This window comes from Somniosus microcephalus, unplaced genomic scaffold (genome assembly GCF_052327205.1).
Source record: "Somniosus microcephalus isolate GS21.2 unplaced genomic scaffold, FLI_Smic_1.0 unresolved_chr5, whole genome shotgun sequence".
Lineage (NCBI taxonomy): Eukaryota > Metazoa > Chordata > Chondrichthyes > Squaliformes > Somniosidae > Somniosus > Somniosus microcephalus.
The window spans coordinates 39,111,167-39,180,013 of record NW_028225183.1 but is presented as its reverse complement, the minus strand read 5'-3'; the positions used below and the strand labels follow the sequence as shown (position 1 = coordinate 39,180,013).

The 68,847-nt window shown below is 46.3% G+C and overlaps 15 non-coding genes across 15 annotated transcripts; all 15 read right to left on the bottom strand.

The window, feature by feature from the left end:
• Positions 1 to 4,665: 4,665 nt before the first annotated feature.
• Positions 4,666 to 4,737, bottom strand: trnad-guc (transfer RNA aspartic acid (anticodon GUC)). Its single transcript has one exon. It is a non-coding gene; the product is annotated as a tRNA-Asp (tRNA).
• Positions 4,738 to 6,683: 1,946 nt separating this feature from the next.
• Positions 6,684 to 6,755, bottom strand: trnad-guc (transfer RNA aspartic acid (anticodon GUC)). The gene has a single exon. It is a non-coding gene; the product is annotated as a tRNA-Asp (tRNA).
• A 3,992-nt stretch (positions 6,756 to 10,747) lies between these two features.
• trnad-guc (transfer RNA aspartic acid (anticodon GUC)) lies at positions 10,748 to 10,819 on the bottom strand. The gene has a single exon. It is a non-coding gene; the product is annotated as a tRNA-Asp (tRNA).
• A 6,024-nt stretch (positions 10,820 to 16,843) lies between these two features.
• Positions 16,844 to 16,915, bottom strand: trnad-guc (transfer RNA aspartic acid (anticodon GUC)). Its single transcript has one exon. It is a non-coding gene; the product is annotated as a tRNA-Asp (tRNA).
• A 3,992-nt stretch (positions 16,916 to 20,907) lies between these two features.
• trnad-guc (transfer RNA aspartic acid (anticodon GUC)) lies at positions 20,908 to 20,979 on the bottom strand. Its single transcript has one exon. It is a non-coding gene; the product is annotated as a tRNA-Asp (tRNA).
• Positions 20,980 to 24,971: 3,992 nt separating this feature from the next.
• On the bottom strand, positions 24,972 to 25,043 carry trnad-guc (transfer RNA aspartic acid (anticodon GUC)). The gene has a single exon. It is a non-coding gene; the product is annotated as a tRNA-Asp (tRNA).
• A 6,004-nt stretch (positions 25,044 to 31,047) lies between these two features.
• On the bottom strand, positions 31,048 to 31,119 carry trnad-guc (transfer RNA aspartic acid (anticodon GUC)). Its single transcript has one exon. It is a non-coding gene; the product is annotated as a tRNA-Asp (tRNA).
• A 1,960-nt stretch (positions 31,120 to 33,079) lies between these two features.
• trnad-guc (transfer RNA aspartic acid (anticodon GUC)) lies at positions 33,080 to 33,151 on the bottom strand. The gene has a single exon. It is a non-coding gene; the product is annotated as a tRNA-Asp (tRNA).
• Positions 33,152 to 37,129: 3,978 nt separating this feature from the next.
• trnad-guc (transfer RNA aspartic acid (anticodon GUC)) lies at positions 37,130 to 37,201 on the bottom strand. The gene has a single exon. It is a non-coding gene; the product is annotated as a tRNA-Asp (tRNA).
• A 1,960-nt stretch (positions 37,202 to 39,161) lies between these two features.
• Positions 39,162 to 39,233, bottom strand: trnad-guc (transfer RNA aspartic acid (anticodon GUC)). Its single transcript has one exon. It is a non-coding gene; the product is annotated as a tRNA-Asp (tRNA).
• Positions 39,234 to 41,172: 1,939 nt separating this feature from the next.
• trnad-guc (transfer RNA aspartic acid (anticodon GUC)) lies at positions 41,173 to 41,244 on the bottom strand. The gene has a single exon. It is a non-coding gene; the product is annotated as a tRNA-Asp (tRNA).
• A 1,947-nt stretch (positions 41,245 to 43,191) lies between these two features.
• trnad-guc (transfer RNA aspartic acid (anticodon GUC)) lies at positions 43,192 to 43,263 on the bottom strand. Its single transcript has one exon. It is a non-coding gene; the product is annotated as a tRNA-Asp (tRNA).
• Positions 43,264 to 49,279: 6,016 nt separating this feature from the next.
• On the bottom strand, positions 49,280 to 49,351 carry trnad-guc (transfer RNA aspartic acid (anticodon GUC)). The gene has a single exon. It is a non-coding gene; the product is annotated as a tRNA-Asp (tRNA).
• Positions 49,352 to 51,311: 1,960 nt separating this feature from the next.
• On the bottom strand, positions 51,312 to 51,383 carry trnad-guc (transfer RNA aspartic acid (anticodon GUC)). Its single transcript has one exon. It is a non-coding gene; the product is annotated as a tRNA-Asp (tRNA).
• An 8,053-nt stretch (positions 51,384 to 59,436) lies between these two features.
• On the bottom strand, positions 59,437 to 59,508 carry trnad-guc (transfer RNA aspartic acid (anticodon GUC)). Its single transcript has one exon. It is a non-coding gene; the product is annotated as a tRNA-Asp (tRNA).
• Positions 59,509 to 68,847: the final 9,339 nt, after the last annotated feature.

The window sequence follows — 68,847 nt, the reverse complement described above, 5'->3', positions numbered from 1 at the left end:
TTTTCGTACAAGATGACATCTTTTAGACGAGAACACAAAGGACATGTTCACCAAACCACAGCATCAAGTGCGGGAAGGCGTCCATTTGCCATATATTTCCTTCTATGCTTTTCTCAGAGACAGAGGCATAAAGTCAGAGAGAAGCCATCGGGGAAGTGAAAACTGAACATCATAATATCCACGACATTGTCCAGGAAATGGTTATGCAGTGCTTGAGACAAAGCAGCAAACACACACAAAATACCCGTATGTGCTCTCTTTGTGTGGGTATGTCTCAGATATCCATCTCAGTGTCATGCATTCATGGAGGCTGGCAGCACGGTGGGAGGCCATTCGGCCAATCGTGCCTGTGCTGTCTCTTTGAAAGAGCAGTCGTGCTTTCTCCCGCTGTTATCTCATTTTCTCTCTCCCTCCTCAGTGCCCCACACAACAGGCAAACAGAAGGAGAACACTCTACTAACGAGGAACTGGTGCAGGGAGTTGTTATAAATTTCGTCATGTACATATTTTAAAATTATTTTCGTTCATTTTGTTCTATTCAACTTTTCCCAGGGTCTTTTTAAGGAGCTGCCCAAAGGTTTAAAATTGGGGATGTTAAAAATTCTCCCCGTCGGGGAATTGAACCCCGGTCTCCCGCGTGACAGGCGGGGATACTCACTACTATACTAACGAGGAACTGAAAGGTGCCGAATCTGTCAGAGCAAAAATCGACCTGTGAACAAAGGGACAGAGGCAGAAGGGACAGAAATAAGAATAAGATCAGAAGGAATCGGAGCAGGAGTGGGCCATTATCCCCTCGAGCCTGCCCCGCCATTCAATAAGATCATGGCTGATCAGATCTTCTACTCAACGCCACTTTCCTGCACGCTCCCCATAACCTTTGACTCCACTGTAGCTCAAATATATGTCTATCTCCACCTTGAATATATTCAGTGACTCCGCCTCCACAGCTCTCTGGGGTAGAGGATTCCAAAGATTCACGACATTCTGAGAGAAGAAATTCCTCCTCATCTCCGTTTTAAATGGGCGACCGGATATCCTGGAGCATTGCCCCCTAGTTGTAGATTCCCCCAGGAGGGGAAACATCCTCCCTGCATCTATCCTGTCAAGCACCCTCAGAATCCTATACAGAGAGAGACAGGGACAAAGAGGGAGACAAAGATAGACATAGAGAGCGAGACACTCAGTTTGACGTCTTGCAGAGTGGTCCGAGGGATAAGGAACTTCAGTTATGTTGAGAGTTTGTGATTGTTTTCCTCAGACGGTTAAGAGGAAATTTAATAAGAGGCTTTCAAAATTACAAGGGGATTTGATTGAGGTAATAAGGAGAAACGCTTGCCAGTGACAGGTATGACGGTAACCAGAGGAGACCAATTGAAGATCACAGAATCAGTATGGGGAGAATTGTATTACGCAGCAAGGGCTCAGGCCTACTGAATATCTTACTGCTTAGAAATGTTATCACGGCCCAACTCTCTCTCACTAAAGTCTTGCACACGTTGCTAACTTTCAAATGTTGCATTCTTCAAACTGGCGTTGAGTTGATTGATAGCCGTGCTGTGATAAGCTAAGTTTGTTAGGGGGGTGCAGCCTGCAAGAAAATACATGGAAGTTTGATAATAACCGTGACTGTTCTGACACTGTCAGCTGCAGTTAAATGTGGGCATGTACACGTTTAAATTGTCTCGTCCCAAATGTAATTTCCTGCTGACTTTGAAACAGCCGGCATTTTACAGAAGGCAAGGAAGTGCATTGTGTACCTGTTGAGGCAGCAGCAGTGTTGAAATTGCAAAGGTTGATCAGGAGCAGGCATTGCTTCGCGCGGGTGCATTGATTGGAGGCATTTCAAACAGCCTCAAAACGCACTGTTCCCTGACCGGGAATCGAACCCGGGCCGTGGTGGTGAAAGCGCTGATTCTTAACCACTAGACCACCAGGGAAGCTGCATAAAGCTGCCTGCCAGCAAGCAGAGCAACGCAGACTTTCCTCCTTGCTGCTTTGAAATTCAGATCACTTTCACGCCAGGCAAACTTTTCGTACAAGATGACATCTTTTAGACGAGAACACAAAGGACATGTTCACCAAACCACAGCATCAAGTGCGGGAAGGCGTCCATTTGCCATATATTTCCTTCTATGCTTTTCTCAGAGACAGAGGCATAAAGTCAGAGAGAAGCCATCGGGGAAGTGAAAACTGAACATCATAATATCCACGACATTGTCGAGGAAATGGTTATGCAGTGCTTGAGACAAAGCAGCAAACACACACAAAATACCCGTATGTGCTCTCTTTGTGTGGGTATGTCTCAGATATCCATCTCAGTGTCATGCATTCATGGAGGCTGGCAGCACGGTGGGAGGCCATTCGGCCAATCGTGCCTGTGCTGTCTCTTTGAAAGAGCAGTCGTGCTTTCTCCCGCTGTTATCTCATTTTCTCTCTCCCTCCTCAGTGCCCCACACAACAGGCAAACAGAAGGAGAACACTCTACTAACGAGGAACTGGTGCAGGGAGTTGTTATAAATTTCGTCATGTACATATTTTAAAATTATTTTCGTTCATTTTGTTCTATTCAACTTTTCCCAGGGTCTTTTTAAGGAGCTGCCCAAAGGTTTAAAATTGGGGATGTTAAAAATTCTCCCCGTCGGGGAATTGAACCCCGGTCTCCCGCGTGACAGGCGGGGATACTCACTACTATACTAACGAGGAACTGAAAGGTGCCGAATCTGTCAGAGCAAAAATCGACCTGTGAACAAAGGGACAGAGGCAGAAGGGACAGAAATAAGAATAAGATCAGAAGGAATCGGAGCAGGAGTGGGCCATTATCCCCTCGAGCCTGCCCCGCCATTCAATAAGATCATGGCTGATCAGATCTTCTACTCAACGCCACTTTCCTGCACGCTCCCCATAACCTTTGACTCCACTGTAGCTCAAATATATGTCTATCTCCACCTTGAATATATTCAGTGACTCCGCCTCCACAGCTCTCTGGGGTAGAGGATTCCAAAGATTCACGACATTCTGAGAGAAGAAATTCCTCCTCATCTCCGTTTTAAATGGGCGACCGGATATCCTGGAGCATTGCCCCCTAGTTGTAGATTCCCCCAGGAGGGGAAACATCCTCCCTGCATCTATCCTGTCAAGCACCCTCAGAATCCTATACAGAGAGAGACAGGGACAAAGAGGGAGACAAAGATAGACATACAGAGCGAGACACTCAGTTTGACGTCTTGCAGAGTGGTCCGAGGGATAAGGAACTTCAGTTATGTTGAGAGTTTGTGATTGTTTTCTTCAGACGGTTAAGGGGAAATTTAATAAGAGGCTTTCAAAATTACAAGGGGATTTGTTTGAGGTAATAAGGAGAAACGCTTGCCAGTGGCAGGTATGACGGTAACCAGAGGAGACCAATTGAAGATAACAGAATCAGTATGGGGAGAATTGTATTACGCAGCAAGGGCTCAGGCCTACTGAATATCTTACTGCTTAGAAATGTTATCACGGCCCAACTCTCTCTCACTAAAGTCTTGCACACGTTGCTAACTTTCAAATGTCGCATTCTTCACACTGGCGTTGAGTTGATTGATAGCCGTGCTGTGATAAGCTAAGTTTGTTAGGGGGGTGCAGCCTACAAGAAAATACATGGAAGCTTGATAATAACCGTGACTGTTCTGACACTGTCAGCTGCAGTTAAATGTGGACATGTACACGTTTAAATTGTCTCGTTCCAAATGTAATTTCCTGCTGACTTTGAAACAGCCGGCATTTTACAGAAGGCAAGGAAGTGCATTGTGTACCTGTTGAGGCAGCAGCAGTGTTGAAATTGCAAAGGTTGATCAGGAGCAGGCATTGCTTCGCGCGGGTGCATTGATTGGAGGCATTTCAAACAGCCTCAAAACGCACTGTTCCCTGACCGCGAATCGAACCCGGGCCGTGGTGGTGAAAGCGCTGATTCTTAACCACTAGACCACCAGGGAAGCTGCATAAAGCTGCCTGCCAGCAAGCAGAGCAACGCAGACTTTCCTCCTTGCTGCTTTGAAATTCAGATCACTTTCACGCCAGGCAAACTTTTCGTACAAGATGACATCTTTTAGACGAGAACACAAAGGACATGTTCACTAAGCCACAGCATCAAGTGCGGGAAGGCGTCCATTTGCCTTATATTTCCTTCTATGCTTTTCTCAGAGACAGAGGCATAAAGTCAGAGAGAAGCCGTCGGGGAAGTGAAAACTGAACATCATAATATCCACGACATTGTCGAGGAAATGGTTATGCAGTGCTTGAGACAAAGCAGCAAACACACACAAAATACCCGTATGTGCTCTCTTTGTGTGGGTATGTCTCAGATATCCATCTCAGTGTCATGCATTCATGGAGGCTGGCAGCACAGTGGGAGGCCATTCGGCCAATCGTGCCTGTGCTGTCTCTTTGAAAGAGCAGTCGTGCTTTCTCCCGCTGTTATCTCATTTTCTCTCTCCCTCCTCAGTGCCCCACACAACAGGCAAACAGAAGGAGAACACTCTACTAACGAGGAACTGGTGCAGGGAGTTGTTATACATTTCGTCATGTACATATTTTAAAATTATTTTCGTTCATTTTGTTTTAATCAACTTTTCCCAGGGTCTTTTTAAGGAGCTGCCCAAAGGTTTAAAATTGGGGATGTTAAAAATGCTCCCCGTCGGGGAATTGAACCCCGGTCTCCCGCGTGACAGGCGGGGATACTCACCACTATACTAACGAGGAACTGAAAGGTGCCGAACCTGTCAGAGCAAAAATCGACCTGTGGACAGAGGCTGAAGGGACAGAAATAAGAACAGAAGGAATAGGAGCAGGAGTGGGCCATTCGGCCCCTCGAGCCTGCCCCGCCATTCAATAAGATCATGGCTGATCAGCTCTTCTACTCAACGCCACTTTCCTGCCCGCTCCCCATAACCCTTGACTCCACTGTAGCTCAAATATATGTCTGTCTCCACCTTGAATATATTCAATGACTCCGCCTCCACAGCTCTCTGGGGTAGAGGATTCCAAAGATTCACGACATTCTGAGAGAAGAAATTCCTCCTCATCTCCGTTTTAAATGGGCGACCGGATATCCTGAAGCTTTGCCCCCTAGTTGCAGATTCCCCCAGGAGGGGAAACATCCTCCCTGCATCTATCCTGTCAAGCACCCTCAGAATCCTATACATAGAGAGACAGGGACAAAGAGGGAGACAAAGATAGACATACAGAGCGAGACACTCAGTTTGACGTCTTGCAGAGTGGTCCGAGGGATAAGGAACTTCAGCTATGTTGAGAGTTTGTGATTGTTTTCTTCAGACGGTTAAGGGGAAATTTAATAAGAGGCTTTCAAAATTACAAGGGGATTTGTTTGAGGTAATAAGGAGAAACGCTTGCCAGTGGCAGGTATGACGGTAACCAGAGGAGACCAATTGAAGATAACAGAATCAGTATGGGGAGAATTGTATTACGCAGCAAGGGCTCAGGCCTACTGAATATCTTACTGCTTAGAAATGTTATCACGGCCCAACTCTCTCTCACTAAAGTCTTGCACACGTTGCTAACTTTCAAATGTTGCATTCTTCACACTGGCGTTGAGTTGATTGATAGCCGTGCTGTGATAAGCTAAGTTTGTTAGGGGGGTGCAGCCTACAAGAAAATACATGGAAGCTTGATAATAACCGTGACTGTTCTGACACTGTCAGCTGCAGTTAAATGTGGACATGTACACGTTTAAATTGTCTCGTTCCAAATGTAATTTCCTGCTAACTTTGAAACAGCAGGCATTTTACAGAAGGCAAGGAAGTGCATTGTGTACCTGTTGAGGCAGCAGCAGTGTTGAAATTGCAAAGGTTGATCAGGAGCAGGCATTGCTTCGCGCGGGTGCATTGATTGGAGGCATTTCAAACAGCCTCAAAACGCACTGTTCCCTGACCGGGAATCGAACCCGGGCCGTGGTGGGGAAAGCGCTGATTCTTAACCACTAGACCACCAGGGAAGCTGCATAAAGCTGCCTGCCAGCAAGCAGAGCAACGCAGACTTTCCTCCTTGCTGCTTTGAAATTCAGATCACTTTCACGCCAGGCAAACTTTTCGTACAAGATGACATCTTTTAGACGAGAACACAAAGGACATGTTCACTAAACCACAGCATCAAGTGCGGGAAGGCGTCCATTTGCCATATATTTCCTTCTATGCTTTTCTCAGAGACAGAGGCATAAAGTCAGAGAGAAGCCGTCGGGGAAGTGAAAACTGAACATCATAATATCCACGACATTGTCGAGGAAATGGTTATGCAGTGCTTGAGACAAAGCAGCAAACACACACAAAATACCCGTATGTGCTCTCTTTGTGTGGGTATGTCTCAGATATCCATCTCAGTGTCATGCATTCATGGAGGCTGGCAGCACGGTGGGAGGCCATTCGGCCAATCGTGCCTGTGCTGTCTCTTTGAAAGAGCAGTCGTGCTTTCTCCCGCTGTTATCTCATTTTCTCTCTCCCTCCTCAGTGCCCCACACAACAGGCAAACAGAAGGAGAACACTCTACTAACGAGCAACTGGTGCAGGGAGTTGTTATAAATTTCGTCATGTACATATTTTAAAATTATTTTCGTTCATTTTGTTCTATTCAACTTTTCCCAGGGTCTTTTTAAGGAGCTGCCCAAAGGTTTAAAATTGGGGATGTTAAAAATCCTCCCCGTCGGGGAATTGAACCCCGGTCTCCCGCGTGACAGGCGGGGATACTCACCACTATACTAACGAGGAACTGAAAGGTGCCGAACCTGTCAGAGCAAAAATCGACCTGTGGACAGAGGGACAGAGGCTGAAGGGACAGAAATAAGAATAAGAACAGAAGGAATAGGAGCAGGAGTGGGCCATTCGGCCCCTCGATCCTGCCCCGCCATTCAATAAGATCATGGCTGATCAGTTCTTCTACTCAACGCCACTTTCCTGCCCGCTCCCCATAACCCTTGACTCCACTGTAGCTCAAATATATGTCTGTCTCCACCTTGAATATATTCTATGACTCCGCCTCCACAGCTCTCTGGGGTAGAGGATTCCAAAGATTCACGACATTCTGAGAGAAGAAATTCCTCCTCATCTCCGTTTTAAATGGGCGACCGGATAACCTGAAGCTTTGCCCCCTAGTTGCAGATTCCCCCAGGAGGGGAAACATCCTCCCTGCATCTATCCTGTCAAGCACCCTCAGAATCCTATACAGAGAGAGACAGGGACAAAGAGGGAGACAGAGATAGACATACAGAGCGAGACACTCAGTTTGACGTCTTGCAGAGTGGTCCGAGGGATAAGGAACTTCAGCTATGTTGAGAGTTTGTGATTGTTTTCTTCAGACGGTTAAGAGGAAATTTAATAAGAGGCTTTCAAAATTACAAGGGGATTTGTTTGAGGTAATAAGGAGAAACGCTTGCCAGTGGCAGGTATGACGGTAACCAGAGTAGACCAATTGAAGATAACAGAATCAGTATGGGGAGAATTGTATTACGCAGCAAGGGCTCAGGCCTACTGAATATCTTACTGCTTAGAAATGTTATCACGGCCCAACTCTCTCTCACTAAAGTCTTGCACACGTTGCTAACTTTCAAATGTTGCATTCTTCACACTGGCGTTGAGTTGATTGACAGCCGTGCTGTGATAAGCTAAGTTTGTTAGGGGGGTGCAGCCTACAAGAAAATACATGGAAGCTTGATAATAACCGTGACTGTTCTGACACTGTCAGCTGCAGTTAAATGAGGACATGTACACGTTTAAATTGTCTCGTTCCAAATGTAATTTCCTGCTGACTTTGAAACAGCCGGCATTTTACAGAAGGCAAGGAAGTGCATTGTGTACCTGTTGAGGCAGCAGCAGTGTTGAAATTGCAAAGGTTGATCAGGAGCAGGCATTGCTTCGCGCGGGTGCATTGATTGGAGGCATTTCAAACAGCCTCAAAACGCACTGTTCCCTGACCGCGAATCGAACCCGGGCCGTGGTGGTGAAAGCGCTGATTCTTAACCACTAGACCACCAGGGAAGCTGCATAAAGCTGCCTGCCAGCAAGCAGAGCAACGCAGACTTTCCTCCTTGCTGCTTTGAAATTCAGATCACTTTCACGCCAGGCAAACTTTTCGTACAAGATGACATCTTTTAGACGAGAACACAAAGGACATGTTCACCAAACCACAGCATCAAGTGCGGGAAGGCGTCCATTTGCCATATATTTCCTTCTATGCTTTTCTCAGAGACAGAGGCATAAAGTCAGAGAGAAGCCGTCGGGGAAGTGAAAACTGAACATCATAATATCCACGACATTGTCGAGGAAATGGTTATGCAGTGCTTGAGACAAAGCAGCAAACACACACAAAATACCCGTATGTGCTCTCTTTGTGTGGGTATGTCTCAGATATCCATCTCAGTGTCATGCATTCATGGAGGCTGGCAGCACGGTGGGAGGCCATTCGGCCAATCGTGCCTGTGCTGTCTCTTTGAAAGAGCAGTCGTGCTTTCTCCCGCTGTTATCTCATTTTCTCTCTCCCTCCTCAGTGCCCCACACAACAGGCAAACAGAAGGAGAACACTCTACTAACGAGGAACTGGTGCAGGGAGTTGTTATAAATTTCGTCATGTACATATTTTAAAATTATTTTCGTTCATTTTGTTCTATTCAACTTTTCCCAGGGTCTTTTTAAGGAGCTGCCCAAAGGTTTAAAATGGGGGATGTTAAAAATTCTCCCCGTCGGGGAATTGAACCCCGGTCTCCAGCGTGACAGGCGGGGATACTCACCACTATACTAACGAGGAACTGAAAGGTGCCGAACCTGTCAGAGCAAAAATCGACCTGTGGACAGAGGGACAGAGGCTGAAGGGACAGAAATAAGAATAAGAACAGAAGGAATAGGAGCAGGAGTGGGCCATTCGGCCCCTCGAGCCTGCCCCGCCATTCAATAAGATCATGGCTGATCAATTCTTCTACTCAACGCCACTTTCCTGCCCGCTCCCCATAACCCTTGACTCCACTGTAGCTCAAATATATGTCTGTCTCCACCTTGAATATATTCAATGACTCCGCCTCCACAGCTCTCTGGGGTAGAGGATTCCAAAGATTCACGACATTCTGAGAGAAGAAATTCCTCCTCATCTCCGTTTTAAATGGGCGACCGGATATCCTGAAGCTTTGCCCCCTAGTTGCAGATTCCCCCAGGAGGGGAAACATCCTCCCTGCATCTATCCTGTCAAGCACCCTCAGAATCCTATACATAGAGAGACAGGGACAAAGAGGGAGACAAAGATAGACATACAGAGCGAGACACTCAGTTTGACGTCTTGCAGAGTGGTCCGAGGGATAAGGAACTTCAGCTATGTTGAGAGTTTGTGATTGTTTTCTTCAGACGGTTAAGGGGAAATTTAATAAGAGGCTTTCAAAATTACAAGGGGATTTGTTTGAGGTAATAAGGAGAAACGCTTGCCAGTGGCAGGTATGACGGTAACCAGAGGAGACCAATTGAAGATAACAGAATCAGTATGGGGAGAATTGTATTACGCAGCAAGGGCTCAGGCCTACTGAATATCTTACTGCTTAGAAATGTTATCACGGCCCAACTCTCTCTCACTAAAGTCTTGCACACGTTGCTAACTTTCAAATGTTGCATTCTTCACACTGGCGTTGAGTTGATTGATAGCCGTGCTGTGATAAGCTAAGTTTGTTAGGGGGGTGCAGCCTACAAGAAAATACATGGAAGCTTGATAATAACCGTGACTGTTCTGACACTGTCAGCTGCAGTTAAATGTGGACATGTACACGTTTAAATTGTCTCGTTCCAAATGTAATTTCCTGCTGACTTTGAAACAGCCGGCATTTTACAGAAGGCAAGGAAGTGCATTGTGTACCTGTTGAGGCAGCAGCAGTGTTGAAATTGCAAAGGTTGATCAGGAGCAGGCATTGCTTCGCGCGGGTGCATTGATTGGAGGCATTTCAAACAGCCTCAAAACGCACTGTTCCCTGACCGGGAATCGAACCCGGGTCGTGGTGGGGAAAGCGCTGATTCTTAACCACTAGACCACCAGGGAAGCTGCATAAAGCTGCCTGCCAGCAAGCAGAGCAACGCAGACTTTCCTCCTTGCTGCTTTGAAATTCAGATCACTTTCACGCCAGGCAAACTTTTCGTACAAGATGACATCTTTTAGACGAGAACACAAAGGACATGTTCACTAAACCACAGCATCAAGTGCGGGAAGGCGTCCATTTGCCATATATTTCCTTCTATGCTTTTCTCAGAGACAGAGGCATAAAGTCAGAGAGAAGCCGTCGGGGAAGTGAAAACTGAACATCATAATATCCACGACATTGTCGAGGAAATGGTTATGCAGTGCTTGAGACAAAGCAGCAAACACACACAAAATACCCGTATGTGCTCTCTTTGTGTGGGTATGTCTCAGATATCCATCTCAGTGTCATGCATTCATGGAGGCTGGCAGCACGGTGGGAGGCCATTCGGCCAATCGTGCCTGTGCTGTCTCTTTGAAAGAGCAGTCGTGCTTTCTCCCGCTGTTATCTCATTTTCTCTCTCCCTCCTCAGTGCCCCACACAACAGGCAAACAGAAGGAGAACACTCTACTAACGAGGAACTGGTGCAGGGAGTTGTTATACATTTCGTCATGTACATATTTTAAAATTATTTTCGTTCATTTTGTTCTATTCAACTTTTCCCAGGGTCTTTTTGAGGAGCTGCCCAAAGGTTTAAAATTGGGGCTGTTAAAAATTCTCCCCGTCGGGGAATTGAACCCCGGTCTCCCGCGTGACAGGCGGGGATACTCACCACTATACTAACGAGGAACTGAAAGGTGCCGAACCTGTCAGAGCAAAAATCGACCTGTGGACAGAGGGACAGAGGCTGAAGGGACAGAAATAAGAATAAGAACAGAAGGAATAGGAGCAGGAGTGGGCCATTCGGCCCCTCGAGCCTGCCCCGCCATTCAATAAGATCATGGCTGATCAGTTCTTCTACTCAACGCCACTTTCCTGCCCGCTCCCCATAACCCTTGACTCCACTGTAGCTCAAATATATGTCTGTCTCCACCTTGAATATATTCAATGACTCCGCCTCCACAGCTCTCTGGGGTAGAGGATTCCAAAGATTCACGACATTCTGAGAGAAGAAATTCCTCCTCATCTCCGTTTTAAATGGGCGACCGGATAACCTGAAGCTTTGCCCCCTAGTTGCAGATTCCCCCAGGAGGGGAAACATCCTCCCTGCATCTATCCTGTCAAGCACCCTCAGAATCCTATACAGAGAGAGACAGGGACAAAGAGGGAGACAGAGATAGACATACAGAGCGAGACACTCAGTTTGACGTCTTGCAGAGTGGTCCGAGGGATAAGGAACTTCAGCTATGTTGAGAGTTTGTGATTGTTTTCTTCAGACGGTTAAGAGGAAATTTAATAAGAGGCTTTCAAAATTACAAGGGGATTTGTTTGAGGTAATAAGGAGAAACGCTTGCCAGTGGCAGGTATGACGGTAACCAGAGTAGACCAATTGAAGATAACAGAATCAGTATGGGGAGAATTGTATTACGCAGCAAGGGCTCAGGCCTACTGAATATCTTACTGCTTAGAAATGTTATCACGGCCCAACTCTCTCTCACTAAAGTCTTGCACACGTTGCTAACTTTCAAATGTTGCATTCTTCACACTGGCGTTGAGTTGATTGACAGCCGTGCTGTGATAAGCTAAGTTTGTTAGGGGGGTGCAGCCTACAAGAAAATACATGGAAGCTTGATAATAACCGTGACTGTTCTGACACTGTCAGCTGCAGTTAAATGAGGACATGTACACGTTTAAATTGTCTCGTTCCAAATGTAATTTCCTGCTGACTTTGAAACAGCCGGCATTTTACAGAAGGCAAGGAAGTGTATTGTGTACCTGTTGAGGCAGCAGCAGTGTTGAAATTGCAAAGGTTGATCAGGAGCAGGCATTGCTTCGCGCGGGTGCATTGATTGGAGGCATTTCAAACAGCCTCAAAACGCACTGTTCCCTGACCGGGAATCGAACCCGGGCCGTGGTGGTGAAAGCGCTGATTCTTAACCACTAGACCACCAGGGAAGCTGCATAAAGCTGCCTGCCAGCAAGCAGAGCAACGCAGACTTTCCTCCTTGCTGCTTTGAAATTCAGATCACTTTCACGCCAGGCAAACTTTTCGTACAAGATGACATCTTTTAGACGAGAACACAAAGGACATGTTCACCAAACCACAGCATCAAGTGCGGGAAGGCGTCCATTTGCCATATATTTCCTTCTATGCTTTTCTCAGAGACAGAGGCATAAAGTCAGAGAGAAGCCGTCGGGGAAGTGAAAACTGAACATCATAATATCCACGACATTGTCGAGGAAATGGTTATGCAGTGCTTGAGACAAAGCAGCAAACACACACAAAATACCCGTATGTGCTCTCTTTGTGTGGGTATGTCTCAGATGTCCATCTCAGTGTCATGCATTCATGGAGGCTGGCAGCACGGTGGGAGGCCATTCGGCCAATCGTGCCTGTGCTGTCTCTTTGAAAGAGCAGTCGTGCTTTCTCCCGCTGTTATCTCATTTTCTCTCTCCCTCCTCAGTGCCCCACACAACAGGCAAACAGAAGGAGAACACTCTACTAACGAGGAACTGGTGCAGGGAGTTGTTATACATTTCGTCATGTACATATTTTAAAATTATTTTCGTTCATTTTGTTCTATTCAACTTTTCCCAGGGTCTTTTTAAGGAGCTGCCCAAAGGTTTAAAATGGGGGATGTTAAAAATTCTCCCCGTCGGGGAATTGAACCCCGGTCTCCAGCGTGACAGGCGGGGATACTCACCACTATACTAACGAGGAACTGAAAGGTGCCGAACCTGTCAGAGCAAAAATCGACCTGTGGACAGAGGGACAGAGGCTGAAGGGACAGAAATAAGAATAAGAACAGAAGGAATAGGAGCAGGAGTGGGCCATTCGGCCCCTCGAGCCTGCCCCGCCATTCAATAAGATCATGGCTGATCAGTTCTTCTACTCAACGCCACTTTCCTGCCCGCTCCCCATAACCCTTGACTCCACTGTAGCTCAAATATATGTCTGTCTCCACCTTGAATATATTCAATGACTCCGCCTCCACAGCTCTCTGGGGTAGAGGATTCCAAAGATTCACGACATTCTGAGAGAAGAAATTCCTCCTCATCTCCGTTTTAAATGGGCGACCGGATAACCTGAAGCTTTGCCCCCTAGTTGCAGATTCCCCCAGGAGGGGAAACATCCTCCCTGCATCTATCCTGTCAAGCACCCTCAGAATCCTATACAGAGAGAGTCAGGGACAAAGAGGGAGACAGAGATAGACATACAGAGCGAGACACTCAGTTTGACGTCTTGCAGAGTGGTCCGAGGGATAAGGAACTTCAGCTATGTTGAGAGTTTGTGATTGTTTTCTTCAGACGGTTAAGAGGAAATTTAATAAGAGGCTTTCAAAATTACAAGGGGATTTGTTTGAGGTAATAAGGAGAAACGCTTGCCAGTGGCAGGTATGACGGTAACCAGAGTAGACCAATTGAAGATAACAGAATCAGTATGGGGAGAATTGTATTACGCAGCAAGGGCTCAGGCCTACTGAATATCTTACTGCTTAGAAATGTTATCACGGCCCAACTCTCTCTCACTAAAGTCTTGCACACGTTGCTAACTTTCAAATGTTGCATTCTTCACACTGGCGTTGAGTTGATTGACAGCCGTGCTGTGATAAGCTAAGTTTGTTAGGGGGGTGCAGCCTACAAGAAAATACATGGAAGCTTGATAATAACCGTGACTGTTCTGACACTGTCAGCTGCAGTTAAATGAGGACATGTACACGTTTAAATTGTCTCGTTCCAAATGTAATTTCCTGCTGACTTTGAAACAGCCGGCATTTTACAGAAGGCAAGGAAGTGTATTGTGTACCTGTTGAGGCAGCAGCAGTGTTGAAATTGCAAAGGTTGATCAGGAGCAGGCATTGCTTCGCGCGGGTGCATTGATTGGAGGCATTTCAAACAGCCTCAAAACGCACTGTTCCCTGACCGGGAATCGAACCCGGGCCGTGGTGGTGAAAGCGCTGATTCTTAACCACTAGACCACCAGGGAAGCTGCATAAAGCTGCCTGCCAGCAAGCAGAGCAACGCAGACTTTCCTCCTTGCTGCTTTGAAATTCAGATCACTTTCACGCCAGGCAAACTTTTCGTACAAGATGACATCTTTTAGACGAGAACACAAAGGACATGTTCACCAAACCACAGCATCAAGTGCGGGAAGGCGTCCATTTGCCATATATTTCCTTCTATGCTTTTCTCAGAGACAGAGGCATAAAGTCAGAGAGAAGCCGTCGGGGAAGTGAAAACTGAACATCATAATATCCACGACATTGTCGAGGAAATGGTTATGCAGTGCTTGAGACAAAGCAGCAAACACACACAAAATACCCGTATGTGCTCTCTTTGTGTGGGTATGTCTCAGATGTCCATCTCAGTGTCATGCATTCATGGAGGCTGGCAGCACGGTGGGAGGCCATTCGGCCAATCGTGCCTGTGCTGTCTCTTTGAAAGAGCAGTCGTGCTTTCTCCCGCTGTTATCTCATTTTCTCTCTCCCTCCTCAGTGCCCCACACAACAGGCAAACAGAAGGAGAACACTCTACTAACGAGGAACTGGTGCAGGGAGTTGTTATACATTTCGTCATGTACATATTTTAAAATTATTTTCGTTCATTTTGTTCTATTCAACTTTTCCCAGGGTCTTTTTAAGGAGCTGCCCAAAGGTTTAAAATGGGGGATGTTAAAAATTCTCCCCGTCGGGGAATTGAACCCCGGTCTCCAGCGTGACAGGCGGGGATACTCACCACTATACTAACGAGGAACTGAAAGGTGCCGAACCTGTCAGAGCAAAAATCGACCTGTGGACAGAGGGACAGAGGCTGAAGGGACAGAAATAAGAATAAGAACAGAAGGAATAGGAGCAGGAGTGGGCCATTCGGCCCCTCGAGCCTGCCCCGCCATTCAATAAGATCATGGCTGATCAGTTCTTCTACTCAACGCCACTTTCCTGCCCGCTCCCCATAACCCTTGACTCCACTGTAGCTCAAATATATGTCTGTCTCCACCTTGAATATATTCAATGACTCCGCCTCCACAGCTCTCTGGGGTAGAGGATTCCAAAGATTCACGTCATTCTGAGAGAAGAAATTCCTCCTCATCTCCGTTTTAAATGGGCGACCGGATATCCTGAAGCTTTGCCCCCTAGTTGCAGATTCCCCCAGGAGGGGAAACATCCTCCCTGCATCTATCCTGTCAAGCACCCTCAGAATCCTATACATAGAGAGACAGGGACAAAGAGGGAGACAAAGATAGACATACAGAGCGAGACACTCAGTTTGACGTCTTGCAGAGTGGTCCGAGGGATAAGGAACTTCAGCTATGTTGAGAGTTTGTGATTGTTTTCTTCAGACGGTTAAGGGGAAATTTAATAAGAGGCTTTCAAAATTACAAGGGGATTTGTTTGAGGTAATAAGGAGAAACGCTTGCCAGTGGCAGGTATGACGGTAACCAGAGGAGACCAATTGAAGATAACAGAATCAGTATGGGGAGAATTGTATTACGCAGCAAGGGCTCAGGCCTACTGAATATCTTACTGCTTAGAAATGTTATCACGGCCCAACTCTCTCTCACTAAAGTCTTGCACACGTTGCTAACTTTCAAATGTTGCATTCTTCACACTGGCGTTGAGTTGATTGATAGCCGTGCTGTGATAAGCTAAGTTTGTTAGGGGGGTGCAGCCTACAAGAAAATACATGGAAGCTTGATAATAACCGTGACTGTTCTGACACTGTCAGCTGCAGTTAAATGTGGACATGTACACGTTTACATTGTCTCGTTCCAAATGTAATTTCCTGCTGACTTTGAAACAGCCGGCATTTTACAGAAGGCAAGGAAGTGCATTGTGTACCTGTTGAGGCAGCAGCAGTGTTGAAATTGCAAAGGTTGATCAGGAGCAGGCATTGCTTCGCGCGGGTGCATTGATTGGAGGCATTTCAAACAGCCTCAAAACGCACTGTTCCCTGACCGGGAATCGAACCCGGGCCGTGGTGGGGAAAGCGCTGATTCTTAACCACTAGACCACCAGGGAAGCTGCATAAAGCTGCCTGCCAGCAAGCAGAGCAACGCAGACTTTCCTCCTTGCTGCTTTGAAATTCAGATCACTTTCACGCCAGGCAAACTTTTCGTACAAGATGACATCTTTTAGACGAGAACACAAAGGACATGTTCACTAAACCACAGCATCAAGTGCGGGAAGGCGTCCATTTGCCATATATTTCCTTCTATGCTTTTCTCAGAGACAGAGGCATAAAGTCAGAGAGAAGCCGTCGGGGAAGTGAAAACTGAACATCATAATATCCACGACATTGTCGAGGAAATGGTTATGCAGTGCTTGAGACAAAGCAGCAAACACACACAAAATACCCGTATGTGCTCTCTTTGTGTGGGTATGTCTCAGATATCCATCTCATTGTCATGCATTCATGGAGGCTGGCAGCACGGTGGGAGGCCATTCGGCCAATCGTGCCTGTGCTGTCTCTTTGAAAGAGCAGTCGTGCTTTCTCCCGCTGTTATCTCATTTTCTCTCTCCCTCCTCAGTGCCCCACACAACAGGCAAACAGAAGGAGAACACTCTACTAACGAGGAACTGGTGCAGGGAGTTGTTATACATTTCGTCATGTACATATTTTAAAATTATTTTCGTTCATTTTGTTCTATTCAACTTTTCCCAGGGTCTTTTTAAGGAGCTGCCCAAAGGTTTAAAATTGGGGATGTTAAAAATTCTCCCCGTCGGGGAATTGAACCCCGGTCTCCCGCGTGACAGGCGGGGATACTCACCACTATACTAACGAGGAACTGAAAGGTGCCGAACCTGTCAGAGCAAAAATCGACCTGTGGACAGAGGGACAGAGGCTGAAGGGACAGAAATAAGAATAAGAACAGAAGGAATAGGAGCAGGAGTGGGCCATTCGGCCCCTCGAGCCTGCCCCGCCATTCAATAAGATCATGGCTGATCAGTTCTTCTACTCAACGCCACTTTCCTGCCCGCTCCCCATAACCCTTGACTCCACTGTAGCTCAAATATATGTCTGTCTCCACCTTGAATATATTCAATGACTCCGCCTCCACAGCTCTCTGGGGTAGAGGATTCCAAAGATTCACGACATTCTGAGAGAAGAAATTCCTCCTCATCTCCGTTTTAAATGGGCGACCGGATAACCTGAAGCTTTGCCCCCTAGTTGCAGATTCCCCCAGGAGGGGAAACATCCTCCCTGCATCTATCCTGTCAAGCACCCTCAGAATCCTATACAGAGAGAGACAGGGACAAAGAGGGAGACAGAGATAGACATACAGAGCGAGACACTCAGTTTGACGTCTTGCAGAGTGGTCCGAGGGATAAGGAACTTCAGCTATGTTGAGAGTTTGTGATTGTTTTCTTCAGACGGTTAAGAGGAAATTTAATAAGAGGCTTTCAAAATTACAAGGGGATTTGTTTGAGGTAATAAGGAGAAACGCTTGCCAGTGGCAGGTATGACGGTAACCAGAGTAGACCAATTGAAGATAACAGAATCAGTATGGGGAGAATTGTATTACGCAGCAAGGGCTCAGGCCTACTGAATATCTTACTGCTTAGAAATGTTATCACGGCCCAACTCTCTCTCACTAAAGTCTTGCACACGTTGCTAACTTTCAAATGTTGCATTCTTCACACTGGCGTTGAGTTGATTGACAGCCGTGCTGTGATAAGCTAAGTTTGTTAGGGGGGTGCAGCCTACAAGAAAATACATGGAAGCTTGATAATAACCGTGACTGTTCTGACACTGTCAGCTGCAGTTAAATGAGGACATGTACACGTTTAAATTGTCTCGTTCCAAATGTAATTTCCTGCTGACTTTGAAACAGCCGGCATTTTACAGAAGGCAAGGAAGTGTATTGTGTACCTGTTGAGGCAGCAGCAGTGTTGAAATTGCAAAGGTTGATCAGGAGCAGGCATTGCTTCGCGCGGGTGCATTGATTGGAGGCATTTCAAACAGCCTCAAAACGCACTGTTCCCTGACCGGGAATCGAACCCGGGCCGTGGTGGTGAAAGCGCTGATTCTTAACCACTAGACCACCAGGGAAGCTGCATAAAGCTGCCTGCCAGCAAGCAGAGCAACGCAGACTTTCCTCCTTGCTGCTTTGAAATTCAGATCACTTTCACGCCAGGCAAACTTTTCGTACAAGATGACATCTTTTAGACGAGAACACAAAGGACATGTTCACCAAACCACAGCATCAAGTGCGGGAAGGCGTCCATTTGCCATATATTTCCTTCTATGCTTTTCTCAGAGACAGAGGCATAAAGTCAGAGAGAAGCCGTCGGGGAAGTGAAAACTGAACATCATAATATCCACGACATTGTCGAGGAAATGGTTATGCAGTGCTTGAGACAAAGCAGCAAACACACACAAAATACCCGTATGTGCTCTCTTTGTGTGGGTATGTCTCAGATGTCCATCTCAGTGTCATGCATTCATGGAGGCTGGCAGCACGGTGGGAGGCCATTCGGCCAATCGTGCCTGTGCTGTCTCTTTGAAAGAGCAGTCGTGCTTTCTCCCGCTGTTATCTCATTTTCTCTCTCCCTCCTCAGTGCCCCACACAACAGGCAAACAGAAGGAGAACACTCTACTAACGAGGAACTGGTGCAGGGAGTTGTTATACATTTCGTCATGTACATATTTTAAAATTATTTTCGTTCATTTTGTTCTATTCAACTTTTCCCAGGGTCTTTTTAAGGAGCTGCCCAAAGGTTTAAAATGGGGGATGTTAAAAATTCTCCCCGTCGGGGAATTGAACCCCGGTCTCCAGCGTGACAGGCGGGGATACTCACCACTATACTAACGAGGAACTGAAAGGTGCCGAACCTGTCAGAGCAAAAATCGACCTGTGGACAGAGGGACAGAGGCTGAAGGGACAGAAATAAGAATAAGAACAGAAGGAATAGGAGCAGGAGTGGGCCATTCGGCCCCTCGAGCCTGCCCCGCCATTCAATAAGATCATGGCTGATCAGTTCTTCTACTCAACGCCACTTTCCTGCCCGCTCCCCATAACCCTTGACTCCACTGTAGCTCAAATATATGTCTGTCTCCACCTTGAATATATTCAATGACTCCGCCTCCACAGCTCTCTGGGGTAGAGGATTCCAAAGATTCACGACATTCTGAGAGAAGAAATTCCTCCTCATCTCCGTTTTAAATGGGCGACCGGATATCCTGAAGCTTTGCCCCCTAGTTGCAGATTCCCCCAGGAGGGGAAACATCCTCCCTGCATCTATCCTGTCAAGCACCCTCAGAATCCTATACATAGAGAGACAGGGACAAAGAGGGAGACAAAGATAGACATACAGAGCGAGACACTCAGTTTGACGTCTTGCAGAGTGGTCCGAGGGATAAGGAACTTCAGCTATGTTGAGAGTTTGTGATTGTTTTCTTCAGACGGTTAAGGGGAAATTTAATAAGAGGCTTTCAAAATTACAAGGGGATTTGTTTGAGGTAATAAGGAGAAACGCTTGCCAGTGGCAGGTATGACGGTAACCAGAGGAGACCAATTGAAGATAACAGAATCAGTATGGGGAGAATTGTATTACGCAGCAAGGGCTCAGGCCTACTGAATATCTTACTGCTTAGAAATGTTATCACGGCCCAACTCTCTCTCACTAAAGTCTTGCACACGTTGCTAACTTTCAAATGTTGCATTCTTCACACTGGCGTTGAGTTGATTGATAGCCGTGCTGTGATAAGCTAAGTTTGTTAGGGGGGTGCAGCCTACAAGAAAATACATGGAAGCTTGATAATAACCGTGACTGTTCTGACACTGTCAGCTGCAGTTAAATGTGGACATGTACACGTTTACATTGTCTCGTTCCAAATGTAATTTCCTGCTGACTTTGAAACAGCCGGCATTTTACAGAAGGCAAGGAAGTGCATTGTGTACCTGTTGAGGCAGCAGCAGTGTTGAAATTGCAAAGGTTGATCAGGAGCAGGCATTGCTTCGCGCGGGTGCATTGATTGGAGGCATTTCAAACAGCCTCAAAACGCACTGTTCCCTGACCGGGAATCGAACCCGGGCCGTGGTGGGGAAAGCGCTGATTCTTAACCACTAGACCACCAGGGAAGCTGCATAAAGCTGCCTGCCAGCAAGCAGAGCAACGCAGACTTTCCTCCTTGCTGCTTTGAAATTCAGATCACTTTCACGCCAGGCAAACTTTTCGTACAAGATGACATCTTTTAGACGAGAACACAAAGGACATGTTCACTAAACCACAGCATCAAGTGCGGGAAGGCGTCCATTTGCCATATATTTCCTTCTATGCTTTTCTCAGAGACAGAGGCATAAAGTCAGAGAGAAGCCGTCGGGGAAGTGAAAACTGAACATCATAATATCCACGACATTGTCGAGGAAATGGTTATGCAGTGCTTGAGACAAAGCAGCAAACACACACAAAATACCCGTATGTGCTCTCTTTGTGTGGGTATGTCTCAGATATCCATCTCAGTGTCATGCATTCATGGAGGCTGGCAGCACGGTGGGAGGCCATTCGGCCAATCGTGCCTGTGCTGTCTCTTTGAAAGAGCAGTCGTGCTTTCTCCCGCTGTTATCTCATTTTCTCTCTCCCTCCTCAGTGCCCCACACAACAGGCAAACAGAAGGAGAACACTCTACTAACGAGGAACTGGTGCAGGGAGTTGTTATAAATTTCGTCATGTACATATTTTAAAATTATTTTCGTTCATTTTGTTCTATTCAACTTTTCCCAGGGTCTTTTTAAGGAGCTGCCCAAAGGTTTAAAATTGGGGCTGTTAAAAATTCTCCCCGTCGGGGAATTGAACCCCGGTCTCCCGCGTGACAGGCGGGGATACTCACCACTATACTAACGAGGAACTGAAAGGTGCCGAACCTGTCAGAGCAAAAATCGACCTGTGGACAGAGGGACAGAGGCTGAAGGGACAGAAATAAGAATAAGAACAGAAGGAATAGGAGCAGGAGTGGGCCATTCGGCCCCTCGAGCCTGCCCCGCCATTCAATAAGATCATGGCTGATCAGTTCTTCTACTCAACGCCACTTTCCTGCCCGCTCCCCATAACCCTTGACTCCACTGTAGCTCAAATATATGTCTGTCTCCACCTTGAATATATTCAATGACTCCGCCTCCACAGCTCTCTGGGGTAGAGGATTCCAAAGATTCACGACATTCTGAGAGAAGAAATTCCTCCTCATCTCCGTTTTAAATGGGCGACCGGATAACCTGAAGCTTTGCCCCCTAGTTGCAGATTCCCCCAGGAGGGGAAACATCCTCCCTGCATCTATCCTGTCAAGCACCCTCAGAATCCTATACAGAGAGAGACAGGGACAAAGAGGGAGACAGAGATAGACATACAGAGCGAGACACTCAGTTTGACGTCTTGCAGAGTGGTCCGAGGGATAAGGAACTTCAGCTATGTTGAGAGTTTGTGATTGTTTTCTTCAGACGGTTAAGAGGAAATTTAATAAGAGGCTTTCAAAATTACAAGGGGATTTGTTTGAGGTAATAAGGAGAAACGCTTGCCAGTGGCAGGTATGACGGTAACCAGAGTAGACCAATTGAAGATAACAGAATCAGTATGGGGAGAATTGTATTACGCAGCAAGGGCTCAGGCCTACTGAATATCTTACTGCTTAGAAATGTTATCACGGCCCAACTCTCTCTCACTAAAGTCTTGCACACGTTGCTAACTTTCAAATGTTGCATTCTTCACACTGGCGTTGAGTTGATTGACAGCCGTGCTGTGATAAGCTAAGTTTGTTAGGGGGGTGCAGCCTACAAGAAAATACATGGAAGCTTGATAATAACCGTGACTGTTCTGACACTGTCAGCTGCAGTTAAATGAGGACATGTACACGTTTAAATTGTCTCGTTCCAAATGTAATTTCCTGCTGACTTTGAAACAGCCGGCATTTTACAGAAGGCAAGGAAGTGTATTGTGTACCTGTTGAGGCAGCAGCAGTGTTGAAATTGCAAAGGTTGATCAGGAGCAGGCATTGCTTCGCGCGGGTGCATTGATTGGAGGCATTTCAAACAGCCTCAAAACGCACTGTTCCCTGACCGCGAATCGAACCCGGGTCGTGGTGGTGAAAGCGCTGATTCTTAACCACTAGACCACCAGGGAAGCTGCATAAAGCTGCCTGCCAGCAAGCCGAGCAACGCAGACTTTCCTCCTTGCTGCTTTGAAATTCAGATCACTTTCACGCCAGGCAAACTTTTCGTACAAGATGACATCTTTTAGACGAGAACACAAAGGACATGTTCACCAAACCACAGCATCAAGTGCGGGAAGGCGTCCATTTGCCATATATTTCCTTCTATGCTTTTCTCAGAGACAGAGGCATAAAGTCAGAGAGAAGCCGTCGGGGAAGTGAAAACTGAACATCATAATATCCACGACATTGTCGAGGAAATGGTTATGCAGTGCTTGAGACAAAGCAGCAAACACACACAAAATACCCGTATGTGCTCTCTTTGTGTGGGTATGTCTCAGATATCCATCTCAGTGTCATGCATTCATGGAGGCTGGCAGCACGGTGGGAGGCCATTCGGCCAATCGTGCCTGTGCTGTCTCTTTGAAAGAGCAGTCGTGCTTTCTCCCGCTGTTATCTCATTTTCTCTCTCCCTCCTCAGTGCCCCACACAACAGGCAAACAGAAGGAGAACACTCTACTAACGAGGAGCTGGTGCAGGGAGTTGTTATAAATTTCGTCATGTACATATTTTAAAATTATTATCGTTCATTTTGTTCTATTCAACTTTTCCCAGGGTCTTTTTAAGGAGCTGCCCAAAGGTTTAAAATGGGGGATGTTAAAAATTCTCCCCGTCGGGGAATTGAACCCCGGTCTCCAGCGTGACAGGCGGGGATACTCACCACTATACTAACGAGGAACTGAAAGGTGCCGAACCTGTCAGAGCAAAAATCGACCTGTGGACAGAGGGACAGAGGCTGAAGGGACAGAAATAAGAATAAGAACAGAAGGAATAGGAGCAGGAGTGGGCCATTCGGCCCCTCGAGCCTGCCCCGCCATTCAATAAGATCATGGCTGATCAGTTCTTCTACTCAACGCCACTTTCCTGCCCGCTCCCCATAACCCTTGACTCCACTGTAGCTCAAATATATGTCTGTCTCCACCTTGAATATATTCAATGACTCCGCCTCCACAGCTCTCTGGGGTAGAGGATTCCAAAGATTCACGACATTCTGAGAGAAGAAATTCCTCCTCATCTCCGTTTTAAATGGGCGACCGGATATCCTGAAGCTTTGCCCCCTAGTTGCAGATTCCCCCAGGAGGGGAAACATCCTCCCTGCATCTATCCTGTCAAGCACCCTCAGAATCCTATACATAGAGAGACAGGGACAAAGAGGGAGACAAAGATAGACATACAGAGCGAGACACTCAGTTTGACGTCTTGCAGAGTGGTCCGAGGGATAAGGAACTTCAGCTATGTTGAGAGTTTGTGATTGTTTTCTTCAGACGGTTAAGGGGAAATTTAATAAGAGGCTTTCAAAATTACAAGGGGATTTGTTTGAGGTAATAAGGAGAAACGCTTGCCAGTGGCAGGTATGACGGTAACCAGAGGAGACCAATTGAAGATAACAGAATCAGTATGGGGAGAATTGTATTACGCAGCAAGGGCTCAGGCCTACTGAATATCTTACTGCTTAGAAATGTTATCACGGCCCAACTCTCTCTCACTAAAGTCTTGCACACGTTGCTAACTTTCAAATGTTGCCTTCTTCACACTGGCGTTGAGTTGATTGATAGCCGTGCTGTGATAAGCTAAGTTTGTTAGGGGGGTGCAGCCTACAAGAAAATACATGGAAGCTTGATAATAACCGTGACTGTTCTGACACTGTCAGCTGCAGTTAAATGTGGACATGTACACGTTTAAATTGTCTCGTTCCAAATGTAATTTCCTGCTGACTTTGAAACAGCCGGCATTTTACAGAAGGCAAGGAAGTGCATTGTGTACCTGTTGAGGCAGCAGCAGTGTTGAAATTGCAAAGGTTGATCAGGAGCAGGCATTGCTTCGCGCGGGTGCATTGATTGGAGGCATTTCAAACAGCCTCAAAACGCACAGTTCCCTGACCGGGAATCGAACCCGGGCCGTGGTGGTGAAAGCGCTGATTCTTAACCACTAGACCACCAGGGAAGCTGCATAAAGCTGCCTGCCAGCAAGCAGAGCAACGCAGACTTTCCTCCTTGCTGCTTTGAAATTCAGATCACTTTCACGCCAGGCAAACTTTTCGTACAAGATGACATCTTTTAGACGAGAACACAAAGGACATGTTCACTAAGCCACAGCATCAAGTGCGGGAAGGCGTCCATTTGCCTTATATTTCCTTCTATGCTTTTCTCAGAGACAGAGGCATAAAGTCAGAGAGAAGCCGTCGGGGAAGTGAAAACTGAACATCATAATATCCACGACATTGTCGAGGAAATGGTTATGCAGTGCTTGAGACAAAGCAGCAAACACACACAAAATACCCGTATGTGCTCTCTTTGTGTGGGTATGTCTCAGATATCCATCTCAGTGTCATGCATTCATGGAGGCTGGCAGCACAGTGGGAGGCCATTCGGCCAATCGTGCCTGTGCTGTCTCTTTGAAAGAGCAGTCGTGCTTTCTCCCGCTGTTATCTCATTTTCTCTCTCCCTCCTCAGTGCCCCACACAACAGGCAAACAGAAGGAGAACACTCTACTAACGAGGAACTGGTGCAGGGAGTTGTTATACATTTCGTCATGTACATATTTTAAAATTATTTTCGTTCATTTTGTTCTAATCAACTTTTCCCAGGGTCTTTTTAAGGAGCTGCCCAAAGGTTTAAAATTGGGGATGTTAAAAATGCTCCCCGTCGGGGAATTGAACCCCGGTCTCCCGCGTGACAGGCGGGGATACTCACCACTATACTAACGAGGAACTGAAAGGTGCCGAACCTGTCAGAGCAAAAATCGACCTGTGGACAGAGGCTGAAGGGACAGAAATAAGAACAGAAGGAATAGGAGCAGGAGTGGGCCATTCGGCCCCTCGAGCCTGCCCCGCCATTCAAGAAGATCATGGCTGATCAGTTCTTCTACTCAACGCCACTTTCCTGCCCGCTCCCCATAACCCTTGACTCCACTGTAGCTCAAATATATGTCTGTCTCCACCTTGAATATATTCAATGACTCCGCCTCCACAGCTCTCTGGGGTAGAGGATTCCAAAGATTCACGACATTCTGAGAGAAGAAATTCCTCCACATCTCCGTTTTAAATGGTCGACCGGATATCCTGAAGCTTTGCCCCCTAGTTGTAGATTCCCCCAGGAGGGGAAACATCCTCCCTGCATCTTTCATGTCAAGCACCCTCAGAATCCTATACAGAGAGAGACAGGGACAAAGAGGGAGACAAAGATAGACATACAGAGCGAGACACTCAGTTTGACGTCTTGCAGAGTGGTCCGAGGGATAAGGAACTTCAGCTATGTTGAGAGTTTGTGATTGTTTTCTTCAGACGGTTAAGGGGAAATTTAATAAGAGGCTTTCAAAATTACAAGGGGATTTGTTTGAGGTAATAAGGAGAAACTCTTGCCAGTGGCAGGTATGACGGTAACCAGAGGAGACCAATTGAAGATAACAGAATCAGTATGGGGAGAATTGTATTACGCAGCAAGGGCTCAGGCCTACTGAATATCTTACTGCTTAGAAATGTTATCACGGCCCAACTCTCTCTCACTAAAGTCTTGCACACGTTGCTAACTTTCAAATGTTGCATTCTTCACACTGGCGTTGAGTTGATTGATAGCCGTGCTGTGATAAGCTAAGTTTGTTAGGGGGGTGCAGCCTACAAGAAAATACATGGAAGCTTGATAATAACCGTGACTGTTCTGACACTGTCAGCTGCAGTTAAATGTGGACATGTACACGTTTAAATTGTCTCGTTCCAAATGTAATTTCCTGCTGACTTTGAAACAGCCGGCATTTTACAGAAGGCAAGGAAGTGCATTGTGTACCTGTTGAGGCAGCAGCAGTGTTGAAATTGCAAAGGTTGATCAGGAGCAGGCATTGCTTCGCGCGGGTGCATTGATTGGAGGCATTTCAAACAGCCTCAAAACGCACTGTTCCCTGACCGGGAATCGAACCCGGGCCGTGGTGGTGAAAGCGCTGATTCTTAACCACTAGACCACCAGGGAAGCTGCATAAAGCTGCCTGCCAGCAAGCAGAGCAACGCAGACTTTCCTCCTTGCTGCTTTGAAATTCAGATCACTTTCACGCCAGGCAAACTTTTCGTACAAGATGACATCTTTTAGACGAGAACACAAAGGACATGTTCACTAAACCACAGCATCAAGTGCGGGAAGGCGTCCATTTGCCATATATTTCCTTCTATGCTTTTCTCAGAGACAGAGGCATAAAGTCAGAGAGAAGCCGTCGGGGAAGTGAAAACTGAACATCATAATATCCACGACATTGTCGAGGAAATGGTTATGCAGTGCTTGAGACAAAGCAGCAAACACACACAAAATACCCGTATGTGCTCTCTTTGTGTGGGTATGTCTCAGATATCCATCTCAGTGTCATGCATTCATGGAGGCTGGCAGCACGGTGGGAGGCCATTCGGCCAATCGTGCCTGTGCTGTCTCTTTGAAAGAGCAGTCGTGCTTTCTCCCGCTGTTATCTCATTTTCTCTCTCCCTCCTCAGTGCCCCACACAACAGGCAAACAGAAGGAGAACACTCTACTAACGAGGAACTGGTGCAGGGAGTTGTTATACATTTCGTCATGTACATATTTTAAAATTATTTTCGTTCATTTTGTTCAATTCAACTTTTCCCAGGGTCTTTTTAAGGAGCTGCCCAAAGGTTTAAAATTGGGGATGTTAAAAATTCTCCCCGTCGGGGAATTGAACCCCGGTCTCTCGCGTGACAGGCGGGGATACTCACCACTATACTAACGAGGAACTGAAAGGTGCCGAACCTGTCAGAGCAAAAATCGACCTGTGGACAGAGGGACAGAGGCTGAAGGGACAGAAATAAGAATAAGAACAGAAGGAATAGGAGCAGGAGTGGGCCATTCGGCCCCTCGAGCCTGCCCCGCCATTCAATAAGATCATGGCTGATCAGTTCTTCTACTCAACGCCACTTTCCTGCCCGCTCCCCATAACCCTTGACTCCACTGTAGCTCAAATATATGTCTGTCTCCACCTTGAATATATTCAATGACTCCGCCTCCACAGCTCTCTGGGGTAGAGGATTCCAAAGATTCACGACATTCTGAGAGAAGAAATTCCTCCTCATCTCCGTTTTAAATGGGCGACCGGATAACCTGAAGCTTTGCCCCCTAGTTGCAGATTCCCCCAGGAGGGGAAACATCCTCCCTGCATCTATCCTGTCAAGCACCCTCAGAATCCTATACAGAGAGAGACAGGGACAAAGAGGGAGACAGAGATAGACATACAGAGCGAGACACTCAGTTTGACGTCTTGCAGAGTGGTCCGAGGGATAAGGAACTTCAGCTATGTTGAGAGTTTGTGATTGTTTTCTTCAGACGGTTAAGAGGAAATTTAATAAGAGGCTTTCAAAATTACAAGGGGATTTGTTTGAGGTAATAAGGAGAAACGCTTGCCAGTGGCAGGTATGACGGTAACCAGAGTAGACCAATTGAAGATAACAGAATCAGTATGGGGAGAATTGTATTACGCAGCAAGGGCTCAGGCCTACTGAATATCTTACTGCTTAGAAATGTTATCACGGCCCAACTCTCTCTCACTAAAGTCTTGCACACGTTGCTAACTTTCAAATGTTGCATTCTTCACACTGGCGTTGAGTTGATTGACAGCCGTGCTGTGATAAGCTAAGTTTGTTAGGGGGGTGCAGCCTACAAGAAAATACATGGAAGCTTGATAATAACCGTGACTGTTCTGACACTGTCAGCTGCAGTTAAATGAGGACATGTACACGTTTAAATTGTCTCGTTCCAAATGTAATTTCCTGCTGACTTTGAAACAGCCGGCATTTTACAGAAGGCAAGGAAGTGCATTGTGTACCTGTTGAGGCAGCAGCAGTGTTGAAATTGCAAAGGTTGATCAGGAGCAGGCATTGCTTCGCGCGGGTGCATTGATTGGAGGCATTTCAAACAGCCTCAAAACGCACTGTTCCCTGACCGCGAATCGAACCCGGGCCGTGGTGGTGAAAGCGCTGATTCTTAACCACTAGACCACCAGGGAAGCTGCATAAAGCTGCCTGCCAGCAAGCAGAGCAACGCAGACTTTCCTCCTTGCTGCTTTGAAATTCAGATCACTTTCACGCCAGGCAAACTTTTCGTACAAGATGACATCTTTTAGACGAGAACACAAAGGACATGTTCACCAAACCACAGCATCAAGTGCGGGAAGGCGTCCATTTGCCATATATTTCCTTCTATGCTTTTCTCAGAGACAGAGGCATAAAGTCAGAGAGAAGCCATCGGGGAAGTGAAAACTGAACATCATAATATCCACGACATTGTCGAGGAAATGGTTATGCAGTGCTTGAGACAAAGCAGCAAACACACACAAAATACCCGTATGTGCTCTCTTTGTGTGGGTATGTCTCAGATATCCATCTCAGTGTCATGCATTCATGGAGGCTGGCAGCACGGTGGGAGGCCATTCGGCCAATCGTGCCTGTGCTGTCTCTTTGAAAGAGCAGTCGTGCTTTCTCCCGCTGTTATCTCATTTTCTCTCTCCCTCCTCAGTGCCCCACACAACAGGCAAACAGAAGGAGAACACTCTACTAACGAGCAACTGGTGCAGGGAGTTGTTATAAATTTCGTCATGTACATATTTTAAAATTATTTTCGTTCATTTTGTTCTATTCAACTTTTCCCAGGGTCTTTTTAAGGAGCTGCCCAAAGGTTTAAAATTGGGGATGTTAAAAATTCTCCCCGTCGGGGAATTGAACTCCGGTCTCCCGCGTGACAGGCGGGGATACTCACCACTATACTAACGAGGAACTGAAAGGTGCCGAACCTGTCAGAGCAAAAATCGACCTGTGGACAGAGGGACAGAGGCTGAAGGGACAGAAATAAGAATAAGAACAGAAGGAATAGGAGCAGGAGTGGGCCATTCGGCCCCTCGAGCCTGCCCCGCCATTCAATAAGATCATGGCTGATCAGTTCTTCTACTCAACGCCACTTTCCTGCCCGCTCCCCATAACCCTTGACTCCACTGTAGCTCAAATATATGTCTGTCTCCACCTTGAATATATTCAATGACTCCGCCTCCACAGCTCTCTGGGGTAGAGGATTCCAAAGATTCACGACATTCTGAGAGAAGAAATTCCTCCTCATCTCCGTTTTAAATGGGCGACCGGATAACCTGAAGCTTTGCCCCCTAGTTGCAGATTCCCCCAGGAGGGGAAACATCCTCCCTGCATCTATCCTGTCAAGCACCCTCAGAATCCTATACAGAGAGAGACAGGGACAAAGAGGGAGACAGAGATAGACATACAGAGCGAGACACTCAGTTTGACGTCTTGCAGAGTGGTCCGAGGGATAAGGAACTTCAGCTATGTTGAGAGTTTGTGATTGTTTTCTTCAGACGGTTAAGAGGAAATTTAATAAGAGGCTTTCAAAATTACAAGGGGATTTGTTTGAGGTAATAAGGAGAAACGCTTGCCAGTGGCAGGTATGACGGTAACCAGAGTAGACCAATTGAAGATAACAGAATCAGTATGGGGAGAATTGTATTACGCAGCAAGGGCTCAGGCCTACTGAATATCTTACTGCTTAGAAATGTTATCACGGCCCAACTCTCTCTCACTAAAGTCTTGCACACGTTGCTAACTTTCAAATGTTGCATTCTTCACACTGGCGTTGAGTTGATTGACAGCCGTGCTGTGATAAGCTAAGTTTGTTAGGGGGGTGCAGCCTACAAGAAAATACATGGAAGCTTGATAATAACCGTGACTGTTCTGACACTGTCAGCTGCAGTTAAATGAGGACATGTACACGTTTAAATTGTCTCGTTCCAAATGTAATTTCCTGCTGACTTTGAAACAGCCGGCATTTTACAGAAGGCAAGGAAGTGCATTGTGTACCTGTTGAGGCAGCAGCAGTGTTGAAATTGCAAAGGTTGATCAGGAGCAGGCATTGCTTCGCGCGGGTGCATTGATTGGAGGCATTTCAAACAGCCTCAAAACGCACTGTTCCCTGACCGCGAATCGAACCCGGGCCGTGGTGGTGAAAGCGCTGATTCTTAACCACTAGACCACCAGGGAAGCTGCATAAAGCTGCCTGCCAGCAAGCAGAGCAACGCAGACTTTCCTCCTTGCTGCTTTGAAATTCAGATCACTTTCACGCCAGGCAAACTTTTCGTACAAGATGACATCTTTTAGACGAGAACACAAAGGACATGTTCACCAAACCACAGCATCAAGTGCGGGAAGGCGTCCATTTGCCATATATTTCCTTCTATGCTTTTCTCAGAGACAGAGGCATAAAGTCAGAGAGAAGCCATCGGGGAAGTGAAAACTGAACATCATAATATCCACGACATTGTCGAGGAAATGGTTATGCAGTGCTTGAGACAAAGCAGCAAACACACACAAAATACCCGTATGTGCTCTCTTTGTGTGGGTATGTCTCAGATATCCATCTCAGTGTCATGCATTCATGGAGGCTGGCAGCACGGTGGGAGGCCATTCGGCCAATCGTGCCTGTGCTGTCTCTTTGAAAGAGCAGTCGTGCTTTCTCCCGCTGTTATCTCATTTTCTCTCTCCCTCCTCAGTGCCCCACACAACAGGCAAGGAGAACACTCTACTAACGAGGAACTGGTGCAGGGAGTTGTTATACATTTCGTCATGTACATATTTTAAAATTATTTTCGTTCATTTTGTTCTATTCAACTTTTCCCAGGGTCTTTTTAAGGAGCTGCCCAAAGGTTTAAAATGGGGGATGTTAAAAATTCTCCCCGTCGGGGAATTGAACCCCGGTCTCCCGCGTGACAGGCGGGGATACTCACCACTATACTAACGAGGAACTGAAAGGTGCCGAACCTGTCAGAGCAAAAATCGACCTGTGGACAGAGGGACAGAGGCTGAAGGGACAGAAATAAGAATAAGAACAGAAGGAATAGGAGCAGGAGTGGGCCATTCGGCCCCTCGAGCCTGCCCCGCCATTCAATAAGATCATGGCTGATCAGTTCTTCTACTCAACGCCACTTTCCTGCCCGCTCCCCATAACCCTTGACTCCACTGTAGCTCAAATATATGTCTGTCTCCACCTTGAATATATTCAATGACTCCGCCTCCACAGCTCTCTGGGGTAGAGGATTCCAAAGATTCACGACATTCTGAGAGAAGAAATTCCTCCTCATCTCCGTTTTAAATGGGCGACCGGATATCCTGAAGCTTTGCCCCCTAGTTGCAGATTCCCCCAGGAGGGGAAACATCCTCCCTGCATCTATCCTGTCAAGCACCCTCAGAATCCTATACATAGAGAGACAGGGACAAAGAGGGAGACAAAGATAGACATACAGAGCGAGACACTCAGTTTGACGTCTTGCAGAGTGGTCCGAGGGATAAGGAACTTCAGCTATGTTGAGAGTTTGTGATTGTTTTCTTCAGACGGTTAAGGGGAAATTTAATAAGAGGCTTTCAAAATTACAAGGGGATTTGTTTGAGGTAATAAGGAGAAACGCTTGCCAGTGGCAGGTATGACGGTAACCAGAGGAGACCAATTGAAGATAACAGAATCAGTATGGGGAGAATTGTATTACGCAGCAAGGGCTCAGGCCTACTGAATATCTTACTGCTTAGAAATGTTATCACGGCCCAACTCTCTCTCACTAAAGTCTTGCACACGTTGCTAACTTTCAAATGTTGCATTCTTCACACTGGCGTTGAGTTGATTGATAGCCGTGCTGTGATAAGCTAAGTTTGTTAGGGGGGTGCAGCCTACAAGAAAATACATGGAAGCTTGATAATAACCGTGACTGTTCTGACACTGTCAGCTGCAGTTAAATGTGGACATGTACACGTTTAAATTGTCTCGTTCCAAATGTAATTTCCTGCTAACTTTGAAACAGCAGGCATTTTACAGAAGGCAAGGAAGTGCATTGTGTACCTGTTGAGGCAGCAGCAGTGTTGAAATTGCAAAGGTTGATCAGGAGCAGGCATTGCTTCGCGCGGGTGCATTGATTGGAGGCATTTCAAACAGCCTCAAAACGCACTGTTCCCTGACCGGGAATCGAACCCGGGCCGTGGTGGGGAAAGCGCTGATTCTTAACCACTAGACCACCAGGGAAGCTGCATAAAGCTGCCTGCCAGCAAGCAGAGCAACGCAGACTTTCCTCCTTGCTGCTTTGAAATTCAGATCACTTTCACGCCAGGCAAACTTTTCGTACAAGATGACATCTTTTAGACGAGAACACAAAGGACATGTTCACTAAACCACAGCATCAAGTGCGGGAAGGCGTCCATTTGCCATATATTTCCTTCTATGCTTTTCTCAGAGACAGAGGCATAAAGTCAGAGAGAAGCCGTCGGGGAAGTGAAAACTGAACATCATAATATCCACGACATTGTCGAGGAAATGGTTATGCAGTGCTTGAGACAAAGCAGCAAACACACACAAAATACCCGTATGTGCTCTCTTTGTGTGGGTATGTCTCAGATATCCATCTCAGTGTCATGCATTCATGGAGGCTGGCAGCACGGTGGGAGGCCATTCGGCCAATCGTGCCTGTGCTGTCTCTTTGAAAGAGCAGTCGTGCTTTCTCCCGCTGTTATCTCATTTTCTCTCTCCCTCCTCAGTGCCCCACACAACAGGCAAACAGAAGGAGAACACTCTACTAACGAGCAACTGGTGCAGGGAGTTGTTATAAATTTCGTCATGTACATATTTTAAAATTATTTTCGTTCATTTTGTTCTATTCAACTTTTCCCAGGGTCTTTTTAAGGAGCTGCCCAAAGGTTTAAAATTGGGGATGTTAAAAATCCTCCCCGTCGGGGAATTGAACCCCGGTCTCCCGCGTGACAGGCGGGGATACTCACCACTATACTAACGAGGAACTGAAAGGTGTCGAACCTGTCAGAGCAAAAATCGACCTGTGGACAGAGGGACAGAGGCTGAAGGGACAGAAATAAGAATAAGAACAGAAGGAATAGGAGCAGGAGTGGGCCATTCGGCCCCTCGAGCCTGCCCCGCCATTCAATAAGATCATGGCTGATCAGTTCTTCTACTCAACGCCACTTTCCTGCCCGCTCCCCATAACCCTTGACTCCACTGTAGCTCAAATATATGTCTGTCTCCACCTTGAATATATTCAATGACTCCGCCTCCACAGCTCTCTGGGGTAGAGGATTCCAAAGATTCACGACATTCTGAGAGAAGAAATTCCTCCTCATCTCCGTTTTAAATGGGCGACCGGATAACCTGAAGCTTTGCCCCCTAGTTGCAGATTCCCCCAGGAGGGGAAACATCCTCCCTGCATCTATCCTGTCAAGCACCCTCAGAATCCTATACAGAGAGAGACAGGGACAAAGAGGGAGACAGAGATAGACATACAGAGCGAGACACTCAGTTTGACGTCTTGCAGAGTGGTCCGAGGGATAAGGAACTTCAGCTATGTTGAGAGTTTGTGATTGTTTTCTTCAGACGGTTAAGAGGAAATTTAATAAGAGGCTTTCAAAATTACAAGGGGATTTGTTTGAGGTAATAAGGAGAAACGCTTGCCAGTGGCAGGTATGACGGTAACCAGAGTAGACCAATTGAAGATAACAGAATCAGTATGGGGAGAATTGTATTACGCAGCAAGGGCTCAGGCCTACTGAATATCTTACTGCTTAGAAATGTTATCACGGCCCAACTCTCTCTCACTAAAGTCTTGCACACGTTGCTAACTTTCAAATGTTGCATTCTTCACACTGGCGTTGAGTTGATTGACAGCCGTGCTGTGATAAGCTAAGTTTGTTAGGGGGGTGCAGCCTACAAGAAAATACATGGAAGCTTGATAATAACCGTGACTGTTCTGACACTGTCAGCTGCAGTTAAATGAGGACATGTACACGTTTAAATTGTCTCGTTCCAAATGTAATTTCCTGCTGACTTTGAAACAGCCGGCATTTTACAGAAGGCAAGGAAGTGCATTGTGTACCTGTTGAGGCAGCAGCAGTGTTGAAATTGCAAAGGTTGATCAGGAGCAGGCATTGCTTCGCGCGGGTGCATTGATTGGAGGCATTTCAAACAGCCTCAAAACGCACTGTTCCCTGACCGCGAATCGAACCCGGGCCGTGGTGGTGAAAGCGCTGATTCTTAACCACTAGACCACCAGGGAAGCTGCATAAAGCTGCCTGCCAGCAAGCAGAGCAACGCAGACTTTCCTCCTTGCTGCTTTGAAATTCAGATCACTTTCACGCCAGGCAAACTTTTCGTACAAGATGACATCTTTTAGACGAGAACACAAAGGACATGTTCACCAAACCACAGCATCAAGTGCGGGAAGGCGTCCATTTGCCATATATTTCCTTCTATGCTTTTCTCAGAGACAGAGGCATAAAGTCAGAGAGAAGCCGTCGGGGAAGTGAAAACTGACATCATAATATCCACGACATTGTCCAGGAAATGGTTATGCAGTGCTTGAGACAAAGCAGCAAACACACACAAAATACCCGTATGTGCTCTCTTTGTGTGGGTATGTCTCAGATATCCATCTCAGTGTCATGCATTCATGGAGGCTGGCAGCACGGTGGGAGGCCATTCGGCCAATCGTGCCTGTGCTGTCTCTTTGAAAGAGCAGTCGTGCTTTCTCCCGCTGTTATCTCATTTTCTCTCTCCCTCCTCAGTGCCCCACACAACAGGCAAACAGAAGGAGAACACTCTACTAACGAGGAACTGGTGCAGGGAGTTGTTATACATTTCGTCATGTACATATTTTAAAATTATTTTCGTTCATTTTGTTCTATTCAACTTTTCCCAGGGTCTTTTTAAGGAGCTGCCCAAAGGTTTAAAATGGGGGATGTTAAAAATTCTCCCCGTCGGGGAATTGAACCCCGGTGTCCAGCGTGACAGGCGGGGATACTCACCACTATACTAACGAGGAACTGAAAGGTGCCGAACCTGTCAGAGCAAAAATCGACCTGTGGACAGAGGGACAGAGGCTGAAGGGACAGAAATAAGAATAAGAACAGAAGGAATAGGAGCAGGAGTGGGCCATTCGGCCCCTCGAGCCTGCCCCGCCATTCAATAAGATCATGGCTGATCAGTTCTTCTACTCAACGCCACTTTCCTGCCCGCTCCCCATAACCCTTGACTCCACTGTAGCTCAAATATATGTCTGTCTCCACCTTGAATATATTCAATGACTCCGCCTCCACAGCTCTCTGGGGTAGAGGATTCCAAAGATTCACGACATTCTGAGAGAAGAAATTCCTCCTCATCTCCGTTTTAAATGGGCGACCGGATATCCTGAAGCTTTGCCCCCTAGTTGCAGATTCCCCCAGGAGGGGAAACATCCTCCCTGCATCTATCCTGTCAAGCACCCTCAGAATCCTATACATAGAGAGACAGGGACAAAGAGGGAGACAAAGATAGACATACAGAGCGAGACACTCAGTTTGACGTCTTGCAGAGTGGTCCGAGGGATAAGGAACTTCAGCTATGTTGAGAGTTTGTGATTGTTTTCTTCAGACGGTTAAGGGGAAATTTAATAAGAGGCTTTCAAAATTACAAGGGGATTTGTTTGAGGTAATAAGGAGAAACGCTTGCCAGTGGCAGGTATGACGGTAACCAGAGGAGACCAATTGAAGATAACAGAATCAGTATGGGGAGAATTGTATTACGCAGCAAGGGCTCAGGCCTACTGAATATCTTACTGCTTAGAAATGTTATCACGGCCCAACTCTCTCTCACTAAAGTCTTGCACACGTTGCTAACTTTCAAATGTTGCATTCTTCACACTGGCGTTGAGTTGATTGATAGCCGTGCTGTGATAAGCTAAGTTTGTTAGGGGGGTGCAGCCTACAAGAAAATACATGGAAGCTTGATAATAACCGTGACTGTTCTGACACTGTCAGCTGCAGTTAAATGTGGACATGTACACGTTTAAATTGTCTCGTTCCAAATGTAATTTCCTGCTGACTTTGAAACAGCCGGCATTTTACAGAAGGCAAGGAAGTGCATTGTGTACCTGTTGAGGCAGCAGCAGTGTTGAAATTGCAAAGGTTGATCAGGAGCAGGCATTGCTTCGCGCGGGTGCATTGATTGGAGGCATTTCAAACAGCCTCAAAACGCACTGTTCCCTGACCGGGAATCGAACCCGGGCCGTGGTGGGGAAAGCGCTGATTCTTAACCACTAGACCACCAGGGAAGCTGTATAAAGCTGCCTGCCAGCAAGCAGAGCAACGCAGACTTTCCTCCTTGCTGCTTTGAAATTCAGATCACTTTCACGCCAGGCAAACTTTTCGTACAAGATGACATCTTTTAGACGAGAACACAAAGGACATGTTCACTAAACCACAGCATCAAGTGCGGGAAGGCGTCCATTTGCCATATATTTCCTTCTATGCTTTTCTCAGAGACAGAGGCATAAAGTCAGAGAGAAGCCGTCGGGGAAGTGAAAACTGAACATCATAATATCCACGACATTGTCGAGGAAATGGTTATGCAGTGCTTGAGACAAAGCAGCAAACACACACAAAATACCCGTATGTGCGTATGTCTCAGATATCCATCTCAGTGTCATGCATTCATGGAGGCTGGCAGCACGGTGGGAGGCCATTCGGCCAATCGTGCCTGTGCTGTCTCTTTGAAAGAGCAGTCGTGCTTTCTCCCGCTGTTATCTCATTTTCTCTCTCCCTCCTCAGTGCCCCACACAACAGGCAAACAGAAGGAGAACACTCTACTAACGAGGAGCTGGTGCAGGGAGTTGTTATAAATTTCGTCATGTACATATTTTAAAATTATTTTCGTTCATTTTGTTCTATTCAACTTTTCCCAGGGTCTTTTTAAGGAGCTGCCCAAAGGTTTAAAATTGGGGATGTTAAAAATCCTCCCCGTCGGGGAATTGAACCCCGGTCTCCCGCGTGACAGGCGGGGATACTCACCACTATACTAACGAGGAACTGAAAGGTGCCGAACCTGTCAGAGCAAAAATCGACCTGTGGACAGAGGGACAGAGGCTGAAGGGACAGAAATAAGAATAAGAACAGAAGGAATAGGAGCAGGAGTGGGCCATTCGGCCCCTCGAGCCTGCCCCGCCATTCAATAAGATCATGGCTGATCAGTTCTTCTACTCAACGCCACTTTCCTGCCCGCTCCCCATAACCCTTGACTCCACTGTAGCTCAAATATATGTCTGTCTCCACCTTGAATATATTCAATGACTCCGCCTCCACAGCTCTCTGGGGTAGAGGATTCCAAAGATTCACGACATTCTGAGAGAAGAAATTCCTCCTCATCTCCGTTTTAAATGGGCGACCGGATAACCTGAAGCTTTGCCCCCTAGTTGCAGATTCCCCCAGGAGGGGAAACATCCTCCCTGCATCTATCCTGTCAAGCACCCTCAGAATCCTATACAGAGAGAGACAGGGACAAAGAGGGAGACAGAGATAGACATACAGAGCGAGACACTCAGTTTGACGTCTTGCAGAGTGGTCCGAGGGATAAGGAACTTCAGCTATGTTGAGAGTTTGTGATTGTTTTCTTCAGACGGTTAAGAGGAAATTTAATAAGAGGCTTTCAAAATTACAAGGGGATTTGTTTGAGGTAATAAGGAGAAACGCTTGCCAGTGGCAGGTATGACGGTAACCAGAGTAGACCAATTGAAGATAACAGAATCAGTATGGGGAGAATTGTATTACGCAGCAAGGGCTCAGGCCTACTGAATATCTTACTGCTTAGAAATGTTATCACGGCCCAACTCTCTCTCACTAAAGTCTTGCACACGTTGCTAACTTTCAAATGTTGCATTCTTCACACTGGCGTTGAGTTGATTGACAGCCGTGCTGTGATAAGCTAAGTTTGTTAGGGGGGTGCAGCCTACAAGAAAATACATGGAAGCTTGATAATAACCGTGACTGTTCTGACACTGTCAGCTGCAGTTAAATGAGGACATGTACACGTTTAAATTGTCTCGTTCCAAATGTAATTTCCTGCTGACTTTGAAACAGCCGGCATTTTACAGAAGGCAAGGAAGTGCATTGTGTACCTGTTGAGGCAGCAGCAGTGTTGAAATTGCAAAGGTTGATCAGGAGCAGGCATTGCTTCGCGCGGGTGCATTGATTGGAGGCATTTCAAACAGCCTCAAAACGCACTGTTCCCTGACCGGGAATCGAACCCGGGCCGTGGTGGGGAAAGCGCTGATTCTTAACCACTAGACCACCAGGGAAGCTGCATAAAGCTGCCTGCCAGCAAGCAGAGCAACGCAGACTTTCCTCCTTGCTGCTTTGAAATTCAGATCACTTTCACGCCAGGCAAACTTTTCGTACAAGATGACATCTTTTAGACGAGAACACAAAGGACATGTTCACTAAACCACAGCATCAAGTGCGGGAAGGCGTCCATTTGCCATATATTTCCTTCTATGCTTTTCTCAGAGACAGAGGCATAAAGTCAGAGAGAAGCCGTCGGGGAAGTGAAAACTGAACATCATAATATCCACGACATTGTCGAGGAAATGGTTATGCAGTGCTTGAGACAAAGCAGCAAACACACACAAAATACCCGTATGTGCTCTCTTTGTGTGGGTATGTCTCAGATATCCATCTCAGTGTCATGCATTCATGGAGGCTGGCAGCACGGTGGGAGGCCATTCGGCCAATCGTGCCTGTGCTGTCTCTTTGAAAGAGCAGTCGTGTTTTCTCCCGCTGTTATCTCATTTTCTCTCTCCCTCCTCAGTGCCCCACACAACAGGCAAACAGAAGGAGAACACTCTACTAACGAGGAACTGGTGCAGGGAGTTGTTATACATTTCGTCATGTACATATTTTAAAATTATTTTCGTTCATTTTGTTCTATTCAACTTTTCCCAGGGTCTTTTTAAGGAGCTGCCCAAAGGTTTAAAATTGGGGATGTTAAAAATTCTCCCCGTCGGGGAATTGAACCCCGGTCTCCCGCGTGACAGGCGGGGATACTCACCACTATACTAACGAGGAACTGAAAGGTGCCGAACCTGTCAGAGCAAAAATCGACCTGTGGACAGAGGGACAGAGGCTGAAGGGACAGAAATAAGAATAAGAACAGAAGGAATAGGAGCAGGAGTGGGCCATTCGGCCCCTCGAGCCTGCCCCGCCATTCAATAAGATCATGGCTGATCAGTTCTTCTACTCAACGCCACTTTCCTGCCCGCTCCCCATAACCCTTGACTCCACTGTAGCTCAAATATATGTCTGTCTCCACCTTGAATATATTCAATGACTCCGCCTCCACAGCTCTCTGGGGTAGAGGATTCCAAAGATTCACGACATTCTGAGAGAAGAAATTCCTCCTCATCTCCGTTTTAAATGGGCGACCGGATATCCTGAAGCTTTGCCCCCTAGTTGCAGATTCCCCCAGGAGGGGAAACATCCTCCCTGCATCTATCCTGTCAAGCACCCTCAGAATCCTATACATAGAGAGACAGGGACAAAGAGGGAGACAAAGATAGACATACAGAGCGAGACACTCAGTTTGACGTCTTGCAGAGTGGTCCGAGGGATAAGGAACTTCAGCTATGTTGAGAGTTTGTGATTGTTTTCTTCAGACGGTTAAGGGGAAATTTAATAAGAGGCTTTCAAAATTACAAGGGGATTTGTTTGAGGTAATAAGGAGAAACGCTTGCCAGTGGCAGGTATGACGGTAACCAGAGGAGACCAATTGAAGATAACAGAATCAGTATGGGGAGAATTGTATTACGCAGCAAGGGCTCAGGCCTACTGAATATCTTACTGCTTAGAAATGTTATCACGGCCCAACTCTCTCTCACTAAAGTCTTGCACACGTTGCTAACTTTCAAATGTTGCATTCTTCACACTGGCGTTGAGTTGATTGATAGCCGTGCTGTGATAAGCTAAGTTTGTTAGGGGGGTGCAGCCTACAAGAAAATACATGGAAGCTTGATAATAACCGTGACTGTTCTGACACTGTCAGCTGCAGTTAAATGTGGACATGTACACGTTTAAATTGTCTCGTTCCAAATGTAATTTCCTGCTAACTTTGAAACAGCAGGCATTTTACAGAAGGCAAGGAAGTGCATTGTGTACCTGTTGAGGCAGCAGCAGTGTTGAAATTGCAAAGGTTGATCAGGAGCAGGCATTGCTTCGCGCGGGTGCATTGATTGGAGGCATTTCAAACAGCCTCAAAACGCACTGTTCCCTGACCGGGAATCGAACCCGGGCCGTGGTGGGGAAAGCGCTGATTCTTAACCACTAGACCACCAGGGAAGCTGCATAAAGCTGCCTGCCAGCAAGCAGAGCAACGCAGACTTTCCTCCTTGCTGCTTTGAAATTCAGATCACTTTCACGCCAGGCAAACTTTTCGTACAAGATGACATCTTTTAGACGAGAACACAAAGGACATGTTCACTAAACCACAGCATCAAGTGCGGGAAGGCGTCCATTTGCCATATATTTCCTTCTATGCTTTTCTCAGAGACAGAGGCATAAAGTCAGAGAGAAGCCGTCGGGGAAGTGAAAACTGAACATCATAATATCCACGACATTGTCGAGGAAATGGTTATGCAGTGCTTGAGACAAAGCAGCAAACACACACAAAATACCCGTATGTCTCAGATATCCATCTCAGTGTCATGCATTCATGGAGGCTGGCAGCACGGTGGGAGGCCATTCGGCCAATCGTGCCTGTGCTGTCTCTTTGAAAGAGCAGTCGTGCTTTCTCCCGCTGTTATCTCATTTTCTCTCTCCCTCCTCAGTGCCCCACACAACAGGCAAACAGAAGGAGAACACTCTACTAACGAGCAACTGGTGCAGGGAGTTGTTATAAATTTCGTCATGTACATATTTTAAAATTATTTTCGTTCATTTTGTTCTATTCAACTTTTCCCAGGGTCTTTTTAAGGAGCTGCCCAAAGGTTTAAAATTGGGGATGTTAAAAATCCTCCCCGTCGGGGAATTGAACCCCGGTCTCCCGCGTGACAGGCGGGGATACTCACCACTATACTAACGAGGAACTGAAAGGTGCCGAACCTGTCAGAGCAAAAATCGAACTGTGGACAGAGGGACAGAGGCTGAAGGGACAGAAATAAGAATAAGAACAGAAGGAATAGGAGCAGGAGTGGGCCATTCGGCCCCTCGAGCCTGCCCCGCCATTCAATAAGATCATGGCTGATCAGTTCTTCTACTCAACGCCACTTTCCTGCCCGCTCCCCATAACCCTTGACTCCACTGTAGCTCAAATATATGTCTGTCTCCACCTTGAATATATTCAATGACTCCGCCTCCACAGCTCTCTGGGGTAGAGGATTCCAAAGATTCACGACATTCTGAGAGAAGAAATTCCTCCTCATCTCCGTTTTAAATGGGCGACCGGATAACCTGAAGCTTTGCCCCCTAGTTGCAGATTCCCCCAGGAGGGGAAACATCCTCCCTGCATCTATCCTGTCAAGCACCCTCAGAATCCTATACAGAGAGAGACAGGGACAAAGAGGGAGACAGAGATAGACATACAGAGCGAGACACTCAGTTTGACGTCTTGCAGAGTGGTCCGAGGGATAAGGAACTTCAGCTATGTTGAGAGTTTGTGATTGTTTTCTTCAGACGGTTAAGAGGAAATTTAATAAGAGGCTTTCAAAATTACAAGGGGATTTGTTTGAGGTAATAAGGAGAAACGCTTGCCAGTGGCAGGTATGACGGTAACCAGAGTAGACCAATTGAAGATAACAGAATCAGTATGGGGAGAATTGTATTACGCAGCAAGGGCTCAGGCCTACTGAATATCTTACTGCTTAGAAATGTTATCACGGCCCAACTCTCTCTCACTAAAGTCTTGCACACGTTGCTAACTTTCAAATGTTGCATTCTTCACACTGGCGTTGAGTTGATTGACAGCCGTGCTGTGATAAGCTAAGTTTGTTAGGGGGGTGCAGCCTACAAGAAAATACATGGAAGCTTGATAATAACCGTGACTGTTCTGACACTGTCAGCTGCAGTTAAATGAGGACATGTACACGTTTAAATTGTCTCGTTCCAAATGTAATTTCCTGCTGACTTTGAAACAGCCGGCATTTTACAGAAGGCAAGGAAGTGCATTGTGTACCTGTTGAGGCAGCAGCAGTGTTGAAATTGCAAAGGTTGATCAGGAGCAGGCATTGCTTCGCGCGGGTGCATTGATTGGAGGCATTTCAAACAGCCTCAAAACGCACTGTTCCCTGACCGGGAATCGAACCCGGGCCGTGGTGGGGAAAGCGCTGATTCTTAACCACTAGACCACCAGGGAAGCTGCATAAAGCTGCCTGCCAGCAAGCAGAGCAACGCAGACTTTCCTCCTTGCTGCTTTGAAATTCAGATCACTTTCACGCCAGGCAAACTTTTCGTACAAGATGACATCTTTTAGACGAGAACACAAAGGACATGTTCACTAAACCACAGCATCAAGTGCGGGAAGGCGTCCATTTGCCATATATTTCCTTCTATGCTTTTCTCAGAGACAGAGGCATAAAGTCAGAGAGAAGCCGTCGGGGAAGTGAAAACTGAACATCATAATATCCACGACATTGTCGAGGAAATGGTTATGCAGTGCTTGAGACAAAGCAGCAAACACACACAAAATACCCGTATGTGCGTATGTCTCAGATATCCATCTCAGTGTCATGCATTCATGGAGGCTGGCAGCACGGTGGGAGGCCATTCGGCCAATCGTGCCTGTGCTGTCTCTTTGAAAGAGCAGTCGTGCTTTCTCCCGCTGTTATCTCATTTTCTCTCTCCCTCCTCAGTGCCCCACACAACAGGCAAACAGAAGGAGAACACTCTACTAACGAGCAACTGGTGCAGGGAGTTGTTATAAATTTCGTCATGTACATATTTTAAAATTATTTTCGTTCATTTTGTTCTATTCAACTTTTCCCAGGGTCTTTTTAAGGAGCTGCCCAAAGGTTTAAAATTGGGGATGTTAAAAATCCTCCCCGTCGGGGAATTGAACCCCGGTCTCCCGCGTGACAGGCGGGGATACTCACCACTATACTAACGAGGAACTGAAAGGTGCCGAACCTGTCAGAGCAAAAATCGACCTGTGGACAGAGGGACAGAGGCTGAAGGGACAGAAATAAGAATAAGAACAGAAGGAATAGGAGCAGGAGTGGGCCATTCGGCCCCTCGAGCCTGCCCCGCCATTCAATAAGATCATGGCTGATCAGTTCTTCTACTCAACGCCACTTTCCTGCCCGCTCCCCATAACCCTTGACTCCACTGTAGCTCAAATATATGTCTGTCTCCACCTTGAATATATTCAATGACTCCGCCTCCACAGCTCTCTGGGGTAGAGGATTCCAAAGATTCACGACATTCTGAGAGAAGAAATTCCTCCTCATCTCCGTTTTAAATGGGCGACCGGATAACCTGAAGCTTTGCCCCCTAGTTGCAGATTCCCCCAGGAGGGGAAACATCCTCCCTGCATCTATCCTGTCAAGCACCCTCAGAATCCTATACAGAGAGAGACAGGGACAAAGAGGGAGACAGAGATAGACATACAGAGCGAGACACTCAGTTTGACGTCTTGCAGAGTGGTCCGAGGGATAAGGAACTTCAGCTATGTTGAGAGTTTGTGATTGTTTTCTTCAGACGGTTAAGAGGAAATTTAATAAGAGGCTTTCAAAATTACAAGGGGATTTGTTTGAGGTAATAAGGAGAAACGCTTGCCAGTGGCAGGTATGACGGTAACCAGAGTAGACCAATTGAAGATAACAGAATCAGTATGGGGAGAATTGTATTACGCAGCAAGGGCTCAGGCCTACTGAATATCTTACTGCTTAGAAATGTTATCACGGCCCAACTCTCTCTCACTAAAGTCTTGCACACGTTGCTAACTTTCAAATGTTGCATTCTTCACACTGGCGTTGAGTTGATTGACAGCCGTGCTGTGATAAGCTAAGTTTGTTAGGGGGGTGCAGCCTACAAGAAAATACATGGAAGCTTGATAATAACCGTGACTGTTCTGACACTGTCAGCTGCAGTTAAATGAGGACATGTACACGTTTAAATTGTCTCGTTCCAAATGTAATTTCCTGCTGACTTTGAAACAGCCGGCATTTTACAGAAGGCAAGGAAGTGCATTGTGTACCTGTTGAGGCAGCAGCAGTGTTGAAATTGCAAAGGTTGATCAGGAGCAGGCATTGCTTCGCGCGGGTGCATTGATTGGAGGCATTTCAAACAGCCTCAAAACGCACTGTTCCCTGACCGGGAATCGAACCCGGGCCGTGGTGGGGAAAGCGCTGATTCTTAACCACTAGACCACCAGGGAAGCTGCATAAAGCTGCCTGCCAGCAAGCAGAGCAACGCAGACTTTCCTCCTTGCTGCTTTGAAATTCAGATCACTTTCACGCCAGGCAAACTTTTCGTACAAGATGACATCTTTTAGACGAGAACACAAAGGACATGTTCACTAAACCACAGCATCAAGTGCGGGAAGGCGTCCATTTGCCATATATTTCCTTCTATGCTTTTCTCAGAGACAGAGGCATAAAGTCAGAGAGAAGCCGTCGGGGAAGTGAAAACTGAACATCATAATATCCACGACATTGTCGAGGAAATGGTTATGCAGTGCTTGAGACAAAGCAGCAAACACACACAAAATACCCGTATGTGCTCTCTTTGTGTGGGTATGTCTCAGATATCCATCTCATTGTCATGCATTCATGGAGGCTGGCAGCACGGTGGGAGGCCATTCGGCCAATCGTGCCTGTGCTGTCTCTTTGAAAGAGCAGTCGTGCTTTCTCCCGCTGTTATCTCATTTTCTCTCTCCCTCCTCAGTGCCCCACACAACAGGCAAACAGAAGGAGAACACTCTACTAACGAGGAACTGGTGCAGGGAGTTGTTATACATTTCGTCATGTACATATTTTAAAATTATTTTCGTTCATTTTGTTCTATTCAACTTTTCCCAGGGTCTTTTTAAGGAGCTGCCCAAAGGTTTAAAATTGGGGCTGTTAAAAATTCTCCCCGTCGGGGAATTGAACCCCGGTCTCCCGCGTGACAGGCGAGGATACTCACCACTATACTAACGAGGAACTGAAAGGTGCCGAACCTGTCAGAGCAAAAATCGACCTGTGGACAGAGGGACAGAGGCAGAAGGGACAGAAATAAGAATAAGATCAGAAGGAATAGGAGCAGGAGTGGGCCATTCGGCCCCTCGAGCCTGCCCCGCCATTCAATAAGATCATGGCTGATCAGTTCTTCTACTCAACGCCACTTTCCTGCCCGCTCCCCATAACCCTTGACTCCACTGTAGCTCAAATATATGTCTGTCTCCACCTTGAATATATTCAATGACTCCGCCTCCACAGCTCTCTGGGGTAGAGGATTCCAAAGATTCACGACATTCTGAGAGAAGAAATTCCTCCTCATCTCCGTTTTAAATGGGCGACCGGATATCCTGAAGCTTTGCCCCCTAGTTGCAGATTCCCCCAGGAGGGGAAACATCCTCCCTGCATCTATCCTGTCAAGCACCCTCAGAATCCTATACATAGAGAGACAGGGACAAAGAGGGAGACAAAGATAGACATACAGAGCGAGACACTCAGTTTGACGTCTTGCAGAGTGGTCCGAGGGATAAGGAACTTCAGCTATGTTGAGAGTTTGTGATTGTTTTCTTCAGACGGTTAAGGGGAAATTTAATAAGAGGCTTTCAAAATTACAAGGGGATTTGTTTGAGGTAATAAGGAGAAACGCTTGCCAGTGGCAGGTATGACGGTAACCAGAGGAGACCAATTGAAGATAACAGAATCAGTATGGGGAGAATTGTATTACGCAGCAAGGGCTCAGGCCTACTGAATATCTTACTGCTTAGAAATGTTATCACGGCCCAACTCTCTCTCACTAAAGTCTTGCACACGTTGCTAACTTTCAAATGTTGCATTCTTCACACTGGCGTTGAGTTGATTGATAGCCGTGCTGTGATAAGCTAAGTTTGTTAGGGGGGTGCAGCCTACAAGAAAATACATGGAAGCTTGATAATAACCGTGACTGTTCTGACACTGTCAGCTGCAGTTAAATGTGGACATGTACACGTTTAAATTATCTCGTTCCAAATGTAATTTCCTGCTAACTTTGAAACAGCAGGCATTTTACAGAAGGCAAGGAAGTGCATTGTGTACCTGTTGAGGCAGCAGCAGTGTTGAAATTGCAAAGGTTGATCAGGAGCAGGCATTGCTTCGCGCGGGTGCATTGATTGGAGGCATTTCAAACAGCCTCAAAACGCACTGTTCCCTGACCGGGAATCGAACCCGGGCCGTGGTGGGGAAAGCGCTGATTCTTAACCACTAGACCACCAGGGAAGCTGCATAAAGCTACCTGCCAGCAAGCAGAGCAACGCAGACTTTCCTCCTTGCTGCTTTGAAATTCAGATCACTTTCACGCCAGGCAAACTTTTCGTACAAGATGACATCTTTTAGACGAGAACACAAAGGACATGTTCACTAAACCACAGCATCAAGTGCGGGAAGGCGTCCATTTGCCATATATTTCCTTCTATGCTTTTCTCAGAGACAGAGGCATAAAGTCAGAGAGAAGCCGTCGGGGAAGTGAAAACTGAACATCATAATATCCACGACATTGTCGAGGAAATGGTTATGCAGTGCTTGAGACAAAGCAGCAAACACACACAAAATACCCGTATGTGCTCTCTTTGTGTGGGTATGTCTCAGATATCCATCTCAGTGTCATGCATTCATGGAGGCTGGCAGCACGGTGGGAGGCCATTCGGCCAATCGTGCCTGTGCTGTCTCTTTGAAAGAGCAGTCGTGCTTTCTCCCGCTGTTATCTCATTTTCTCTCTCCCTCCTCAGTGCCCCACACAACAGGCAAACAGAAGGAGAACACTCTACTAACGAGCAACTGGTGCAGGGAGTTGTTATAAATTTCGTCATGTACATATTTTAAAATTATTTTCGTTCATTTTGTTCTATTCAACTTTTCCCAGGGTCTTTTTAAGGAGCTGCCCAAAGGTTTAAAATTGGGGATGTTAAAAATTCTCCCCGTCGGGGAATTGAACCCCGGTCACCCGCGTGACAGGCGGGGATACTCACCACTATACTAACGAGGAACTGAAAGGTGCCGAACCTGTCAGAGCAAAAATCGACCTGTGGACAGAGGCTGAAGGGACAGAAATAAGAATAAGAACAGAAGGAATAGGAGCAGGAGTGGGCCATTCGGCCCCTCGAGCCTGCCCCGCCATTCAATAAGATCATGGCTGATCAGTTCTTCTACTCAACGCCACTTTCCTGCCCGCTCCCCATAACCCTTGACTCCACTGTAGCTCAAATATATGTCTGTCTCCACCTTGAATATATTCAATGACTCCGCCTCCACAGCTCTCTGGGGTAGAGGATTCCAAAGATTCACGACATTCTGAGAGAAGAAATTCCTCCTCATCTCCGTTTTAAATGGGCGACCGGATATCCTGAAGCTTTGCCCCCTAGTTGCAGATTCCCCCAGGAGGGGAAACATCCTCCCTGCATCTATCCTGTCAAGCACCCTCAGAATCCTATACATAGAGAGACAGGGACAAAGAGGGAGACAAAGATAGACATACAGAGCGAGACACTCAGTTTGACGTCTTGCAGAGTGGTCCGAGGGATAAGGAACTTCAGCTATGTTGAGAGTTTGTGATTGTTTTCTTCAGACGGTTAAGGGGAAATTTAATAAGAGGCTTTCAAAATTACAAGGGGATTTGTTTGAGGTAATAAGGAGAAACGCTTGCCAGTGGCAGGTATGACGGTAACCAGAGGAGACCAATTGAAGATAACAGAATCAGTATGGGGAGAATTGTATTACGCAGCAAGGGCTCAGGCCTACTGAATATCTTACTGCTTAGAAATGTTATCACGGCCCAACTCTCTCTCACTAAAGTCTTGCACACGTTGCTAACTTTCAAATGTTGCATTCTTCACACTGGCGTTGAGTTGATTGATAGCCGTGCTGTGATAAGCTAAGTTTGTTAGGGGGGTGCAGCCTACAAGAAAATACATGGAAGCTTGATAATAACCGTGACTGTTCTGACACTGTCAGCTGCAGTTAAATGTGGACATGTACACGTTTAAATTATCTCGTTCCAAATGTAATTTCCTGCTAACTTTGAAACAGCAGGCATTTTACAGAAGGCAAGGAAGTGCATTGTGTACCTGTTGAGGCAGCAGCAGTGTTGAAATTGCAAAGGTTGATCAGGAGCAGGCATTGCTTCGCGCGGGTGCATTGATTGGAGGCATTTCAAACAGCCTCAAAACGCACTGTTCCCTGACCGGGAATCGAACCCGGGTCGTGGTGGGGAAAGCGCTGATTCTTAACCACTAGACCACCAGGGAAGCTGCATAAAGCTACCTGCCAGCAAGCAGAGCAACGCAGACTTTCCTCCTTGCTGCTTTGAAATTCAGATCACTTTCACGCCAGGCAAACTTTTCGTACAAGATGACATCTTTTAGACGAGAACACAAAGGACATGTTCACTAAACCACAGCATCAAGTGCGGGAAGGCGTCCATTTGCCATATATTTCCTTCTATGCTTTTCTCAGAGACAGAGGCATAAAGTCAGAGAGAAGCCGTCGGGGAAGTGAAAACTGAACATCATAATATCCACGACATTGTCGAGGAAATGGTTATGCAGTGCTTGAGACAAAGCAGCAAACACACACAAAATACCCGTATGTGCTCTCTTTGTGTGGGTATGTCTCAGATATCCATCTCAGTGTCATGCATTCATGGAGGCTGGCAGCACGGTGGGAGGCCATTCGGCCAATCGTGCCTGTGCTGTCTCTTTGAAAGAGCAGTCGTGCTTTCTCCCGCTGTTATCTCATTTTCTCTCTCCCTCCTCAGTGCCCCACACAACAGGCAAACAGAAGGAGAACACTCTACTAACGAGCAACTGGTGCAGGGAGTTGTTATAAATTTCGTCATGTACATATTTTAAAATTATTTTCGTTCATTTTGTTCTATTCAACTTTTCCCAGGGTCTTTTTAAGGAGCTGCCCAAAGGTTTAAAATTGGGGATGTTAAAAATCCTCCCCGTCGGGGAATTGAACCCCGGTCTCCCGCGTGACAGGCGGGGATACTCACCACTATACTAACGAGGAACTGAAAGGTGCCGAACCTGTCAGAGCAAAAATCGACCTGTGGACAGAGGGACAGAGGCTGAAGGGACAGAAATAAGAATAAGAACAGAAGGAATAGGAGCAGGAGTGGGCCATTCGGCCCCTCGAGCCTGCCCCGCCATTCAATAAGATCATGGCTGATCAGTCCTTCTACTCAACGCCACTTTCCTGCCCGCTCCCCATAACCCTTGACTCCACTGTAGCTCAAATATATGTCTGTCTCCACCTTGAATATATTCAATGACTCCGCCTCCACAGCTCTCTGGGGTAGAGGATTCCAAAGATTCACGACATTCTGAGAGAAGAAATTCCTCCTCATCTCCGTTTTAAATGGGCGACCGGATAACCTGAAGCTTTGCCCCCTAGTTGCAGATTCCCCCAGGAGGGGAAACATCCTCCCTGCATCTATCCTGTCAAGCACCCTCAGAATCCTATACAGAGAGAGACAGGGACAAAGAGGGAGACAGAGATAGACATACAGAGCGAGACACTCAGTTTGACGTCTTGCAGAGTGGTCCGAGGGATAAGGAACTTCAGCTATGTTGAGAGTTTGTGATTGTTTTCTTCAGACGGTTAAGAGGAAATTTAATAAGAGGCTTTCAAAATTACAAGGGGATTTGTTTGAGGTAATAAGGAGAAACGCTTGCCAGTGGCAGGTATGACGGTAACCAGAGTAGACCAATTGAAGATAACAGAATCAGTATGGGGAGAATTGTATTACGCAGCAAGGGCTCAGGCCTACTGAATATCTTACTGCTTAGAAATGTTATCACGGCCCAACTCTCTCTCACTAAAGTCTTGCACACGTTGCTAACTTTCAAATGTTGCATTCTTCACACTGGCGTTGAGTTGATTGACAGCCGTGCTGTGATAAGCTAAGTTTGTTAGGGGGGTGCAGCCTACAAGAAAATACATGGAAGCTTGATAATAACCGTGACTGTTCTGACACTGTCAGCTGCAGTTAAATGAGGACATGTACACGTTTAAATTGTCTCGTTCCAAATGTAATTTCCTGCTGACTTTGAAACAGCCGGCATTTTACAGAAGGCAAGGAAGTGCATTGTGTACCTGTTGAGGCAGCAGCAGTGTTGAAATTGCAAAGGTTGATCAGGAGCAGGCATTGCTTCGCGCGGGTGCATTGATTGGAGGCATTTCAAACAGCCTCAAAACGCACTGTTCCCTGACCGGGAATCGAACCCGGGCCGTGGTGGGGAAAGCGCTGATTCTTAACCACTAGACCACCAGGGAAGCTGCATAAAGCTGCCTGCCAGCAAGCAGAGCAACGCAGACTTTCCTCCTTGCTGCTTTGAAATTCAGATCACTTTCACGCCAGGCAAACTTTTCGTACAAGATGACATCTTTTAGACGAGAACACAAAGGACATGTTCACTAAACCACAGCATCAAGTGCGGGAAGGCGTCCATTTGCCATATATTTCCTTCTATGCTTTTCTCAGAGACAGAGGCATAAAGTCAGAGAGAAGCCGTCGGGGAAGTGAAAACTGAACATCATAATATCCACGACATTGTCGAGGAAATGGTTATGCAGTGCTTGAGACAAAGCAGCAAACACACACAAAATACCCGTATGTGCTCTCTTTGTGTGGGTATGTCTCAGATATCCATCTCAGTGTCATGCATTCATGGAGGCTGGCAGCACGGTGGGAGGCCATTCGGCCAATCGTGCCTGTGCTGTCTCTTTGAAAGAGCAGTCGTGCTTTCTCCCGCTGTTATCTCATTTTCTCTCTCCCTCCTCAGTGCCCCACACAACAGGCAAACAGAAGGAGAACACTCTACTAACGAGCAACTGGTGCAGGGAGTTGTTATAAATTTCGTCATGTACATATTTTAAAATTATTTTCGTTCATTTTGTTCTATTCAACTTTTCCCAGGGTCTTTTTAAGGAGCTGCCCAAAGGTTTAAAATTGGGGATGTTAAAAATCCTCCCCGTCGGGGAATTGAACCCCGGTCTCCCGCGTGACAGGCGGGGATACTCACCACTATACTAACGAGGAACTGAAAAGTGCCGAACCTGTCAGAGCAAAAATCGACCTGTGGACAGAGGGACAGAGGCTGAAGGGACAGAAATAAGAATAAGAACAGAAGGAATAGGAGCAGGAGTGGGCCATTCGGCCCCTCGAGCCTGCCCCGCCATTCAATAAGATCATGGCTGATCAGTCCTTCTACTCAACGCCACTTTCCTGCCCGCTCCCCATAACCCTTGACTCCACTGTAGCTCAAATATATGTCTGTCTCCACCTTGAATATATTCAATGACTCCGCCTCCACAGCTCTCTGGGGTAGAGGATTCCAAAGATTCACGACATTCTGAGAGAAGAAATTCCTCCTCATCTCCGTTTTAAATGGGCGACCGGATAACCTGAAGCTTTGCCCCCTAGTTGCAGATTCCCCCAGGAGGGGAAACATCCTCCCTGCATCTATCCTGTCAAGCACCCTCAGAATCCTATACAGAGAGAGACAGGGACAAAGAGGGAGACAGAGATAGACATACAGAGCGAGACACTCAGTTTGACGTCTTGCAGAGTGGTCCGAGGGATAAGGAACTTCAGCTATGTTGAGAGTTTGTGATTGTTTTCTTCAGACGGTTAAGAGGAAATTTAATAAGAGGCTTTCAAAATTACAAGGGGATTTGTTTGAGGTAATAAGGAGAAACGCTTGCCAGTGGCAGGTATGACGGTAACCAGAGTAGACCAATTGAAGATAACAGAATCAGTATGGGGAGAATTGTATTACGCAGCAAGGGCTCAGGCCTACTGAATATCTTACTGCTTAGAAATGTTATCACGGCCCAACTCTCTCTCACTAAAGTCTTGCACACGTTGCTAACTTTCAAATGTTGCATTCTTCACACTGGCGTTGAGTTGATTGACAGCCGTGCTGTGATAAGCTAAGTTTGTTAGGGGGGTGCAGCCTACAAGAAAATACATGGAAGCTTGATAATAACCGTGACTGTTCTGACACTGTCAGCTGCAGTTAAATGAGGACATGTACACGTTTAAATTGTCTCGTTCCAAATGTAATTTCCTGCTGACTTTGAAACAGCCGGCATTTTACAGAAGGCAAGGAAGTGTATTGTGTACCTGTTGAGGCAGCAGCAGTGTTGAAATTGCAAAGGTTGATCAGGAGCAGGCATTGCTTCGCGCGGGTGCATTGATTGGAGGCATTTCAAACAGCCTCAAAACGCACTGTTCCCTGACCGCGAATCGAACCCGGGCCGTGGTGGTGAAAGCGCTGATTCTTAACCACTAGACCACCATTGAAGCTGCATAAAGCTGCCTGCCAGCAAGCAGAGCAACGCAGAATTTCCTCCTTGCTGCTTTGAAATTCAGATCACTTTCACGCCAGGCAAACTTTTCGTACAAGATGACATCTTTTAGACGAGAACACAAAGGACATGTTCACCAAACCACAGCATCAAGTGCGGGAAGGCGTCCATTTGCCATATATTTCCTTCTATGCTTTTCTCAGAGACAGAGGCATAAAGTCAGAGAGAAGCCGTCGGGGAAGTGAAAACTGAACATCATAATATCCACGACATTGTCGAGGAAATGGTTATGCAGTGCTTGAGACAAAGCAGCAAACACACACAAAATACCCGTATGTGCTCTCTTTGTGTGGGTATGTCTCAGATATCCATCTCAGTGTCATGCATTCATGGAGGCTGGCAGCACGGTGGGAGGCCATTCGGCCAATCGTGCCTGTGCTGTCTCTTTGAAAGAGCAGTCGTGCTTTCTCCCGCTGTTATCTCATTTTCTCTCTCCCTCCTCAGTGCCCCACACAACAGGCAAACAGAAGGAGAACACTCTACTAACGAGGAACTGGTGCAGGGAGTTGTTATACATTTCGTCATGTACATATTTTAAAATTATTTTCGTTCATTTTGTTCTATTCAACTTTTCCCAGGGTCTTTTTAAGGAGCTGCCCAAAGGTTTAAAATTGGGGATGTTAAAAATTCTCCCCGTCGGGGAATTGAACCCCGGTCTCCAGCGTGACAGGCGGGGATACTCACCACTATACTAACGAGGAACTGAAAGGTGCCGAACCTGTCAGAGCAAAAATCGACCTGTGGACAGAGGGACAGAGGCTGAAGGGACAGAAATAAGAATAAGAACAGAAGGAATAGGAGCAGGAGTGGGCCATTCGGCCCCTCGAGCCTGCCCCGCCATTCAATAAGATCATGGCTGATCAGTTCTTCTACTCAACGCCACTTTCCTGCCCGCTCCCCATAACCCTTGACTCCACTGTAGCTCAAATATATGTCTGTCTCCACCTTGAATATATTCAATGACTCCGCCTCCACAGCTCTCTGGGGTAGAGGATTCCAAAGATTCACGACATTCTGAGAGAAGAAATTCCTCCTCATCTCCGTTTTAAATGGGCGACCGGATATCCTGAAGCTTTGCCCCCTAGTTGCAGATTCCCCCAGGAGGGGGAACATCCTCCCTGCATCTATCCTGTCAAGCACCCTCAGAATCCTATACATAGAGAGACAGGGACAAAGAGGGAGACAAAGATAGACATACAGAGCGAGACACTCAGTTTGACGTCTTGCAGAGTGGTCCGAGGGATAAGGAACTTCAGCTATGTTGAGAGTTTGTGATTGTTTTCTTCAGACGGTTAAGGGGAAATTTAATAAGAGGCTTTCAAAATTACAAGGGGATTTGTTTGAGGTAATAAGGAGAAACGCTTGCCAGTGGCAGGTATGACGGTAACCAGAGGAGACCAATTGAAGATAACAGAATCAGTATGGGGAGAATTGTATTACGCAGCAAGGGCTCAGGCCTACTGAATATCTTACTGCTTAGAAATGTTATCACGGCCCAACTCTCTCTCACTAAAGTCTTGCACACGTTGCTAACTTTCAAATGTTGCATTCTTCACACTGGCGTTGAGTTGATTGATAGCCGTGCTGTGATAAGCTAAGTTTGTTAGGGGGGTGCAGCCTGCAAGAAAATACATGGAAGTTTGATAATAACCGTGACTGTTCTGACACTGTCAGCTGCAGTTAAATGTGGGCATGTGCACGTTTAAATTGTCTCGTTCCAAATGTAACTTCCTGCTGACTTTGAAACAGCAGGCATTTTACAGAAGGCAAGGAAGTGCATTGTGTACCTGTTGAGGCAGCAGCAGTGTTGAAATTGCAAAGGTTGATCAGGAGCAGGCATTGCTTCGCGCGGGTGCATTGATTGGAGGCATTTCAAACAGCCTCAAAACGCACTTTTCTCTAACCGGGAATCAAACCCGAGCCGCGGCGGTGAAAGCGCCGAATCTTAATCACTAGACCACCAGGGAAGCTGCAAGAAGCTGCCTGCCAGCAAGCAGAGCAACGCAGACTTTCCTCCTTGCTGCTTTGAAATTCAGATCACTTTCACGCCAGGCAAACTTTTCGTACAAGATGACATCTTTTAGACGAGAACACAAAGGACATGTTCACTAAGCCACAGCATCAAGTGCGGGAAGGCGTCCATTTGCCATATATTTCCTTCTATGCTTTTCTCAGAGACAGAGGCATAAAGTCAGAGAGAAGCCGTCGGGGAAGTGAAAACTGAACATCATAATATCCACGACATTGTAGAGGAAATGGTTATGCAGTGCTTGAGACAAAGCAGCAAACACACACAAAATACCCGTATGTGCTCTCTTTGTGTGGGTATGTCTCAGATATCCATCTCAGTGTCATGCATTCATGGAGGCTGGCAGCACGGTGGAAGGCCATTCGGCCAATCGTGCCTGTGCTGCCTCTTTGAAAGAGCAGTCGTGCTTTCTCCCGCTGTTATCTCATTTTCTCTCTCCCTCCTCAGTGCCCCACACAACAGGCAAACAGAAGGAGAACACTCTACTAACGAGGAACTGGTGCAGGGAGTTGTTATAAATTTCGTCATGTACATATTTTAAATTTATTTTCGTTCATTTGATTCTATTCAACTTTTCCCAGGGTCTTTTTAAGGAGCTGCCCAAAGGTTTAAAATTGGGGATGTTAAAAATTCTCCCCGTCGTGGAATTGAACCCCGGTCTCCCGCGTGACAGGCGAGGATACTCACCACTATGCTAACGAGGAACTGAAAAGTGCCGAATCTGTCAGAACAAAAATCGAACTGTGAACAGAGGGACAGAGGCAGAAGGGACAGAAATAAGAATAAGAACAGAAGGAATAGGAGCAGGAGTGGGCCATTCGACCCCTCGAGCCTGCCCCGCCATTCAATAAGATCATGGCTGATCAGATCTTCTACTCAACGCCACTTTCCTGCCCGCTCCCCATAACCCTTGACTCCACTGCAGCTCAAATATATGTCTATCTCCACCTTGAATATATTCAGTGACTCCGCCTCCACAGCTCTCTGGGGTAGAGGATTCCAAAGATTCACGACATGCTGAGAGAAGAAATTCCTCCTCATCTCCGTTTTAAATGGGCGACCGGATATCCTGGAGCTTTTCCCCCTAGTTGTAGATTCCCCCAGGAGGGGAAACATCCTCCCTGCATCTATCCTGTCAAGCACCCTCAGAATCCTATACAGAGAGAGACAGGGACAAAGAGGGAGACAAAGATAGACATACAGAGCGAGACACTCAGTTTGACGTCTTGCAGAGTGGTCCGAGGGATAAGGAACTTCAGTTATGTTGAGAGTTTGTGATTGTTCTCCTCAGACGGTTAAGAGGAAATTTAATAAGAGGCTTTCAAAATTACAAGGGGATTTGATTGAGGTAATAAGGAGAAACGCTTGCCAGTGGCAGGTATGACGGTAACCAGAGGAGACCAATTGAAGATAACAGAATCAGTACGGGGAGAATTGTATTACGCAGCAAGGGCTCAGGCCTACTGAATATCTTACTGCTTAGAAATGTTATCACGGCCCAACTCTCTCTCACTAAAGTCTTGCACACGTTGCTAACTTTCAAATGTTGCATTCTTCACACTGGCGTTGAGTTGATTGATAGCCGTGCTGTGATAAGCTAAGTTTGTTAGGGGGGTGCAGCCTGCAAGAAAATACATGGAAGTTTGATAATAACCGTGACTGTTCTGACACTGTCAGCTGCAGTTAAATGTGGGCATGTGCACGTTTAAATTGTCTCGTTCCAAATGTAATTTCCTGCTGACTTTAAAACAGCAGGCATTTTACAGAAGGCAAGGAAGTGCATTGTGTACCTGTTGAGGCAGCAGCAGTGTTGAAATTGCAAAGGTTGATCAGGAGCAGACATTGCTTCGCGCGGGTGCATTGATTGGAGGCATTTCAAACAGCCTCAAAACGCACTGTTCTCTAACCCGGAATCGAACCCGGGCCGCGGCGGTGAAAGCGCCGAATCTTAATCACTAGACCACCAGGGAAGCTGCAAAAAGCTGCCTGCCAGCAAGCAGAGCAATGCAGACTTTCCTCCTTGCTGCTTTGAAATTCAGATCACTTTCACGCCAGGCAAACTTTTCGTACAAGAGGACATCTTTTAGACGAGAACACAAAGGACATGTTTACTAAGCCACAGCATCAAGTGCGGGAAGGCGTCCATTTGCCATATATTTCCTTCTATGCTTTTCTCAGAGACAGAGGCATAAAGTCAGAGAGAAGCCGTCGGGGAAGTGAAAACTGAACATCATAATATCCACGACATTGTAGAGGAAATGGTTATGCAGTGCTTGAGACAAAGCAGCAAACACACACAAAATACCCGTATGTGCTCTCTTTGTGTGGGTATGTCTCAGATATCCATCTCAGTGTCATGCATTCATGGAGGCTGGCAGCACGGTGGGAGGCCATTCGGCCAATCGTGCCTGTGCTGTCTCTTTGAAAGAGCAGTCGTGCTTTCTCCCGCTGTTATCTCATTTTCTCTATCCCTCCTCAATGCCCCACACAACAGGCAAACAGAAGGAGAACACTCTACTAACGAGGAACTGGTGCAGGGAGTTGTTATAAATTTCATCATGTACATATTTTAAAATTATTTTCGTTCATTTTGTTCTATTCAACTTTTCCCAGGGTCTTTTTAAGGAGCTGCCCAAAGGTTTAAAATTGGGGATGTTAAAAATCCTCCCCGTCGGGGAATTGAACCCCGGTATCCCGCGTGACAGGCGGTGATACTCACCACTATACTAACGAGGAACTGAAAGGTGCCGAATCTGTCAGAGCAAAAATCGACCTGTGAACAGAGGGACAGAGGCAGAAGGACAGAAATAAGAATAAGAACAGAAGGAATAGGAGCAGGAGTGGGCCATTCTGCCCCTCGAGCCTGCCCCACCATTCAATAAGATCATGGCTGATCAGATCTTCTACTCAACGCCACTTTCCTGCCCGCTCCCCATAACCCTTGACTCCACTGCAGCTCAAATATAAGTCTACCTCCACCTTGAATATATTCAGTGACTCCGCCTCCACAGCTCTCTGGGGTAGAGGATTCCAAAGATTCACGACATTCTGAGAGAAGAAATTCCTCCTCATCGCCGTTTTAAATGGGCGACCGGATATCCTGGAGCTTTGGCCCCTAGTTGTAGATTCCCTCAGGAGGGGAATCATCCTCCCTGCATCTATCCTGTCAAGCACCCTCAGAATCCGATACAGAGAGAGACAGGGACAAAGAGGGAGACAAAGATAGACATACAGAGCGAGACACTCAGTTTGACGTCTTGCAGAGTGGTCCGAGGGATAAGGAACTTCAGTTATGTTGAGAGTTTGTGATTGTTTTCCTCAGACGGTTAAGAGGAAATTTAATAAGAGGCTTTCAAAATTACAAGGGGATTTGATTGAGGTAATAAGGAGAAACGCTTGCCAGTGGCAGGTATGACGGTAACCAGAGGAGACCAATTGAAGATAACAGAATCAGTACGGGGAGAATTGAATTACGCAGCAAGGGCTCAGGCCGACTGAATATCTTACAGCTTAGAAATGTTATCACGGCCCAACTCTCTCTCACTAAAGTCTTGCACACGTTGCTAACTTTCAAATGTTGCATTATTCGCACTGGCGTTGAGTTGATTGATAGCCGTGCTGTGATAAGCTAAGTTTGTTGGGGGTGCAGCCTGCAAGAAAATACATGGAAGTTTGATAATAACCGTGACTGTTCTGACACTGTCAGCTGCAGTTAAATGTGGGCATGTGCACGTTTAAATTGTCTCGTTCCAAACGTAATTGCCTGCTGACTTTGAAACAGCAGGCATTTTACAGAATGCAAGGAAGTGCATTGTGCACCTGTTGAGGCAGCAGCAATGTTGAAATTGCAAAGGTTGATCAGGAGCAGGCATTGCTTCGCGCGGGTGCATTGATTGGAGGCATTTCAAACAGCCTCAAAACGCATTGTTTCCTAATCAGGAATCGAACCCGGGCCGCGGCGGTGAAAGCGCCGAATCTTAACCACTAGACCACCAGGGAAGCTGCAAAAAGCTGCCTGCCAGCAAGCAGAGCAATGCAGACTTTCCTCCTTGCTGCTTTGAAATTCAGATCACTTTCACGCCAGGCAAACTTTTCGTACAAGAGGACATCTTTTAGACGAGAACACAAAGGACATGTTTACTAAGCCACAGCATCAAGTGCGGGAAGGCGTCCATTTGCCATATATTTCCTTCTATGCTTTTCTCAGAGACAGAGGCATAAAGTCAGAGAGAAGCCGTCGGGGAAGTGAAAACTGAACATCATAATATCCACGACATTGTAGAGGAAATGGTTATGCAGTGCTTGAGACAAAGCAGCAAACACACACAAAATACCCGTATGTGCTCTCTTTGTGTGGGTATGTCTCAGATATCCATCTCAGTGTCATGCATTCATGCAGGCTGGCAGCACGGTGGGAGGCCATTCGGCCAATCGTGCCTGTGCTGTCTCTTTGAAAGAGCAGCCGTGTTTTCTCCCGCTGTTATCTCATTTTCTCTATCCCTCCTCAGTGCCCCACACAACAGGCAAACAGAAGGAGAACACTCTACTAACGAGGAACTGGTGCAGGGAGTTGTTATAAATTTCATCATGTACATATTTTAAAATTATTTTCGTTCATTTTGTTCTATTCAACTTTTCCCAGGGTCTTTTTAAGGAGCTGCCCAAAGGTTTAAAATTGGGGATGTTAAAAATTCTCCCCGTCGGGGAATTGAACCCCGGTCTCCCGCGTGACAGGCGGGGATACTCACCACTATACTAACGAGGAACTGAAAGGTGCCGAATCTGTGAGAGCAAAAATCGACATGAGAACAGAGGGACAGAGTCAGAAGGGACAGAAATAAGAACAGAAGGAATAGGAGCAGGAGTGGGCCATTCGGCCCCTCGAGCCTGCCCCGCCATTCAATAAGATCATGGCTGATCAGATCTTCTACTCAACGCCACTTTCCTGCCCGCTCCCCATAACCCTTGACTCCACTGCAGCTCAAATATATGTCTATCTCCACCTTGAATATATTCAGTGACTCCGCCTCCACAGCTCTCTGGGGTAGAGGATTCCAAAGATTCACGACATTCTGAGAGAAGAAATTCCTCCTCAACTCCGTTTTAAATGGGCGACCGGATATCCTGGAGCTTTGCCCCATAGTTGCAGATTCCCCCAGGAGGGGAAACATCCTCCCTGCATCTATCCTGTCAAGCACCCTCAGAATCGTATACAGAGAGAGACAGGGACAAAGAGGGAGACAAAGATAGACATACAGAGCGAGAAACTCAGTTTGACGTCTTGCAGAGTGGTCCGAGGGATAAGGGACTTCAGTTATGTTGAGAGTTTGTGATTGTTTTCCTCAGACGGTTAAGAGGAAATTTAATAAGAGGCTTTCAAAATTACAAGGGGATTTGATTGAGGTAATAAGGAGAAACGCTTGCCAGTGGCAGGTATGACGGTAACCAGAGGAGACCAATTGAAGATAACAGAATCAGTATGGGGAGAATTGTATTACGCAGCAAGGGCCATGGCCTACTGAATATCTTACTGCTTAGAAATGTTATCACGGCCCAACTCTCTCTCACTAAAGTCTTGCACACGTTGCTAACTTTCAAATGTTGCATTCTTCACACTGGCGTTGAGTTGATTGATAGCCGTGCTGTGATAAGCTAAGTTTGTTTGGGGGGTGCAGCCTGCAAGAAAATACATGGAAGTTGGATAATAACCGTGACTGTTCTGACACTGTCAGCTGCAGTTAAATGTGGGCATGTACACGTTTAAATTGTCTCGTTCCAAATGTAATTTCCTGCTGACTTTGAAACAGCAGGCATTTATACAGAAGGCAAGGAAGTGCATTGTGTACCTGTTGAGGCAGCAGCAGTGTTGAAATTGCAAAGGTTGTTCAGGAGCCGGCATTGCTTCGCGCGGGTGCATTGATTGGAGGCATTTCAAACAACATCTAACCGCACTGTTTTATAACCGGGAATCGAATCCGGGCCGCAGCGGTGAAAGGGCCGAATCTTAACCACTAGACCACCAGGGAAGCTGCAAGAAGCTGCCTGCCAGAAAGCAGAGCAATGCAGACTTTCCTCCTTGCTGCTTTGAAATTCAGATCACTTTCACGCCAGGCAAACTTTTCGTACAAGAGGACATCTTTTAGACGAGAACACAAAGGACATGTTTACTAAGCCACAGCATCAAGTGCGGGAAGGCGTCCATTTGCCATATATTTCCTTCTATGCTTTTCTCAGAGACAGAGGCATAAAGTCAGAGAGAAGCCGTCGGGGAAGTGAAAACTGAACATCATAATCTCCACGACATTGTAGAGGAAATGGTTATGCAGTGCTTGAGACAAAGCAGCAAACACACACAAAATACCCGTATGTGCTCTCTTTGTGTGGGTATGTCTCAGATATCCATCTCAGTGTCATGCATTCATGGAGGCTGGCAGCACGGTGGGAGGCCATTCGGCCAATCGTGCCTGTGCTGTCTCTTTGAAAGAGCAGTCGTGCTTTCTCCCGCTGTTATCTCATTTTCTCTCTCCCTCCTCAGTGCCCCACACAACAGGCAAACAGAAGGAGAACACTCTACTAACGAGGAACTGGTGCAGGGAGTTGTTATAAATTTCGTCATGTACATATTTTAAAATTATTTTCGTTCATTTTGTCATATTCAACTTTTCCCAGGGTCTTTTTAAGGAGCTGCCCAAAGGTTTAAAATTGGGGATGTTAAAAATCCTCCCCATCGGGGAATTGAACCCCGGTCTCCCGCGTGACAGGCGGGGATACTCACCACTATACTAACGAGGAACTGAAAGGTGCCGAATCTGTCAGAGCAAAAATCGACCTGTGAACAGAGGGACAGAGACAGAAGGGACAGAAATAAGAATAAGAACAGAAGGAATAGGAGCAGGAGTGGGCCATTCGGCCCCTCGAGCCTGCCCCGCCATTCAATAAGATCATGGCTGATCAGATCTTCTACTCAACGCCACTTTCCTGCCCGCTCCACATAACCCTTGACTCCACTGTAGCTCAAATATATGTCTATCTCCACCTTGAATATATTCAGTGACTCCGCCTCCACAGCTCTCTGGGGTAGAGGTTTTCAAAGATTCACGACATTCTGAGAGAAGAAATTCCTCCTCATCTCCGTTTTAAATGGGCGACCGGATATCCTGGAGCTTTGCCCCCTATTTGTAGATTCCCCCAGGAGGGGAAACATCCTCCCTGCATCTATCCTGTCAAGCACCCTCAGAGTCCTATACAGAGAGAGACAGGGACAAAGAGGGAGACAAAGATAGACATACAGAGCGAGACACTCAGTTTGACGTCTTGCAGAGTGGTCCGAGGGATAAGGAACTTCAGTTATGTTGAGAGTCTGGGATTGTTTTCCTCAGAAGTTAAGAGGAAATTTAAAAAGAGGCCTTCAAAATTACAAGGGGATTAGATAGAGGCAATAAGGAGAAACGCTTGCCAGTGGCAGGAGTGACGGTAACCAGAGGACACCGATTGAAGATAACCAGCAAAATAATCAGTATGGGGAGAATTGGCTTACACAGCAAGGGCTCAGGCGTAATGTTTTTCTTACTGCTCAGGATAAGTTATCATGAGAGGCGGGGATACTCACCACTATGCTAACGAGGAACTGAAAGATGCAGAATCTGTCAGAGCAATAATCGACCTGGGAACAGAGGGACAAAGTGGCAGAAGGGACAGAAATTAAAATAAGTACAGAAGAAATTGGAGCAGGAGTATGCCATTCGGACACTCCAGCATGCCCCGCCATTCAATAAGATCATGGCTGATCAGATCTTCGGCTCAACGTCCGCACCCCATAACCCTTGACTCCCTCAACATTGGCAAACAAGGGAAATTAATGATAGCATAAGTTCCAAGGAGAGGACATATCAATTGGACAGATAAAGCAGCAAACAAAAGAACATAAGAAATAGGAGCAGGAGTAGGCTAATCGGCCCCTCGAGCCTGCTCCAGCATTCAATAGATCATGGCTGATCTGATCCTAACCTCAAATCTACTATTACTCTACATCCCTCCCGAACCCATGTGATCTCCTGGGAGAGGCGAAAAACCTGATAAAAAACCCAATGGCCAATTTGGGAGATAAAAATCTGGGAAATTCTTCTCCGACCCATCTAGGCGATCGCAACTCGTCCAGGAGATCACTGTCCCTATATTTTCTACAGTACTTATATTCTGTAAAAGTTGATTTCCACCCCAGCCAGGAACAGGAATAGAACCATCTCCTGCAATCTAACACACAATTAGAACATAAGAAGTAGGAGCAGAACCAGGCTACATGGCCACTGAGCCCGCTCCTTTACCCACAGGGCCATGACCGTTCCGAACATAGACTCATGTTCAATTTCCTGCCGGCTCCCCGTAACACCTAATTCCCGTTAATTCTAAGAAACTGTCTATTTCTGTTTTAAATTTATTTAAATATGTAGCTTCCACAGCTTTCTGGGGCAGCAAATTCCACAGACCTACTACCCTCTGATGGAAGAAGTTTCTCCTCATCTCAGTTTGAAAGAGCAGCCCCTTAGTCTAAGATTATGCCCCCTAGTTCTAGTTTCAGCCATCATTGGGAACATCCTCACCACATCCACCTGATCAAGCCCCTTCACAATCTTATATATTTCAATAAGATCGCCTCTCATTCTTCTGAACTCCATTCAGTAGTGTCCCAATCTACTCAACCTCTCTCATATGACCAGCCCCTGATCCCTGGGATTAACCGAGTGAACCTTCTTTGTACTGACTCGAGAGCAAGTATGTATTTTCTTAAGTATGGACAACAAAACTGTATGCAGTATTCCAGGTGCGGGCTCACCAATACCTTGTACAACTGCAACAATACCTCCCTGTTTTTATATTCTTTTTCCCACGCAATAAAAGCCAACATTCCATTGGCCTTCTTGATCACTTGCTACACCTGCATACTAACTTTTTGTGTTTCGTGCACCAGGACCCCCAGATCCCTTTGTATTACAGTACTTTCCAGTTTCTTGCCATTAAGATAATAACTTGCTCTATGATTTTTTTCTGCCAAAGTGCATAACCTCACACTTTCCAGTATTGTATTCCATCTGGCAAATCGCTGCCCACTTACGTAGCCTGTCTATCTCCCTTTGCAGGTTTTTTATGTCCTCCTCATTCACTACTTTCCTTCCCATCTTTGTATCATCTGCAAACTTTGATATGTTACACTCGGTCCCCTCCTCCAAATCATTAATATAGATTGCAAAGTGTTGGGGACCCAGCACTGGCCCCTGCGGGACACCAATAGTTACTGAGTGCCAGTCTGAGAACGAACCATTTATCCTAACTCTCTGCTTTCTGTTAGATAGCCAATCCTGCACCCATGCCAGAATATTACCCCTAATCCCATGACTTTTTATCTTGAGTAATAATCTTATGTGTGGCACCTTGTCAAATGCCTTTTGGAAGTCTAAATACAATACATCCACTGGTCCCCCTTTATCCACCCTGTATGTTACTACCTCAAAGTACACAAGCAAATTTGTCAAACATGACTTCCCCTTCATAAAACCATGCTGACTTTGTCCTATTAAATTATGTTTATCCAAATGTCCCGTTACTGTCTCCTTAATAATGGACTCTAAAATTTTACAAACCACAGATGTTAGGCTAACAGGTCTGTAGTTTTCAGCCTTCTGCCTACTACCTTTTTTAAATAAGGGTGTTTCATTAGCAGTTTTCCAATCTGCTGGGACCTTTGCTGAGTCCAGGGAGTTTTGGAAAATTATTACCAATGCATCCACAATCCCTACCGCCACTTCCGTCAAGACCCTAGGATGTAAGCCATCAGGTCCAGGGGATTTATCCGCCTTGAGTCCCATTATTTTACCAAGTACCACTTCCTTAGTGATTTTAATCGTATTTAGCTTCTCCCCCCCCCCCCCAGAGCCCACTGTTTGTCCAGTGTTGGGATATTCTTAGTGTCCTCTGCCGTAAAGACTGATACAAAATAATTGTTCAGCTTTTTTGCCATATCCATGTTTCCCAGCATTAATTTCCCAGTCTCATTCTCTAAGGGACCAACATTTACTTTAGCCACCCTTTTTCTTTTTATATAACTATAGAGAATTTTGCTATCTGACGATTGGGAGCAGTTTCCCAGACTGATACCTGGGATGGCAGGAATGATGTATGAGGAGAGATTGTGTCGACTGGGCTTTTACTCGCTGGAGTTTAGAAGAATGAGAGGGGGTCTCATTGAAACTTATAATATTCTAACAGGACTAGAGAAACTAGATGCAGGAAGGATGTTCAAGATGGCCAGCGAGTCCAGACCCAGGTGTCAGAGTTTAAGGATAAGGGGTAAGCCACAGTATGGTGAACCTGTGGAATTCTCTACACCAGAAGGCAGTGGAGGCAAATTCATTAAATATGTTCAAGTAGGAGTTAGATCTATTTCTTCAGGCCAATAGGATCAAGGGATATGGGGAGAAGGCAGGGACAGGGTACTGAATTTGGATGATCAGCCATGATTTCATTGAATGGTGGAGCAGGCTCGAGGGGCTGAATGGCCGACTCCTGCTCCTATCTTCTATGTTTCTATCTTTCTATGTTTAGGATCCAGCAAAGGAGGACAAAGGTATTAATTAAGAGGGGGAATATAGAGTATGAGAGTAAGCTATCAGGGAACATAAAAACTGACAGTAAAAGCATCTATAGATATGTGAACAGAAAGAGATTGTTAAAGTGAAGCGCTGGTCCCTTGCAGTCAGAATCAGGGGAATTTATAATGGGGAACAAATACATGGCAGACAAATTAAATCCATACTTTGGTTCTGTCTTCACAAAGGAGGACACCAATAAACTCCCACAGATGTCGGGGAAAATAAGGTTTAATGAAAGGGAGGAACTGAATGAAATCAGTATTTGTAGGGAAATGGTGTTCAGGAAATTGACGGGATTGAGGGCCGATAAATCCTCAGCGCCTGATAATCTACATCCTAGGGTACTTAAGGAAGTGGCCCTAGAAATAATAGATGCAATGCTGGTCATCTTCCAAAATTCTATAAATTGTGGAACAATTCCCATGGATTGGAGGGAAGGTAATGTAACACCACTATTTAAAAAAGGTGGTAGAGCAAAAACGGGGCATTATAGACCGGTAAGCATGACATCGGTAGTGGGGAAAATGCTATTGTCCATTATAAAAGATGTTATAGCACAGCACTTGGAAAACAATGACAGGATCGGACAAAGTCAAAAGCAAAATGCTGCAGATGCTGGAAATCCGAAATAACAACAGGAAATGCTGGAAAAGCTCAGCAGGCCAGGCAACATCCGTGGAGAGAAAATAGAGTCAACGTTTCGGGTCTATTTTCAACGTAGACTCTATTTTCTCTCCAAGGATGTTGCCTGGCCTGCTGATTTTTTCAAGCATTTTCTGTTGTTATGTTGGACAAAGTCAAAATGGATTTACAAAAGGTAAATCGTGCTTGACTAATCTACTGGAATTATTTGAAGATGTAACTGGTAGAATAGAAAAGGGAGAAAAAGTGGATGTGGTGTATTTGGAATTTCAGAAGGCCTTCGAAAAGGTCCTGCATAAGAGACTAGCATGCAAAGTTAAAGCACATGGGATTGGGGGTAATGTACTGACTTGGATAGAAAACTGGTTGGCAGACAGGAAGCAAAGATTTGGAATAAATGGGTCTTTTTCCGAGTTGACGGCATGGACTAGTGGGGTAGCAGAGGGATCGGGGCTAGGACCCCAGTTATTCACAATATATACTAATGATCTAGACGGGGGAACTAGATGTAATATCAGCAAGTTTGCAGACGACACAAAGCTGCGTGGGCGTGTACGATTTGGATAGGTTGGGCGATTGGGCAGATGCATGGGAGATGCAGTATAATGTAAATAAATGCGAGGTTATCCACTTTGGTGGCAAAAACAGGAAGGCAGATTATTAACTGAACGGCAATAGATTGGGAAAAGGGGAAGTGCAACGAGACGTGGGTGTCCTTGTGCACCAGTCGCTGAAGGCAAGCATGCAGGTGCAGCGGGCGGTTAAGAAGGCAAATGGTATGCTGCCCTTCACAGCGAGAACATTCGTGTACAGGAACAAGAATGTGTTGATGGAATTCTACAGGGCCTTGGTGAAACCATACCTTGAGTATTGTGTGCAGCTTTGGTCGCCTTATCTGACGAAGGATGATCTTGCCCTGGAGGGAGTGCAGCGAATATTCACCAGACTGATACCTGGAATGGCAGGAATGATGTATGAAGAGAGATTGGATTGATTAGTCTTATATTCGCTAGAGTTTATAAGAATGAGAGGGGATCTCATTGAAACTTATAAAATTCTAACAGGACTAGACATACTAGATGCAGAAAAGCTGTTCCCGACGGTGTGGGAGTCCAGAACCAGGGGTGACTGTCTAAGGATAAGGGGTAAGCCATTTAGGGCTGAGATATTAGGAGGAATTGCTTCACCCAGAGTGGTGAACCTGTGGAATTCTCTACCACAGAAGACAGTTGAGGCCAATTCATTAAATACATTCAAGAAGGCGTTAGAAATATTTCTTAAGGATAAGCGGATCAAGGGATATGGGGAGAAAGCAGGGACAGGATGCTGAATCTGGATGATCAGCCATGGCCGCATTGATCGGAGGAGCAGGCTCGAGGGGCCGAATGGACTTCTCCTGATCCTATCTTCTACGTTTCTATGCAGCTCAAATATTTGTCAATCTCCGACTTGATTATATCCAATGACTCCGCCTCCACAGCTCTCTGGGTTAGAGATTTCCAAAGATTCACGACCCTCTGAGAGAAGAAATTCCTCCGTTTTAAATGGACGACCCCTTAGCCTGAATCTTTGCCCCCTAGTTCTAGATTCCCCCAAGAGGGGAAACACCCTTCGTGCATCTACCCTGTCAATCCCCCTCAGAAATGTATACAGAGACAAAGAGAGAGACAGAGACAAAGATAGAGAGAGACACACAGAGAGCGAGAGCCTCGGTTTCACGTCTCACAGAGTGGTCCGAGGGGTGAAGGACTTCAGTTATGTTGAGAGACTGGAGAAGCTGAGATTGCTTTCCTCAGAAGTTTAAGAGGAAATTTAATAGAGTTTTTCATAATTGCAAGGTGCATTGAAAGAATAAATAAGGAGAAACCGTTTGCAGTGGCAGGAGGGTCGGTAACCGAAGGACATAACTGGCAAAAGGCCCAGAGGGGAGATGAGGAGAATTTTCTTACGCAGCAAGGGCTCAGGCCAAATGAATATCTTGATGCTCAGGATAAGCTATCACTGACCACGGCCCAGGCACTCTCTCATTCCAGTCTTGCACACGTTGCTAAGTATCAAGAGTTGCATTTTTCACACTGGCAATGAATTGATTGATAGCCATGCTGTGATCAGCTAAATTTGTTAGGGAGATGCCGTTCAACAAGCATCAAAATCCAGCAATTTTCTGATCGCAAAGCACTTTACTCCTTGTCAATATTTCTTGTCGATTTCCTGGTGTTTCCCAACTCTGTCTGCCTCTCTGGTTGTTTATTTGTGCGTGGTCATCTGCGGGTTCATTTTGATCAAATACCTGTGTTTTTGTCTGCTTATTACTTTAAACAAATGAGAGCATGAGTCGCTTCCTACATAAGCACAGTATTTTCCTTCAATACATTCCTCCCACCCACTCCCCCTCCCCCGTCCATGCACCTGCTTAATATCTGTTACATCTCCAGCTTTCTCCAGTTCTGATGAAGGGTCCCAGACCTGAAACATTAACTCTGTTCGGCTCTCCACATATTCTGCCTGGCCTGCTGAGTATTTCCAGCGTTTTTTGTTGTTATGTAAGATGTCCAATATCCGAAGTATTTTTCTATTATATTCACTATAAGCCCACTGACTCCCACAGATATCTGGACTGCACTTCCTCCCACCCCGCTTCCTGTAAGGATTTTATTCCATTCTCCCAGTTGCTCCATCTCCGCCGCTTCTGGCCTGACGATGCCTCATTCCATTCCAGTGCTTCAGACATGTCTTCCTCTTTCCTCAACCTAGGATTCCCCTCTACCGTGGTTGACACGGCTCTTGACTGTGTCCATTCTATTTCCCGCACTTCT